This window comes from Lissotriton vulgaris, chromosome 6, assembly GCF_964263255.1.
Source record: "Lissotriton vulgaris chromosome 6, aLisVul1.2, whole genome shotgun sequence".
Lineage (NCBI taxonomy): Eukaryota > Metazoa > Chordata > Amphibia > Caudata > Salamandridae > Lissotriton > Lissotriton vulgaris.
In genome coordinates, this window is record NC_141694.1 from 800,398,952 (window position 1) to 800,471,040 (window position 72,089).

The following is a 72,089-nucleotide window of genomic DNA, read 5'->3' on the forward strand; positions in this document are numbered from 1 at the left end:
GAACAAACTCAAGCCATCCATACACTGGGATCTGAGTGCAGTCGAGTACACACATAGGTCACAATGTATCATCAAATACATATATGGAGCCCTATACTCACCTGTGATGGTTTCTATCTGCTGAGGGGGGTGGGCTTGCCATACTGCTCATACAGACAGTTTTGGAAGAGTTTCATGAATGTGTAGAGGTCATGGGTCATGTGGAGGTGCCCAGGGAGGGAGTACCAGGTCTGTTGGTTGATGTGGGAGAACTATCTTGTACTGTACGCGTACTGTGGATGTGATGAATGGTGCCCAGGGCAAGGTTTGCTGGACGGAGTTGGGGCAATGGGGTGCTGGATGGGAGACGTCCATGTTCCTCTTCGGAGCTGGGGTTGTGGAGTGTCTCCTGAGTGTGGCTGAGGAGTATGAAGGTGATCCTGCTGTTGAGAGTGAGCCCATTGTAGGCATCTCAGGTGGACGGTCATGTGGCTGTGGCAGGGGATGTTGAGGATGAGGTGTGCCGATGCACCCTGGATGTGCACAAGTCCTCCTGGAGTCTGGCTGTTGTTCCTGCATAGAGGGCGTTGCTGTAGTTGAGCCGGCTGGTGTTGTGGACCTGGCTGACTGTCTGTCTTGACTAGGAGTGGATCTATCTGATGAACATTTGCAGCATGCAGAGGGACTTGCAGCATGAGGTAGAGATGGTGTTGAGTTGCATAGTTATTGTGAGCAGGGAGTGTACGATGAGCACCTGCTTGCGTGTGTGGCCAATGTGTGCTTGTGCGCTGCCCAGGCCGCTGTGACACAAGGAGTTGTCCCAGCCGTAAGGGGACATTCCTCAGATGATGAGCTCAGTCTTGTCCAAGTCCAGCCTCATATGGCTGATGTTCATCCATACGTCAATGCACTTCATGCCTTCTTGAAGGTTGAATCTGGGAGTGGCTGGGTCTTTGGTGAGGGTGAGGAGCAGCTGGGTGTCAATGACAGAGTACATGATGATGAGGTTGAGTGGCATTGTGATGTTGGTCATGGAAACAATGTATATTGTCACACTGAGAGATGAGGCCTGGGCCCGATGACTCCAGTGTACTACGTGCCGAAGGAGGAGGCGGACTCCCTGGGCCTTGCTGGTGAGGTACTTGGCGATTTTATCCTGGGCCTTCCTCTAGATCCCAGTGTTGAAGATGTGTGATCTGACAGTGTGGTAGCACATGGTGTAGAATGTCGTTGAGAGGTCGATGGGGTGAGGGTGGTGGTCTCACCTTTGTTGAGCTGGGCCCAAGATGTTGGTGGTGGTGGCAATGAGGGCTGTTGCAGTGGGGTGATTACTGTGGAAGATGGTCTGGGACGGGTTGCATGGAGATGTTTGCTTGGAGTGAGATGGTCAGATGCTCATTGACTGTCTTCTTGATGACATTTGCCGGGTAGGGAAGCAGGGTGATGTTCCAGGAGATCCTGCTGTACTACCGTCCGTCGTCAAAGAAGGGCCTGGGTTCCTGCATGCCGCCAGCTCCCATGGAAAGTGGCATACTCAAAGGAGACATTCATGAGGTGGCCTTCAAGGATGGTGTATGCTGTGATTGAGATGTTGTGTGGGAAGGGCCCGGATGGAGATCCGGAGTGGATGGTGCACATGAGTAGGGTGGTGTCTTTGCTGATGACGGGTAGTCCAGGACCTGAGTGGGGGGTAAGTCCTGTGGATAACAGCGCTGTCTGCCTCTGTGTGGCGACGCTGTCGTGTACGTCCACCAGCTTGCAGTGGTAGTAAGTTGCAACCGATCCCCTTAGCCTTGCAAGGGTGGGATGTGTTTTGGATGGAGAGCTGGGATCAGATAGTTCACTCACAATGCCGATGAGGTCATTCATGTTGTGTGTGTTGCTGCCTAGACCATACCTGAATGTTGTCCCCTTGTCCATGCTGATGATATGGTGATGTCTGTGTGAGGTGGATTTAAGGGCTGAAAGGTAACTGATGGTTGTTTGTCCTACAAGGTTTGCACATGAGTCCGGCTAGACCTGTATGAGTCCAGTAGGGCTGCCTTGTCCCAGGTGGCTTAACTGTTGTTGTGCTTCACATGAAAGTCCGCCAATGTGGCAAGAGTGTTGGATCAGTCGCTGATCCAGTGTGTACGGTTGCAGGGTGTGGCGGTGTTGTTGGTTGGAGTGTCCTGTGTGAGGTTGCCACACAGCTCATCTGTGGTGACTTAGGTCAAGCTTTATTGGTGGATCTGTAGTGGAGTGTGGTGCAATGTGTTGTTTTTTGTACAACTGGATGCAAATATTGATGTACCAATGCAGGATGGTGCTGTGGTTGTCCTCCAGCCAGGAGTTACTGTCTTCCTGACCCATGTAGTCTGTATAGGTGAGGGCCTGCATGCGGTAGGGAGACAAAATATCGAAATTTAAATATCGATATACAATAATATCGATGTTTTAATTTCGATGGTTTAGAATATCGATGTCTAAAATATCGACAGACAGAATATCGTTTTTATGGTATGTATGCTACAAATATCGAAATTTACTAATATCGAAATTATGTTTAGTGCTATGTATTTTATTATGTTGTTTATATGTTGGTTAAATATGTTATTAAATGTATGTTTGAAAATTAGTAATTTAGTTTACATTTTGCGTTTTAGTATCAGAGCGGGTTTTGGGTTTATAGGGGAATAGGGTGGGAAGTAATTTAATAATAATTAATTAATTTATATATTTATTTAAATATTTTTAAATAATAATTATTTGGTAATTGATTATTATTAATTAGTTAATTAAATTAATTAGAGTTAATGTGCTAATATATTTAATTTTTTGTTATTGTTAATTAATAATTAATTGGTAATTAATTAATATTAATTAGTTAATTACATTGATTAGAGTTATTGTGCAAATATATTGAATTTGTTGTTATTGGTAATTAATAAATAATTGGTATTTAATGAATATTAATTAGTTAATTACAATAAATAGAGTTAATGTGCTAATATAAGCAATGTTTTGTTATTTTTAATTAATAATTAATTAGTAATAAAATAATATTAATTATTTAATTAAATTAATTAGAGTTGATGTGCTAAAATATTTAATTTTTGTTATTGTTAATTAATAATTAATTGGTAATTAATAATTATTAAGTGATTAAATGATATGAATTTTTTATGTGTAGTGGGTTGTGTGTTTATAGGGTAATAGGGTGTCATATAATTAAATGTAATTAATTAAAGATATTGTATTTCTTTATTGGTATTTATTGTTAATTAATTGGTAATTAATATGTGTTAATTAGTTCAAATAAAATTACATCAATTTAATAATATTAATTGTTATTAATTGATTAATTGATATTTATTCATTCATTCATTCTAAACTTTATTTCGGTTTGTTTATGAACCATAAAAGTACAACAACAAAAAAAAACACATTTTAAGCAATAAAATAATACACATGTTACATCCCAGTTCATATACATAGTCCACAAGTTTCCATTTGGTGGCAGAGTCCCGTTAAGATATTTAAGACAATAAGTTATATATTAACAGATTAAAAAGTTAAAATACAGTAGAAACCCAAAGTTTTCCTGGGGGAGTTATCTAACAACAAACCGGGAAGCTTTGTTACTTCCGAAACATTCTCCGTCTTGTTAACCACATAGAAAACAGGAACTTAGCAATGGCTGTAACTATTAGTGCATTAGTATCGGATTTTAAAATTCTAAAAAACTCTAGAAAATTCCTAACTCCCAGGTTCACACATAGCTGTGTAATCCATTTCTTTCTACTGTTGCAGTAGGCAGGACAGAACAAGATTACATGCATTAAGGTCTCGTTAGGGTTTTCGCATCCTGGGCAGGGGCGAGCTGGACCCTCTTTCCATTTGTCTGTGTATGAGTGCAGAGGCAGTGTGCCGTATCGAAACTGTAGATACGGCTTCTTTGCTAAAACCGGTTCAATCATATTTAATTCCTTCTCAAAGCTGTAAACGTTCTTAAGATCTAAGAAACTATCGGTGAGACTGGAGGGCCTGGCTGATTGGAGAGCTTCCTGTAGATTATAGTATTTTATGGTCTCAGCCAGGGTTTGTCTCGAGGTAGCTTGGCATGCGACCTCCGGATTGGACCACAGGTTCTCCATGCCAATCCTGGTCGCCTGCCCCCTTATGAATGATAGCCACTGTATCCTGCCTACACCCTGACAGGCCATCACGGTCTTCAGTTCTTCTCTATAGCTCTCAAGCTCCGGGACACTCCACAATCTTCGCCAATAGAGAAGTGGGCGAGAGGCAATTGCTTCTGCAATTGGCCTCAGGTTTAGATCCAGCCTTAGTGGAATTAGCGGTGTGCTTTTTGGTAGAGAAAGCAACTGTCTAATAAAGTTATTCTCAGTAACACCGATCTCAATTGCTGGTCGGTGCCCCCAGAGTTCCGCCCCGTAGAGAGTGGAAGATCTGGCTTGAACTTTATATATTTCTAGCGGTGCACTCACTAGTTTATGCACGCAAGTTTTCTGCACTCTTAAGATTCCCCCCGCGTACTGTGAAAGCCCTAAATTAGCCTTAGACATTTGGGTGTCCCACCCCATTTTGTCGTTCAGCGTCAAACCTAGGTAGACAAAGTTATTTACCCTTTCCAGGGGTCGTCCATCAATTTTCGGGTGAGGGCAATTGATTGTGCTGGCGTTAAACACCATGTACTTTGTTTTATCTATGTTAATCACCAGATTCCTTTTCTTACAGAATTCGGTAAATTGGTCTAACACCCGCTGCATTCCCATTGGTGTTTTTGAAAGCAGCAGGGTGTCGTCCGCAAACATTAGTGCAGGGAATTTACCGCCAGCTAGATTGGGGGCATCAATATTTTTTGCGCTGGTCAAATCATCTATAAGGCCATTTGAAAAGAGGGAAAATAGAGTGGGGGCAAGTACACACCCCTGCCTGACTCCCTTCTCGATTGGGAATGCTCTAGTCAGCTGACCAGATTTACCAAAGCGTACCTTCGCAAAGGTTCCTTCATGGAGTCTTTTAAATTGATGGCACAGGTAAGGAGGAATCCCCATATTAGTTAGTATGCTCCACAGTTGGTTCCTATCCACCATATCAAAGGCGGATTTGAGGTCCACAAACGTTAGGTACAGGCTGCCCCCATCCAGGACCACATGCTTCCAGTAAAGTACCTGGAGCCGTAGTAGTTGGTCAATAGTCGATCTTTTGGCTCTGAACCCTGCTTGCAGGTGGGAGAGAATATTGTTCTCTATAATCCAATCCTGCAGGCGTTGTAAAAGGAGTCTGGCATAGATTTTTTGTGTGACATCAATAAGGCTTATTGGCCTATAATTTGATGGTACCAGCGGAGAGCCCTTTTTATAAACCGGAATGATTTCGGCCCCCAGCCAGGTGCTAGGGAGTTCTTGTCCGTCCAAAATGGCGTTAAATAGGACAGTCAAGTAAGGGACCCATACCTTCAGCTCATCTCTGTAGAGATCACCAGGAATCCTATCCAACCCCGGGGCCTTATTGGGTTTCAGTGCTAGTACCGCTAGTGTCACTTCCGACAAAGTAAATAGAGGAGGGTGCCAGCTTGGATCCAACCTCAGGGGAAAACTTGGTAAGTCAATAGTTAGGGAAGCGGGACTAGAATAAAGATCTCTAAAGTAAGCACACCAAGTTTCCTCAGCGATGTTAGGGTCGATCTTAGACTTGCCCTCTACCTTCCCAGTGTGAACCAGATTCCAAAAGGATCGAGCATCTTTCGCAATTAATGCCTGTTTGACTGCATGCCATCTCTCAGTTTCCGATTCAGATTTTGCATGGAACAGGAGATCCTTATAAGCCTTCCTTGCAGTCATAATGGAAGTCCTACTGCCTGTTTTAAGAGCGGATACTAAAGTAGTTTTCGCCCTCCTACATGACTGGTTATACCAGGGATTAGAGTCCCGTGACTGCCGTTGGCTCTGGTTGGAGGGTTTGTAGAAACTGCCCGCCAAGGCCATCATTAATTCTTTATGAATTTCTAAAACTTTAGCGCCTTCCGCAAAATTTGGGACACTCTTGTACAGTGCTGACAACCGCTCTAGCTGAGGAATTACACTTTTGTACATCAAAGCCAGATTTTCTGGTGAAGTCTTAATAGAGGCCCAGCTGATTCTTTTACCACCCTGTATAATCCTAATATTGCTAGAAACGGTGTCAGCCTCTTGTTTCACCGCCTCAGGATGTGGCAGATCCAGCTCCACCACCAAAGGGTTATGATCACTTTCCGAGCGATCGTGTACATGGAAGTTACAAATCAGTGGCCATAAAGACAAACTAGCCATAAAGTAATTGATTATTGACGAATGGCCCATTCCATTATAAGTACACTTTCCTGGACTATCCCCCGGAAAGCGACCATTACATGCTCTAAGTGAAAATGTATACGTCAAGGATGTGAGCTGCATAACCATAGGTGACCAGGATTTAGTTTGATAGACATTAGGAAATGGAATCTGGCAGGCCTCATCCTCGTCTGATGATATCTGAATAACCCCCCCAAGTGGCTCGTAGTGGCAGTTGAAGTCTCCCCCTATTAACACCTTAGTCTCGCTAGGGAGGCTGTTCAATAAATTAGTTAAGGACTCTAGAGTCTGTGATGTCCCTCCCCCACGAACAGGGCATAAGTAGATATTGATAATTGCCAATTTGGGTGTGTTTGGGCGAGCTAAAAGAATACATAATATGTCGCGGCTATTAGTGTTGATCCTTTTAACCGAGAACCCAAGGTGGACACCCACCCATATGGTCAGGCCACCAGATGGCCTGCCTCTAGCACCCTTTATGGCAAGTTCAGCGTGAGTAACAAACCCCATTCTATGGTGGGTGGTCATAGCCCATGTTTCTTGAAATATACAGATACCATAAGTATCCACAAAATCACACCAATCAGTGCTGTCTAATTTTGTAGTCAAACCCGCCACATTCCATGATAAGGCCGCTAGGTGTCTACTTTGTCGGGTCGGTGGATCAATTGGCTGATTGGATGGTGTAGCAAATTCTACGATTAGGTCACCTGATTCAGGGCTCATCTGTCCCTTCGATGAGTCGTGGCTAGATGTGGGGAGTTTGGCCTCGTGTGATATGGAGGGGGCAATAGTAGATTGGGAGACCAACCTAGTCCCACTCTGAGTGTCCTCCCGGGCTGGCTCCCCTTTACCCACCCTTGAACTAGTTAGAGGAGGAGTGATGGAGGCGGGAAGTCAATCACAGCCATCGAAGAAGGAAAGGACACCATATCTGTTAGAAGTTTCCAGCGGGGTAAAAGGGATCAAATGCTCCATACTCCTGTTCCCATACAAGTGGTCCAACCTCCCTGGAAGCATACTGCGGCCACTAGGAGGAACTATATTCCACCCCAAAGTGTTCCCAGTAGGCAAGGGCCTGAGCGGATGGCCCGTGTGACTGTTATAGGGAGGCATATACGCATTCTTGTTGCGGTGAGGATCGGCTAGCCCTCCGGGGAAAAAAAGGGGAGTCACATGCGATCTTGGATAAAAGTAGGTTAGATCGTGTGGGACTATGGCAGTATTCGAATTCCCCGAGGACCCTGTTAGTATACATCTGACTGCCTCTGGGTCCCTAAAGTTTATTACTGCAATGTCGTCCTTTAGGTTTTTTTCCCTGCTGCCCAACCAAGGGAGGCGCCTGACGTGGACTATCTCCCCATTGATGTAATATGGGAGTGGTCTATTTTGTCCTAGCCAGTGCAGAATCTTGTTTTTTAGCTGGGAATGCCCCTCCCTTTTACCTGCCTCTAGAGTAGGGACTCCTGTGAGTACAACTACGAAAGGTACAGCCTCAGAGGGTAGTTCAACATTGTGACCCTGTGTTTTATCATTAGTGAGCGAGCTCAACCTTCCCCTTCCCAGTTGCTGATTCATGACACTGGGGTTTTCACCACCCTTCTGAGGTTCTCTTGCAGCCTGGGCTATAGATTTTGCCGCTGTTGCCACAGGAGCCTGGGCATGCTGAGATACCGAATTTTTCCGTTGTATATTACTAGGGGGCTTGTTAGCTGTATTATTATCCTTACTGGAGCTCTTGGGAGTACCTACAGCTCTCAGTTTGTTATTACCAGAAGGTTTGTTGGCTCCAATATTGCCATTGTTAGGACCATTAGAGGCAACCAGGGTAGGAACAAGGACAGTTGGAGTCTGAGGTAGAGTTGTCGGCAAAGTGGTGGGCCTTGAGATGGTCGTAGAAGGCCCTGTCCCAACTTTATCAGCAAACAATGCCTCTAGATTACCAAGTCGATGTTCCACCCTCTTTAGAATATCCAATATAGGGAGCATAAAGGACCTAAATAGCTGCTCTGGGGAGTCCCACAGGGTATCAGAGAATGATAAAACTTCTTGACATGGGGGGGGAACTACCCCAGTTTCACTTACTAAATTGGTAGCAGACAATATAGCATTTGTGTCTAGGGTTGGTATTGCTGCTAACACTATATCAGATGGTACAGGGGCCTTAGTTATAGTTGCACCAGTGGTCTTGCTTTTCAGGGATTTGCCGAACTCGGAGTGGCTAAGCTTACCCCTCTGGGGAGCACCCAACCCCCTCCTCCTTTTAGATGGTGGTGGGCCAGGGGCTTTAGTCGTGTGTAACATCTTGCCCGTCCTTTTAGGCAACTCCCTAGCTGGAGCACAAGGCACATTTTCTACATCTAGTCCTGTGCAAGGAGCGCATGAAGACAACACATTAGGTGAAGGGTCGATGGATGCTGTGCCAGGGAACGGTGGAGTGTCTCTGAGGAGTAGGGGAAATGTATCCATGGACAGTGGATCTTCGTTATAAGTATCGATGATAGTATCCGGCAGGGCAGATGTAGGCGCCAAATCAGTCAATGGTCTATTTTTCAGGGATTCAATAGAGCGGCGACGTTCAATCCTACGCTCAGTCAGCAAGTTATCTTTGTCCAGATCCACAGAGGCCCTGTTGAAGTTATTCTCTAATGTTCCTTTACTGCCCCCCACAGTGCTAGGTTTATCACAGTTTGTAGCCATAATATTATGTTCCTACCTTCCACTTGCAATTGAAGGCGTAAAGGGGGTGGCCCGTCCCGTCCTCGGGTGTCCCCGGACGGCCACAGACGGCCCGTCCTTTCCCCCGGCTTCGCTCGGCGTCCCACGAGACGGCCCGGTGACAAAACCTATAGGGGTAGGGCGGCCGGGGGCGGGGCACGCAGGGGGCGCTGACTGGATGCTACTTGGTCACGCAGGGACTCCTGGTAGAGTGAGTCCCTGCAGCGCAACACCCCTGCAGCCTCTCAGCCCTCGGCGGGGATCTTCCCAGGCAGACAGGCACCAATGCTGGATCGTCGCACAGCGCAGCGGCTCCCGCGAAGCGGGAGCGGCAAGGAGTGGAGTTGGCAGAGGAGCCGGCAATGACACCGGCAAAGCAGCAGCAATTTCATCGGGTCCCCGGGAGGTATAGCAGTCACGCAGGAACACAGCTCCAGGGGTCCTTTAACCTAACCTTGTTGCCGGCCGGGGGCGGGGAACGCAGGGGGCGCTGACCGGATGCTACTTGGTCACGCAGGGACTCCTGGTAGAGTGAGTCCCTGCAGCGCAACACCCCTGCTGCCTCTCAGCCCTCGGCGGGGATCTTCCCAGGCAGACAGGCACCAACGCTGGATCGTCGCACAGTGCAGCGGCTCCCGCGAAGCGGGAGCGGCAAGGAGTGGAGTTGTCAGAGGAGCCGGCAATGACACCGGCAAAGCAGCAGCAATTTCAGCGGGTCCCCGGGAGGTATAGCAGTCACCTTACAAAAGGCACAGGGAGATTAAGTGATTTGCCCAGGATCACGTGATATTCAGCCGACACCGAGACTCGAACACTGTTCCCTTTTAGTCAAGCCGGTATATCTGGCCGTAACACCACATCCTGTCCGCAAGGCAGCGAATGCACAAAAAACACACACCATTGATATTTATATTATTTGTGTTTTTTTGTAATTGTACTGTGTTGTGTGTTAAAGGGGGAGTAGTGTGTTAAGTAATTTTTACCCCCATGCTATCCTATGCTTTCCCTACTGTTGCACCCTCTGGAGTGGGAATAGTAATTTTAACCCCTACGCTATCCAACGCTTTACCTACTGTTGCACCCTCTGTAGTGGGAATAGTAATTTAAACCCCTACGCTATCCAACGCTTTTCCTACTGTTGCAATATGTGGAGTAAGTCTATATATTAATTTATATGTAGACTTTTTAATTTATTTTAAATGTATATGTATAACTTATTATTGCTTAAATATGTTTTAATGTTTTTATTTAATATTTCTAAAATTATATGTATTTTTAAATTATTTTTACATTATTATTAATACATTTTAAAAAACAATATTTTTAATTTCGATATTTTTGTACTACGATATTTTTTTTCCGATATTTTTGTACTTACCTTTATAAAGATATAACTCCGATATTTTTGATTTCGATATTTTTGTGTCGATATTTTTGTATGTAGATATTTTGTCTGTCGATATTATGTCAGACATTCCTGCATGCTGATGTAGTCGTCCAATGTCTGAAGAGCAATCAGTAAAGCCGTTTCCCAGCTCTGTGGTCTCAGATTTTTAGAAATTTTCATCAGAAGCCGCTCTGCTCGAATTGCAGATGTGTAAATCCAGTTCCCCTACTGACCCCTTGCCCGCCAAGCTATACTACATCATTGCTAAGAGTCCCAATCACCATTTAAGCGCCATCTGGAACCTCTCACACAAATTAAGCTCTAATCCCGATGTGTGGAAACACGAGTTCCTCCTGCCCATCTTAAAGAAAGCCAACGCAGATCCTGAATCTACTTGCAATCATACACCTAACTCTCTTTTACCAGCTCCGGACAAAATTTACATGACAATTTCCTGGCAGTAACTGATGGCCTTTGTTGAAGATAATAGCCTGCTTCATGACTCTCAATCCAGCTTCCGGATATAGTACGGAGTCGGTCTTCATTTAAATGGCAGAGTCTATACGCTGTGTGGTCGACGGAGGTTCCAAGGCGGTGTTGGTGCTGTTAGACTTGTCTACAGCATTTGACCCCCTTGCCCATCCCATTCTTCAGAAACGCCTTAAGACCATAGGTGTGGGGGGTTCATTGCTGAATTGGATATCGTCCTTACTATCTGACAGCACACAGCAGGTCTGGACCTATCCATTTATCTTCACAGTCAAACCACTGAAGTGGTGCGTGCCGCCAGGCTCTGCTCTGAGCCCTCAGATTTTTAATATTTACTTAACCCCGCTGGCTGCAGTGATTGGCATGTCTGAAGTCAAAATCATATCATATGCTGATGATCTTCAACTTCTATTCACCTTAAATGTTGTGTGTGCCGCTAATTTTGAACCACTATAAAATAGTCTCCATATTATTGCGGCCTGGATGTACCACAATTTGTTAGAACTTAATACAGTTAACACCAAGATCCTAATTTTTAAACCAACCTTCTCCCCTCTCTTCCAATCTGTGGTGGCCAGAGGAACTGGCCATTGCTCCAGCACACAAGGACTTGGTCAGGAATCTGGGAGTTAGATGGGACAATCAGCTAGCCCTTGCCACACAGGTACAAGAGGCGGGTGCCGCTTGTATTGGAAAAATTAAACTCATCAAGAGACGTATTTACTATCTGCACAATGTAACCCGGAAAACGGTAGTTCACACACTGATTACCTCCCATTTACACTGCGCAAAAGGCTCATACGTAGGTCTCACATTAGGCTTGCTCCGTATACTGCAGACGGGCAAAAACGCTGCTGCCTGCCGGGTATGTGGAGTCTCACTTTGACAACATATCTCCCGGTATCTTAGACTTCTCCATTGGCTGCTCATGGCTACACAAATAGAATTCAAGGCGCTTACACTTGCCTTCAGGGCAGGACAAGGCCGTGGTCTGGTCTACCTTAGGAGGAGACTCCGTCCCTATTGTCAATCATGATCTCTACGTTTAAATGACAAGCACTTGCTCATTAGTCCTTGCTTTGCAAAACCTAGATCAGGAGGTAAAACCTTTCAGGTAGGAACCACCCAATGTTGGACTGAGCAACCTCTTCTGCTGCATCGGATTCTGTCTGAATGTGAGTCTCGCAAAGATCTTAAGACCTGGATATTTAGCCTGCTTGATTAGTTGCTCCTACATATGCTGCCTCATTTTTGACAACCCCGTTGGCTTAGATGTGTGCTCAATACATGACTATTATTATAAATGTAGATGTCTTAGCAGATTTGTGGGTGTAGGCCTGGAGATCTGTAGATGATAGTTAGACTGAGGGTGGTCGGGGGTTAGTGTGAAACCTGAAGTGCAGATGTTTGACAATGCTGAGTGTGTCCTTGGTGTTGTATGTGACTCTGAGAGGATACTTCAGAATTAATTGCAATTCATCGTCCTTGATTGTTGGTGTGGTCCCTGTGGGTGATCTGGAATGCTTCTGTGATGGCAATGTTGATGTAGTGTGCTGAGGAGACGTTCAACCAGGTAACTGTAATGAAGGCGATGTGTGGTGCTGTTGTGTTGATGAGGTGACAGAGTCCAATGGCGTGCTGGTGGATCTAGCCGGTGTGCAGTAGAAGGCACATGACCTGGTTGTAGGGGCATGGTCTGTCATGTGTGGCAGCGCATTGTTGGCAGTAGGAGTTGCTCACACAGCCTGCAAAGCTGTAATGGGTGCGCTTAGGGGTTGCCTGACAGTAGGTGGATGATTGTCTGGTCTTCACTGTTTGGAGGGTGGCTGGAACATGAGTCTGTTGTGTTACCTGCGTCATGGAAGGATCAGAGGGTCTTGCACTGTGCACATTGCAGGCGCTGACGGTCCTGCCTTTGGCACGGAGGTGGCGCAACAGTGGCACTGACAAGCTGCTGCCTGCATTAACAATGGGTGGAGGGAGGGAGGAGCATCTGGGAGGCGTGTGTGTTGCAGAATCCGGGCACTCGGTGGTGAGGTTCCCCAGGGGAGGCAGCAGCAGGAATGAGTGAACACATGATGGTGGAAGTGGTGAGACACCATGCAAAAACTAGCACACAAAGACAAGGAGGTTTGAAAGGCACAATGTAACAGGTGTATGGAAAAGAAGGAGTGTCTGGTTACTCATGGGTCACGGAACAAAAATGGAAGAACAATCACCATAAATGAAGGGCACAGGATCAGGCACCAAAGGCAAAGCTGCGCACAGGACACACAGCGTCAGCAGGTGTTGGCTGCCCATTGTGTGTAGCAAGCTGCAACAATACCACACAACCATGTACTTCATGCACAATATGGATCATTAGCTATGATAAACAGCATGCATGTTGCCACAATACACATACTCCCATATGCACAATCTTTGTCAATTATGCCATAGATGACCCATACAAACTGGCAAGAGATCTGCGGTGACAGTAATGATGCACATTGTACTGTGTGGAACACATTTGCTATACAAATGGATAAAGTTTATGTTGAGGCCATGCTGCTTTAGCCAATGTAAATGTCCAGTGCCATTGCTCAGAAGAAAATAACAGTCATGTAAGAAGTTTACCTGTAATGCTGTTGAGACAATGTGCACACGACTGCCTGGGACTGTTGGTTCCTTGAATCCTCATAAAGGTGTGATGATCATAGTGGTCCATCTTCCGATAGCCCCTTGGTCTGAGTATAAATTACTGACTCAAAAGGGTGATCAGGCGAGGGAAGGAAAGGAAGGAAACAGCAGGGAGAGAAATCTGAAACAAAGGTAAACAAGCATAAGCATTCAACACATCTTGCCACTGAATCACAGAATACCTCAGGACCTATACTGTAACCGGTACACCTGTAAAGGAAAACAACAGCCACTGTATCATAGTTGGCATCACAGTAATGAAAATGATACTAGATCTGAGGTTTGAAGATGGATACATAAAAGGTAGCAGAGTTTTGCAGCACAATTGAAGGGTGTATAACGCTCTGCTTGCTGCTTCAATGCAATTAGAGCCATGCAGTAATCAAGGTACAACAGGCACAGCACCCTGGGAATGACAGACACACAAGGGCTCACCATTAAAAATCTTTGCTAAAGACATGGGCAGGTACAAAACACGAACAATGTAGTACACATGTAAATTCAAAGCTAAGTCATTGCGCATTTCTGTGTGGCATGACATCAGCACTTGCGTGACACATCAGAACACACATCAAAGTGACTTTGCATACAGTCAGCTGGACACACACATTGCAGCACATGCCACTCAATGCTACAAGCTTGCACTCTCATTCGCAGTGACTCACCATTATGACAAGAAGTTGCGTATGAGCTGACTCCGGATATCATCCTCCTCCTCCTCACCACTTGCATCGTGACCACACCCTTCATCTTCAACGGGTTGATGTTCCTGCTCCTCAGGATCCAGGATGAGTGCTACTGCCTTCTCAACTGCCATGTTGTGCAGCATGCAGCACACGATGAAGATATTACAGACCTTGGCCGGGGCATATGGGAGGTATCCGCCGGTCTTATCGAGACACCGGAATTGGCTCTTCAGGAGGCCAAACGTCCGCTTAAACACTCGCCTGGTCTGCCCGTGTACATTATTGTACCCCTGATCTGCAGCCGTTCTTGGGTTGCAGAGAGGTGTCATCAGCCATGGCATGTTGGGATATCCCAAGTCACCTGCAAATATACATCATGTAAATAAGTTGTTCATGAGATGCTGACAGAGCAAAAGATACTGAAAAACACAGGACAAACAGAGTTTACCCACCAACAAGACATGCCCGATCGTTGTACAGCTGCAGCATCATTCTTTACACCCTGCTACGCCTCATGATGAATGCATCATGGCACGATCCTGGTAAACATGCACAAGCATGGGAAATCAGCATGTTAGCAAGACACACCACCAGGGCATTTATTGAGTGATAATGTTTCCTGTTGTGGTAAACCTGCTCCTGAGCCTGTGGTGGCACCAAAGCCACAAGTATCCCATCAATGGATCCAATGACATGTGGCATCCCTCCTGGGGGATAGAATTCACCCTTGGCATCTCTCAACTTTTCAGGAGTAGGAAATTTGATGAATTCATCAATGTGCTCCAACATGGCTGCTAACACATCACGCAAGACACGGCTGAACATCGTTTGGGACATTCCACCTACATCAGCTATGGTCAACTGAAATGTACCTCTAGCAAAAAAATGGAGGCCTGCCGTCACTTTCAGCTTGGGGGTCAGCGCAGTAGGATACCTGTGTAGCGGTTGGAGATGGGGTTCCAGCCTGTTCGTCAAGTCCTGAATCAACTGTCGAGTGAATCTGTAATGTCGGATGCAGGCACGTTCCCTCATGGTAGCCAAGTCTGGAAATGGCCTTGGTAGAGGCGGTGCCCTGTCGGACAGATTTGGGAAGAATGGAGAATAATTGTCAGACAACATCAATGGCAAGGTACATAGCACATGCAAAACTGCTACTAGACATCAGGTCACTATGGAGTCTGTTGTGTGCAATACATCCAGGACACATTTGTCAGCTTGCTGGCACTCCTACGAAAACCCATATACACCTGTTGATTGCCTAAAAAAACATGACATGCCCTGAAACAAGCTGCTGGTCTGGTCTGAGTGAACAGCCCAAGATATCACTGGTGTGACACACGTCACCAAACCTGCAGTGGAAGGTTGTCAACCCATCCAGACAGCTGACTGCAAGGCACACACACAGGTCACATGGAATAGCAAATGTACATATCAAACACATTGCGATTAAGGTGTGCATGTGACAACAAAACGACTCAGCCCTTGTCAGGATGAAGACATGTGTGCCTTGGGAAAAATGATGTCTGATACCATCAGAATCAAAAGCTGTGGGAATGCACAGGTGGCATGGTGTGCGTACATGTGAAACCATTCCCCATCTCAACACAGACCCATGTTAGATGCACCAACAGCAGATGCAGTTTATGTTACAAAAACAAAAAGCTCAAGGTTTAACATGACACACACCGGACATAGTCACAAAGGGTTATGCTGATCGTGAAATGTCAAGTGACAAAGTGCCCGGGTCCCTGGCATCATGAGACAGGTGCCCGTAGTGATGACTGTGCCATCCCAGTGTTGATGTGCATGCCACCATCTGCATAATGGTACACATGTGACAAGTGTCAAGGTGATGTGTGCCACATAGTGCCCCATCACACATGACATGTGTCAACAGGTCAGCACACATCAATTGTGCAACAAGATCAGATGCCCTGTGCTATATCACTGCCTGCCACACAGAGGGCCTGCACATGTAAGTATGCAATTAAAAAACTTGATAGACATCCTTGTCTGAACCGTACCCCTACATCCCTGCAATGTGTGCATCTCGTATCACTATTGTAATGGTACCATGCGTGAGCATGTGAAATGCACCGTACCCCAACATTACTTGCGTGTGTGTGCATCGTATCACTATTGTAATCGTGCCATACACGAGCGAACCGTACCCCAACATTACGTGCGTGTGTGCGCATCGTCTCACTATTGTAATCGTGCCATACGCGAGTGAACCATACCCCAGCATTATGTGCTTGTGTGCGCATCGTCTCACTATTGTAATCATGGCATACGCGAGCGCACCGTACCCCAGCATTACGTGCATGTTTGCGCATCGTCTCACTATTGTAATCATGCCATACGTGAGCGAAGCGTACCCCAACTTTACGTGCGCATCGTCTCACTATTGTAATCATGCCATACGCGAGTGAAACGTACCCCAACATTACGTGCTTGTGTGCGCATCGTCTCACTATTGTTATCGTGCCATATGCGAGCGAACCGTACCCCATTACGTGTGTGTGTGCACATCGTCTCACTATTGTAATTGTGCCATATGCGAGCAAAGCGTACACCAACATTACGTGCGTGTGCGCGTATCGTCTTACTATTGTAATTGTGCCATACGCGAGCGAACCGTACCCCAACATTATGTGCGTGTGTGCGCATCGTCTCTTTATTAAAATGGTGCCATACGTGACGTGAAATGCACCGTACACGTTTGTGGATCTCAAATAATACTTAGGGGACACCTAGGGGATGAGTAGCAGGCTCTGAATGCAGCCTGGTTGTCATGAATACTGAGATTTCAGTGTGTGCTACAGGTGTCCTGCAAAAGTCAGTTGGGGAAAAATATACAATGTTGTAAAATGATTGTGGAGTTGAAGCTCAATTTGTAAACCATGCAAATGTGTGTCAGGGCCTTATGTTTAAAGGGATTGGATGAAACGTAGGATGCAAAGTAATCTGGCCTATCACACTGTACTCCTGAGACTGAAAGCCCCTCAGCAGCACTGATTTAAGGCTGCATGTGGCTGTGCGAAAGCACTTACCTGCACAACATTGGAATGGACCACAATGCTGCTGTCTCTGCATTCCCTGGACTTTTATGTTGCGTACTATGGAGAGGGCACCAGCATTCACTGAGGAGGAAAACCAGGCCCTGCTGGGTGCCCTCCTACCACAGTACAGCAAGCTGTATGGGAGACATGGGGAGCAGGTGAGTGCTGACTGCACTAGCTTTGACTGTGCACCTGTTGTGTGAGTGTCACAATAGGCATTGTGTATTGGTGGGACAGGCATGCAATGTGGTTTGGAGTGAGTCCCGGGTGTGTACATTGTGGTGTCTCCCATGCAGAGCATGATGTAGTTCATGTGTGTTCACTCCTCACGTGCATTTTGCTTACTGTGACATTCAATGCATAGTGAATGACACATCCAGCCGTGCCACACCTTGGTGGCTTTATTACCAAATTTACTGAGGTGTAACAATGTTCCCCCCGGAGTGACAGCTGAATGTACTCACAGATGTTTATGACTTGTGGGGACCTGTGGTGATATTGTACAAATGATGTGTTTAACCTCATGGACATTGAAGTGTGTGAATTTTCCTTGTCATCTGGGTGAGTGTGTATGTGATGTGTTGCACCACAGATGCATGGGGTATGCAGGAGCTGTAGCCATCTGATGTGACAAGTAAGCAGTGCTGTGTGCCTGACTTGCAAAGTTAGCACAACACCTGTGACACCTCTTTGTCAAGTGGCACATGTGCAAATTGAGGGTTGTATCCACTGTTGTCAGTGACAGGCGAGTGATCTGTGCCAGGGTGTGTCTGTCTGATCTGCTGAGGGATCTTACCTGGAGTAGGATATGTGACTGCTTGCCACGTGCTGTTCCACACCCTGCAGTTGCATGTGTTGTCCAGTGTGTGCCATGATCAGTGAGTATGTTGCACCCATTACCCCATCTGTTGCCTTTCAATGCCATGTAGTGCATTGGGGTTTGCCCACAGGCCTAATTCATATGGACAATGATGCAAGTCCTGTCAGCATCCTATGCCCTGTTCACATTATCAATGTTGTGCAAGTGTGTGACTCTGGGACATAGAGCAGGTGTAGTGATGTTGTTTCACTTTGTCTTCCTGATAGGTAACTGCCTACGAGAAGGGGGAGATATGGTTGGAGATTGTCAGGGCTGTCAGGTCTGTGGGGGTACATCGCCGGTGGCTGCGCAATATCCAGAAAAGGAGGCAGGATATCCGGTGCTGGATCCAGCTTATCGCCCTGGTCCAGCTGAAGATGGAGCCTCCAAGCCGGCATGGTGGAAGCCGTCGCCTCACCTCCCACATGCTCCGGGTCCTGGCAGTCGTCTTTCCAGACCTCAATAGGCAGTTGCAGGAGAGACAGCAGCAAGGAGGGGGTAGGTACATGGCTGTTTGTTGTGTTGTGTGTCACCTGCTTCTTGATGTGCTCTGAAGCCTGGAAACACTCCCACAGTTGGGGTGCCTGGTCAGACAGGCTATATGTGCAGTGTATTTTCAATTCCACATATTCAGCTGGTGCTCTTTTTCATCTCTTCCCCTCCTTCACATGTGTCCCCTGGTCTGTGTGTATTCACATTTGCACATGTTCATCTAGGATGCAAGATAATTAGAATGCACATTGATTAGCGCATCATGTTGGAGGGTGGTCTGTGACATGTGATGGGACCTTGCCTGTGCCATGACCTGTGCACTGTGTTTGGGCTTCATATTTGTTTGCACTGATAATGAGTCTCAACATAGGAGAGTGAGGTTTTAACTGCACACCCTTGCAGCATGCATGACCCATGTTGTGTTGTCAGATATGATGTACATCAGTTGGGAGATATGCATAGTGCCATGATGGTTAATCATGGAACAGTCAGCTAATTCGAGACCCACGGATCAGTGTGCCCACTACAATCCCCTGAGACACCCTGGCCTCCTAATCACGTGTGTCATCCAACACTGTGCCCATGCTATGTGTGTTCAGCATGGGCCTGTCTCTGTGGCATTGGTCCCTGGCATAGTTTGTATTTATCCTGTGTCTGCTCCATGTGCCCACTGGACATGAATACAAAATTTGGCTTGTGCATACTCACACTGGGCGGTGCCTGTGTGCCTATTCACAACAATCTGTTGTTGGTTGTTTGTGACTAATATGTATTGCCAGCCCCACAAGGTGAGCTTGGGTTACTTGGAATTGTTGCTGCCCAGTTTTTGTTACCCAGATTCTGAGTTCTCACTTCCTGAGCTGTATCAATCACATTGACTGAGGGATGGGGGTGTTGTGCAGGAGAGGTCTAATGGACCTGCCTGATTTGGCCTTGGCAGTTGTGACCTGTGGGTGAGAATTGGCTGGTCGATGTTTCACTATGCACTTCCCCTGTGATGGTGGCCAGTGCTTTCATTTGGGGCTTGACAGCCTATGTCATTTGTTTCCAGACATTATTGTGCCTCATTCATTTTTGCCACATGTATGTAGTTCTGGTGCAACGCTGTTTTGTCTTAGTGTGCACACTACTGTGTGGACATTTTGCCTGGACATAAGGGTATGTCCACAGTGCAGCAAAGATTTTGTTCATCACAATTGAAGGCTCATTAGCTTAAGCATTGTCCTGATTTGGGAAATGTGGGCCACTTCACATGACAGCCAGTAGGTATTATGTGCTAGCAACTGTATGATCAGGGAATGGATACCCCTGTGAGGACTGACATATTTCAAGTTGTCTCACATTGATGATTGTACCTTGGCACTCCCTACACTTGTTAAAAGTTGTTCATGTTTTGAATGTGTTCATATGACGAATTGTCTAAGTAACACTCAAGTGCCTGCATGATAGTTGTCTCACAAGGCAGTGCACACAAAACGACATTTTTTTGAAGTAGCAGGCAGCTTTTGAAGGAGGCCAGTGTTAGTGATTAATGTTGTACTTTGATCTCCATATACATGTCCCCACAGTGGTCTTGAGGTCCTGAAACTCCTTTGTTGTCAATTGTACAAACTATTGTGTGTCAAGCCATCAAGACCACCGTTGGACCATGTATATGGCACATCAGCAACACCATTTGTTTCTAACAGTGTTTCATCTTAAAGGGTGCCAGCTGTTTCAATGAATGTGTAAATGTTTTTTGTGTGCATTTCATTGTGAGACATCTGTCATGCAGGCACATACGTGTTCTCTTCACAAGATGGAGAATTAACACATTCAATACATGTCAAATGTGTGAAGAATTGTGAGTCCCTAGATGCCAACAATTTGTTACATTCTTTTCACCCAAATGTCGTTACAGGACTCTGAGTGTGGTGTCAACTTGGGGAGTGAGGTGGGTTAGTTTACCCTGAGGGGCACCACTACTGTTTATTTCTTTGTGAACTTGAGGTGGCATCACTTCATTGTATAGACCTGCTGTCCTGTAAACAGAAGCTTCTCAGTGTAATTCTCATTCAAGTTGTGGCCTGGTGTGTTCTTTGTATCCTTGTGTCCAAGTAGCATTGTGTCTATACCAACTGGGCAGTACAAGTATCAAATATGTGCACAGCTATCTGGCTGTTACTCATGATGCATGCCATGATTTGCAGTGTGGCCTACTGATTTTGTGCTCATGTGTCAGATTGTACAGGTGACTGATGTATTTTTGTTTTTTCTCCTTGCCCGCAGTATCATCAACAGAGACAGGAGGAGAGATGAGCACAGACCAAGAGGAGGGACCCAGCCGCAGTGCCACCACAGCTGAGGAGTCGGAGGGAGCCAGTGGCACGGAGGGTGAGGGGAGTCAGGCAACGGAACTGTTGGAAGGTGACACTTCCTACCACGCTCACGGATCCGCTTCTGACCTCCAGGAGGAGGGGGAATACGCTGCGACAGCATCCAACATCACTGTGTCTGTCCCCGCCTCCTCCAGACCCATCTCTACCCTCCCAGTTGCTAGGGTCCCTTCTGTCTGTGCAGCCCCCCATGTCTCCTTCGGCCCCGGCACCGCAGCCCCTGCCCCTGTCTCCCCTGCTGCCCTCAGTGCAGAGTCTGTGGACATACTCCGCCAGATTCAGGTTGGTCAGACATCAATGCTGACTGTCCTCCATGGCCAGACTCAAATACTGACCCAGCTGTTGTCATTCATGGAGGGCATGTCAGCTGCGATGTCTGACCAACGTCGAATTCTCCCGTCCAAGGACTCCTCACTGATGGCAGCAGTTTCCTTCCTGCAGCAGTCCGCCCCCCCCCCTACTTTGGACCCATCCACACCCCCCTCTCCCATTCCTGTTCAGAGCCCACACAGAACAACACAATCACACACACCAACGGACATAACCAGCACACCACCACAGAAGTGTAAGCACACATCGCCTGGCACGCAATCTCAGAGGGATGCAGGCACACCCACAGGGACTGGGGTCAGACGGCAGACACGCAGCCAAAGACAAAGTCAGCAAGACTCACAGCCCTCTACCTCCATTCACGTAGTGTCCCGGGGTGCAGGTGGTGGTCTGGCTGAACTGGCAGCAGTGTGCAGCGCTGAGTTTCTTTCCAACGTTGGTGCTGCACAAGCCACTGAGGAGGATTCCTCCCCCCCTGCACCCACAACACCTACCCTTCCCACTACTGTCCCTGCAGTGCCTGGTCCTGACCCAGATGATGCCCCCATGGGTCAACAACCCTTTAGGTCATTCATGTGCAGGCAAGTTTGGGGTCGACGACCTCCCCAACGTCCCCATACGAGACTTTGATGTGGACTGGCCAATGGCCTTGTTTGAGCCGGGACTCATTTTTGCACTTATTTTCATTTGGAGCTGAATAACGCATTTTATTTTTCATTCTACACTATTGCATTTCAGGTACTTGCTTTAGGTGCTGAGGGCCCAGGAGTTGGTGTCATGTAATGTTTTGGGGTTCTGAAAGATGTTTTTTTGTGATGGTAATGAGAGGGACCATGGTATTGATGTGCCATCACTCTCTGCAATGTATCATTGGTTGTGTGTGTTCAGTTTGGCTAAAAACATTGTCCCAAGGAGTGTTCCTTCCTCTGTGACACCTGAGATCGTCACTACAGACAGTTGCACAATTGTTGTGCTGACATGTGCGCACATTTCCTTTTTTGGTAACGGTTCCCTTCAGCAATGGCCATGCCTGCTAACAGGTGTCTACTGCTCATTAGTCTGTGCCATCCATGCTACTCACTGTACTTGTGTTTTGAGTATGTACAAATGCCTTCATGGACACATTCACCCTTTTTCTCACTATGCAGGTGTGTCATCACAGCCTACCCCTATGTTGGAAAATGTTCTGCAGGGTATTAGGGCACATGACTCACAATTTTGTGCATTGTATGTAAGGGGTTTCAACTCTATTCCTTCCATGACAGACTACATCTTGGTGGTCTCACCACCACCTGGACATTCATATCAGCCCAGGGATGTACATGACAGTGTGTGTTCCCTTTCGCTCTCTTTGTTTGGTGGCTTGTTACATCACTATACACTATTGTGTCATAATGGTAGGGTGTGTATGTGGCCAGCAACCTCCATAGGAGGGTATGCATGTGGGATTTGGCATCACACCCACATGTGGTGTGTCACGCAGTGTGTTACAGAAATCCATCCACCGTGGAGTGGGACACTGCTGTAAGTGATGTGTTGCTATGGCACTATCATGAAAGTCACAACTTAGGGATGTGCACATACCCCCATGTAGTTGTGGTATGATGATGATGATGCCCACACCTATATCTGGTCACTGCTGGGAGTCCTGTGCACCCACCCCTCTTATGTCTGGGCACTGCTGGTAGTCATATCCACCCACCCCTCATTTGTCTGGGCACTGCTGGGAGTCCCTTGCACCAACCTCTCTTATGTCTGGGCACTGCTGGGAGTCATATCCACCCACCCCTTTTATGTCTGGGCACTGCTGGGAGTCATATCCACCCACCCCTCTTATGTCTGGGCACTGCTGGTAGTCATATCCACCCACCCCTCATATGTCTGGGCTCTGCTGGGTGTCCTGTGCACCCACCTCTCTTATGTCTGGGCACTGCTGGGAGTCATGTACACCCACCCCTCTTATGTCTGGGCACTGCTGGGAGTCATATCCACCCACCCCTCTTATGTCTGGGCACTGCTGGGAGTCCTGTGCACCCACCACTCTTATGTCTGGGCACTGCTGGGAGTCATCTCCACCCACCACCATACTGTTGGGCACTGCTGGGAGTCCTGTGCACCCACCCCTCTTATGTCTGGGCACTGCTGGGAGTCATGTACACCCACCCCTCTTATGTCTGGTCACTGCTGGGAGTCATATCCACCCACCCCTCTTATGTCTGGGCACTGCTGGGAGTCATATCCACCCACCCCTCTTATGTCTGGGCACTGCTGGGAGTCCTGTGCACCCACCCTTCTTATGTCTGGGCACTGCTGGGAGTCATATCCACCCACCACCATACTGTCTGCCGCTGCTGGGAGTCATATCAACCCATTTCCATACTGTTGGCCACTGCTGGGAGTCATATTCACCCACCCCTCTTATGTCTGTGCTCTGCTGGGAGTCATATCCACCCACCCCTCTTATATCTGGGCCCTGCTGGGAGTCCTGTGCACCCCCCCCTTTATGTCTGGGCACTGATGGTAGTCATATCCACGCATTACCATATTGTTGGGCACGGCTGGGAGTCCTGTGCACCCACCCCTATATGTCTGGTCACTGCTGGGAGTTCTGTTCACCCACCCCTCCTATGTTATGTCTGGGCACTGCTGGTAGTCATATCCACCCAACCCTCATATGTCCGGGCACTACTGGGAATCCTGTGCACTCACCCCTCTTATGTCTGGGCACTGCTTGACTCCTATCCACCCACCCCTCTTATGTCTGGGCACTGCTGGGAGTCATATCCACCCACCCCTCCTATGTCTGGGCACTGCTGGGAGTCCTGTGCACCCACCCATCTTATGTCTGGGCACTGCTGGGAGTCATATCGACTCTCCACCATACTGTTAGGCCCTGCTGGGAGTCCTGTGCACCCACCCCTCTTATGTTTGGGCACTGCTAGGAGTCCTGTGCACCCACCCCTCTTATGTCTGGGCACTGATGGGAGTCCTGTGCACCCACCCCTCTTATGTCTGGGCACTGCTGGGAGTCCCGTGCACCCATCCCTCTTATGTCTGGGCACTGCTGGGATTCATATCCACCCACCCCTCTTATGTCTGGGCACTGCTGGGAGTCATATCCAACCACCCCTCTTATGTCTGGGCACTGCTGGGAGTCATATCCACCCACCCCTCTTATGTCTGGGCACTGCTGGTAGTCATATCCACCCACCCCTCTTATGTCTGGGCACTGCTGGGAGTCCTGTGCACCCACCCATCTTATGTCTGGGCACTGCTGGGAGTCATATCCACCCACCACCATACTGTTAGGCAATGCTGGGAGTCCTGTGCACCCACCCCTCTTATGTCTGGGCACTGCTAGGAGTCCTGTGCACCCACCCCTCTTATGTCTGGGCACTGCTGGGAGTCCTGTGCACCCATCCCTCTTATGTCTGGCACTGCTGGGATTCATATCCACCCACCCCTCTTATGTCTGGGCACTGCTGGGAGTCATATCCAACCACCCCTCTTATGTCTGGGCACTGCTGGGAGTCCTGTGCATCCACCCCTCTTATGTCTGGGCACTGCTGGGAGTCATATCCACCCACCCCTCTTATGTCTGGGCACTGCTGGTAGTCATATCCACCCACCCCTCTTATGTCTGGGCACTGCTGGGAGTCCTGTGCAACCACCCCTCTTATGTCTGGGCACTACTGGGAGTCATATCCACCCATTCCCATACTGTTGGGCACTGCTGGGAGTCTTGTGCACCCACCCCCATACTGTTAGGCACTGCTGGGAGTCATATCCACCCACCCCTCATATGTGAAGCACCATACCCCAACTTTCACGGTGTGTGTACAGCTCGTATCACTATTGCAATGGTGCCATAAGCGAGCACGTGTGATGCACCGTACCCCAACATTCACGGCGTGTGTGCGGGTCGTATCACTATTGCAATGGTGCCATACGTGAGCACGTGTGAAGCACCATACCCAAACATTCATGGCGTGTGTGCGGCTCGTATCACTATTGTAATGGAGGTATACGCGAGCGTGTATGACGCACCGTACATGTACACTTCCGTTGTTGTGGTACGTTGTTCTCACCGTCTGCGCCATCGTCGGTTTCTATGCACCAGGTCGTAGGCAGACTGGGATGACACGGATGATGGGGTTCATGGTGTGTATGTCGCGTACCAGGGTGCGGTTCGAGCCGGACTCTGCTTTTACGGCTGTTTTCGGGTCCCGTAGAAAAGGGGTCGTACGGAGTGTTGCAGAGACGAATCGTAGTTGCTGGGCCAGAAACTGCTACTTGTTTACGTACATACGTAGCGTACTGTGTGAACCGGATACAAATCGTATGTAATTTTGTGTTGTATGGTGTTTGTTACGAATCGTACGTAGATCTGCTTTTGGTTTGGGTTGTACTTGATCGTACGTAAGGGGACGTTGAAGGTGTACGATTCGTACTGGAAATACGCTCCGTACAGCTAATCGGAGCGCATTTTCGTGAATCGGAATCGACCCCTAAGTGTGTAAGATTTTTTAAACACATAAACAGGTGTTCAGTGTAAATATCTTAAATATGAACTTAATAAATGCATGAATTCCATATAACCATATAATAAATATTCTAATAAATTTAGGATAATACTAAAGTAGTTACAGTGTGCATGTCACTGTTGCACACCAGTTACTATTTGAAATAATAATGTTTCTTTGCAGTAATTTAAAACAGAAATTGTTGCTTATGTCACAAATATAATATTTAAATTATTTCTTTAAAAAAAATGTTTTTTAGTACTTATGTCCCTTAGTGTTGTCACGCAAAAAGAAGGTAAAATTATGCTAAAAGTATTTTTGCTCCTCACTGTGTGAAGTAATAATGCCCTCAAAACGTACCTTGTATTTTCCTTCGTAGGGCGAAAGAAAAAAAATTCCTTGAATAACCAAATAAGCCTTTGCGTGGGAAATATTAGATTTAGTCATTGCGATGTAAATTAGATTATTGCAGTCAAAATCACATCTGTTACTGCAAAGAAAGAACACATACAAACTCTCCCGAGGTAAAGAAGTAAATATCGTATTCAAAATGGCTGACACGTCGCCGTCTTGACGTCGAGATGCTTGCCGTTGTGATCGTGATGACGTGTGATGACGCAATGAAGCGCTGCCCAGAATCTCTCTCGCTTCCTTCCTTGCGTCGAACAGAGTCTTAACACGAACGCTCCATTGAAGATGACACCAGAGGAGATGCTGACGTCTTAACTGCAAAGTTCTTAGGCGGATGACAATTAAAGTGAATGCTCAAGCGCGATGATTTTAAAAAATGCTCACACCGCATTTCTCCGATTTTCTTTAAAGAAAGCACTTTGTGTTTCGATCAGCATCAAAATACAATCCCAAATAATACTCCAGGCAAATGTAATCCGCAGAGACGTATCTGAAAGTCGTATCTCCCCTAATGAGGCAATTAATCTCGAACTTCAAAGCCCCATTTTCCGGCGAGATTTAAATACAACACATCCTGGGTACAATTATCCAATTCGAAATACCACTCTTCTTAAGTAGTTATGGTAAAGGTTTTAAGCTTTTCAGGAAAGTAAAATTAAATAATAGTACCTTCCAAATTGAGTCTTCACAGTTCAACAAAAATATAGATTCACTGTTGAGATCCTTCCATCCTTATCCCATCCTCGTCGCCAAGTGTATAGAAGTCCAAGGACAAAATGAAGTAAAATAAGTATTTATTCAGGATTAAGGATCCCATCCACATGAGAGCTGTCATCAGTACAATTCACAAGCTCCAACTGCTCTTACTCTAAACATAACATTCTTAGACCTAGTACAGAGTATTCTAAAGCACCTAGCAACAAACATTAGGATGCCACAAACAGGTCTTACAAAAAGTGGTGAAAGCAAGCTTTACTCATATAACATATGTTGTGAAAGGCTATAGGTTGCAAATCAAAACATCTAAACATGACTGCTTGAAATTAAATATACAGATAACAAATATCTAAAACCATGCTTATGATGGTTATTACTAGAATGCCACAATATAAACCTAAAGTGGATAATAACTTTAAAAACCAATTATCCATGCTAAACCAAAACCAACATCTTACCATACACCTTATACAATGTGGTGGCGGATCTATAAGAAAGTCATCGTTGATAGGGAAAGCTGATGGGCTTACATTTGGGCCCTCAGCTCAGCTAATGATTCAATTTCCCCTTGAAGACTACATGAAGTTGGTATCCATAGTGGTAGCCCTCCTTCTAATGCAGACCTCACCCAACTTAAGCAGATACTGTTAATCTTGACAGCTTCTCCCTGGCACCACAGCTGACATGATGTTCTCGTTGCTTCCAGGTCGCTAAATGGAGCCCTTGGAGGGCTGGAGAACCACATTACAGTACTCACAGTCAATGGAAGATACACCAGTGGAGGGAGGAGTAAGAAAAGTGTGTGTGTGTGTGTGTGTGCGTGCATGCGTGTGTGTGGGTGGGTGTGTGTGCATGTCCTTGAGTGTTTGCATGCTATGAACATGAGTGTTTGAATGTTTTTGAGATGTGTGTTTGTGGCACATGTGGAAATGAATTGTGGGCTCACTCCTGCCTGATGGTGCCCAAATATACTATATCTACCTGAAATTGTGGAAATACTTGATGACATTCTGACAATCCCTGTCATAATCATGGCCCATCAGTGATATATTGTTCTCATTCTTGAAGGTTATTCTTAACTTAACCGCAGCCCATCCATGACATGTTGAAGGTGCCTATGGCAACAATCCTACTTGCTAGCTTCATAATGGTCAATCCATGAAACGCTGTGTGCATTCCAGCATCCTTGTGGGTGTGTCTGGAGAAATAGTTACCCATCCTTTGCATATAGGGGCCCTTCTTGGTGCCATTCTGGCTTTCCTGGCTTAAATCAGCTCCTTACTGCCTTATTGTCGGCACTCTGCAAAATTCAAGTAGTGCCCTATTCTTATAGTGGGCCATCCATGATATACTTTGGCCAATCTTTGCAGTGTTCACGCAATCCTTGCCATAGTAGTGGCTCAGCCTAGACATATTATATCTATATCTACTGTATCAATTTTGACCAACATTTTATCTATCTGTGGCTAAAAGCCCGAAACCGGTCCTACGATGCTTGTTTGCAGTCCAGGGAGGACCTGGCTTGGCAGTTCGGGCTGGACTGTTCCCATGGGGCACAGGGTCAAGACTGATTTGCATATTGCTGGGTTCAAACTGGAATGGCATAGTGAGCAAAAAAACGATGGATTTAGGCCCAGATCTCTGTACTGGGGTGAATGTATGACATTGTTCTGCATTCTGTCCATCACCTGTTGTTTTGACAATAGTAGTTCAACCTTAAAATATTGTTCATGTTCATGTTATAGGTATGGCTATCCATTGGATAATTAGTTGATCACTATTCTGTCTATAATTCCAGTTATCTAGTTGTGTTGAAAATTCCTGTCATATGATAGACAATTCTTGTAGTTGAGGATGTCGATGAAAACTGTGAATGAAAGTCTGAGTCTATCCTTGGGTTACATTAATAAAAATATGAATATGAAAACGTGATCTTTGGGGACCAGGTCTGCAGTAAGCGTGGGCGGAAAATCCGTTCCGCTCGCGGATTTTGCGGATTTTCGGGAAATCCGCAATCCGCGAGATTTGCGGATTTCCCGCAAAATCCGCAAATTCGCACGCAGCGGATTTTTTTGGCGGCGCGCGGCGTTGGTGATACAATTTTTGCGGCGCGCGGCGTTTATCATCGTTTGCCGAGTTGTTTTTTTCGATAGTTTGCGAGTGCTGCGCCATTTTGGATCTTGCTGTGTGATCCCGCGGGAATTGGCGAGCGCGATTACGTCATCGCGGCTTGCCAGCGATAGTTTGTCAACGCGAGTACGGCGAGATCACGTCTCGCGGTACTTCGCAATTTGCGAGATTTGAGATGCGGCGAGCGAAAATATAAATTTGCAATTCTGCACAAGAAATCCACCAGCAAGCAGCATAAACCTTCTAGAAATGATGATTTTTATGTGAATAACTCCTTAGTTTGACATTTGCCTGCACTTTTTTAGCGAGGAGTCCATTTTGGGGAGGGGGCAGGGGGGTGGGAGGAAGGAAGTGCCCCATAGTCTTCAACTTCCTGTTCCTGTTCAGCAGGCTCCTCCCAGTGCTTTGTCCATCTCCTGGTCACTTTTCATTCGGATGTGGACCTGGAAGGATTACCTTTTGTGGATGCTGCTGGATCTTTGGATTTGAGGCCTTTTTGACTTTCTTTGGATCACTGTTGGATTAGAAATTTTACAAGTAAGTTTGTTTGGGGCATTACAGTTGCTGCAACTAAAATTTTGGGATTTTCGATTTTTGGGCTGTTTTGGGGCCTTTTCCCAGGGGTACTCAGTGGTGGGTGGACTGATTCTTTCTGTGGGTTGTCTTGAATTTAAACATCATGGAGGCCATAGATGAATTGGGATTGTGCTGATTTTTCTGTGTTTTTCGATTTTTTTTTTTTGTAAAATTTTGTGTTTTTCGATTTTTGACCTGTTGTTGGGGCCTTGACCAGGGGTAGTGAGTGGTGCATGGGGCCTAGTCTTTCTGTGGGCTGTCTTGAATTTAAACATCATGGATGGAATGGGATTGTGCTGATTTTGCAGTGTTTTTCGATTTTTGGGGGTGTTCATGGGGAGGGACATGCCATGTGGCTGGTGGCCATTTTGAGTGCAGCTACAGGCACTGGCCATGTGCTGGCAGGCAAGTGGCCATTTTGAATGCAGGCTTTGTTGTTAGGCCTCCAACCATTTTGCCTACTTTTCAACCTTTATTTATGCCAGGGGTAGTGAGTCTTGCATGGGCCTAGTATTTCTGTGGGTTGTCTTGAATTTAAACATCATGGAGGCCATGGATGGAATGGGATTGTGCTGATTTTTCTGTGTTTTTCGATTTTTTTTTTTTGTAAAATTTTGTGTTTTTCGATTTTTGACCTGTTGTTGGGGCCTTGACCAGGGGTAGTGAGTGGTGCATGGGGCCTAGTCTTTCTGTGGGCTGTCTTGAATTTAAACATCATGGATGGAATGGGATTGTGCTGATTTTGCAGTGTTTTTCGATTTTTGGGGGTGTTCATGGGGAGGGACATGCCATGTGGCTGGTGGCCATTTTGAGTGCAGCTACAGGCACTTGCCATGTGCTGGCAGGCAAGTGGCCATTTTGAATGCAGGCTTTGTTGTTAGGCCTCCAACCATTTTGCCTACTTTTCAACCTTTATTTATGCCAGGGGTAGTGAGTCTTGCATGGGCCTAGTATTTCTGTGGGTTGTCTTGAATTTAAACATCATGGAGGCCATAGATGAATTGGGATTGTGCTGATTTTTCTGTGTTTTTCGATTTTTTTTTTTTGTAAAATTTTGTGTTTTTCGATTTTTGACCTGTTGTTGGGGACTTGACCAGGGGTAGTGAGTGGTGCATGGGGCCTAGTCTTTCTGTGGGCTGTCTTGAATTTAAACATCATGGATGGAATGGGATTGTGCTGATTTTGCAGTGTTTTTCGATTTTTGGGGGTGTTCATGGGGAGGGACATGCCATGTGGCTGGTGGCCATTTTGAGTGCAGCTACAGGCACTTGCCATGTGCTGGCAGGCAAGTGGCCATTTTGAATGCAGGCTTTGTTGTTAGGCCTCCAACCATTTTGCCTACTTTTCAACCTTTATTTATGCCAGGGGTAGTGAGTCTTGCATGGGCCTAGTATTTCTGTGGGTTGTCTTGAATTTAAACATCATGGAGGCCATAGATGAATTGGGATTGTGCTGATTTTTCTGTGTTTTTCGATTTTTTTTTTTTGTAAAATTTTGTGTTTTTCGATTTTTGACCTGTTGTTGGGGCCTTGACCAGGGGTAGTGAGTGGTGCATGGGGCCTAGTCTTTCTGTGGGCTGTCTTGAATTTAAACATCATGGATGGAATGGGATTGTGCTGATTTTGCAGTGTTTTTCGATTTTTGGGGGTGTTCATGGGGAGGGACATGCCATGTGGCTGGTGGCCATTTTGAGTGCAGCTACAGGCACTGGCCATGTGCTGGCAGGCAAGTGGCCATTTTGAATGCAGGCTTTGTTGTTAGGCCTCCAACCATTTTGCCTACTTTTCAACCTTTATTTATGCCAGGGGTAGTGAGTCTTGCATGGGCCTAGTATTTCTGTGGGTTGTCTTGAATTTAAACATCATGGAGGCCATAGATGAATTGGGATTGTGCTGATTTTTCTGTGTTTTTCGATTTTTTTTTTTTGTAAAATTTTGTGTTTTTCGATTTTTGACCTGTTGTTGGGGCCTTGACCAGGGGTAGTGAGTGGTGCATGGGGCCTAGTCTTTCTGTGGGCTGTCTTGAATTTAAACATCATGGATGGAATGGGATTGTGCTGATTTTGCAGTGTTTTTCGATTTTTGGGGGTGTTCATGGGGAGGGACATGCCATGTGGCTGGTGGCCATTTTGAGTGCAGCTACAGGCACTGGCCATGTGCTTGGCAGGCAAGTGGCCATTTTGAATGCAGGCTTTGTTGTTAGGCCTCCAACCATTTTGCCTACTTTTCAACCTTTATTTATGCCCAGGGGTAGTGAGTCTTGCATGGGCCTAGTCTTTCTGTGGGTTGTCTTGAATTTAAACATTATGGAGGGCATGGATGGATTGGGATTGTGCTGATTTTGCAGTGTTTTTCGATTTTTTTGTGCTCTATAACTGAACTGATGTTCCTCTGTCTTCCATTTTTTTTAGGTGCACAAGACTCAAGAGAACCACCAGTGCCAGGAAGAAGTCCTGCAGCGGTGTGTGTGTGCAGCATAACGTCACGCGACGTCACGTCTGGCCTCAGACAACTCTACAATTCGTGCAACTGCGGCCTGCTGTCTGACCTGCTCTGAAGAAGATGGCCCCAAAGAAAGTTCTCCGTAGCTCCTCTAGCAAGAAAGTTGCTAGTAAGGAGCAGAAGAAGCAAGTTACCAAGGAGGCTGGTGTGCCACCCGCCACTTTTTTTGGGAGCAAAAAAAAAAGTACGCCTGCAGCAGCAGGATCTGCTGGGGACCAACCTGAGAGCAGCACCCCTGCTCCATTGGGTTCAGTGCCTCCACCACCACGCCAACTTAAGTCAAAGCCCTTGAGTGCTTCAGAGGCAGTCAGTGTACTTCTCCAATCACCATCGACCAGTGATGTTGGCTCATCGCAAGAAAGTAGCAGCAATGTCCCTGAATCAACACAGGTTGTTGTAACTCATCTGACAAGTGTTGAACAACCACAGCCGCAACAACAACACCATGTGCAAGTACACGCCCAAGTACATGTGGAAGGAGAGGCAGCAAAAGGAGATGCGCAAGCAAAGGTGCATGGACGTTCACAAGTGCCCACAATAGTTGTTCCTCCCGAAGTAGGGGCACATTTGGAAATCGACAATGAAGCTGAGGTATCATTGGAAGCCACTCCTCCTGATGATCATTCATTGTCTTCCACATCCCTAGCAAGGAAAAGATCAAGGGGGGTGTCTACATCTTCTTCAAGCCCACCTCGTTCTGGTGCAAGTGATCTGTCTTGGGAACCACGACAACTGCGGTCTGACAGTGAGGCAGAGGCACACCATGATCTGCCACCGGTACCTAAGCGTAAAAGGAAGGTCGTCCAAAAACTCAAACCTATGGAGTGTGATGAGGCTCAACAAGAAGTGACAGATACTGCTGGTGATGAAGCCTCTCACGATGACGACGAGGCAGTCATCACAAAGGTCACTGCAGCCCCACCGGGCATGCAGCAAAGAGACATTTTGACCCTATCCCGAGAAGCTGCTGAGCGTGATGATGATGTCGGCGAGGAGGCAATGGAAATGGAATCATTAGATTTGGAGTTAAGTAGTACACCAAAACCTACCGCTTCCATATTTCTTCCTCGCAAGAAGGTACCCACCTCGTCCTCGACCTCAATTCGTGGTGGTGAAAGTGCAAAACGTACTGAAGTTCGGCAATCCACATCCTCCACTTCATCTGTCATTAGCAGCAGGACCACCACCACCAGTATCGCCGCCTCCTCCGGCCCCCGAAGACATTTCAAGTCTCCAGTTTGGGACTTCTTTAGTGTTTGCCCAAAAAAGGAAAACGTAGCCATTTGTAGCCTTTGTAAGCTTCGATTTAGTCGTGGTAAGCTTGGTTCTAACTATGGTACCGGAGGCCAGAGAGGTCATCTTGAGAGAAGGCACCCTGTCGAATGGTTTCCGCACCTAGAGGCGGTCAAGAAAGCCGGAATTGCACGTAATGAAAACGTTGATTTGTCATCTGCTGATGACGAGGAGGTAGAAGACGATTCAAACACTTCACTTACACCCAGTTCCCATGTCAGCAGCACACCCCATGGGAGCCACACTAAGAGTGTGGGAGAGAGTGAGACATCAATGCGGAAAAGTTCATCAGCGAGCGTAACTGGGTCGAAGAGATCATCATCATCCCGTAAATCATTGGTCCAGGGCAACATTAAAAAGATGTTGTTTACAGAAGCGCAATATGAACGCAACCACCCAATGACCCGTCTGTATAACACTAAGCTGGCTAAAATGCTAGCTCTGGACCTTCTCCCTTTTTCTTTTGTAGAAGGGGTTGGTTTTCTAGAATTAGTGACAGTGCTCTGCCCTAAATGGAAGGTTCCTAGCCGGTTCTATTTTGCCCGAGTTGCGGTTCCAGCACTACATGAAGATGTTCTGAAGGTGATTGGGGCAGCTTTGCAGAAGAGTGCTGTTCACACTATACATCTGACAACAGACATGTGGACCAGTGGCGCAGGCGCTGATTACATGTGCATCACTGCACACTGGGTCTCTTTTTCAGGGGCTAAAGCAAAGCTAAACTCAGGTGTTGACACTAACATTGTTTTTAAAGGTGCTCGGAAACATGCAACACTAGCCATGTTTGGTTTGGAGAAACGTCACACAGCAGAAAACATTTTGGATGTCTTTAACACAAAGGTCCTTAACTGTCTGTCCCCACTAAAACGCAAGGTTGGTTATGTTTCCACAGACAATGGCTCCAATATAGTTAAGGCCATGAGGGACGGTTACTATTTCAGAGTGCCGTGTTTGGCGCACTGTATAAACCTGGTTGTCCAAAAATTCTTGGGTAATAAACGCAGTGCAGCGTACAGTGTATTGGAGAACTGCCGAAAAATTTGCAAGCATTTCAGGCATTCTTTTAAGGCCCGCAAGCAGCTGAGGAGCATGCTATATCAAAGTCAAATGCCAGTGAAAGCACTCATCCAGGAGGTGGTAACACGTTGGAACTCAACCTTCTACATGCTTGAGCGTCTGTATGAGCAGTATACGCAACTCGATCAATTTTTCTTGAAAGAGGGTATAGAGGAGCTGAGGATGGGTGGGCCGCAATGGAACATAGTTGAAAGCCTAACACGCATGCTTCGTCCTTTTGAGGTCTTCACACGTGCAGTCAGCAAGGAGGACTCTAATTTGGGAAAAGCTATCCCATTGTTGTACATGCTGGAGGACCAACTGAAGGAGGTGTGTTCTGTGTTTCGAAAAGATGACAAAAAGAAAGACTCTTTGCTTCTGGCTGAGACATTATTAGAGCTCCTACAAGGTGATGAACGTCTTCAAAAGATCCACTCAGAACAGCATTACATTTGTGCTACTATTCTGGATCCACGCTACAAAAAGGCGCTGGCAGGCAGAGCATTCTTTCCTTTTGCTGATGAAGATGTTACAAAGTACAAACGTTGGCTAGCCTTGTCAGCCAAGAAGTTTGAAACAGAACGGCTGGAAATTGAAGGAAATGGCAGTACATCAGCAGGCCATCCCCAGTCAAAACAATCCACTTCTGCACCTGTGGCTGTGGCACAAGTGACCTCTCAGCCGTTAAAGACACCGGCAACCGCATCATCTGCACGAAAGGCAGCAGAAACATTGGAGGCTGAAGAGGATTGGCTAGCTCTGCGTGGGTTTGGTTCTCAAAAGGCCAGAGGCACAGCAAGAGCTACGCAAAGTGGAGGAACCTTGGAGGAGGACCTTGAGTCGATGGTGAAGGACTATCTGAATGACTCCACAGAGGTCTATGTTAATTCTGACCCATTGGCGTATTGGCATGGGAAAAAAGAATTGTGGCCACAGCTCACCAACCTGGCTTTAAACTACTTGTCTTGCCCACTCGCAAGTGTGTCTTCTGAACGGGTTTTCAGTGCGGCTGGTGGGATTGTAACTCCCAAACGGAGCCGCCTCTCGCCCAAAAATGTGGAGAGGTTAACAATGATCAAGATGAATCAGCACCTCATACCACCAGATATAAGAGTACGAGAGAGCGTGCCGGATGAAGAGGAGGTGGCCAGCACCATAGATGAGGGAATTTCTACTCTGTCAGGTGGCACTGACCTCACCCGGGCTGAATTCGCAGAGTATGATGACGAAGCCTTATTCTTATTCCTGGACCGTGATTCCGACTTCGAGCCCTGAAAATGAGACAACGAATCAATAACTTTCTTTTTCATCCTTATTCACTTTTATTCCTGTGTGTCTGTCTTTCTTTGTTGTGCACAGTTAATATAATTCAAACTTTAATCAGATAATCACAAAGACAAGCCCATCAGCAGAACTGTCTTCACTTGTTTGCTAATTTATTTGAAGGTGCCGCAGTCTGCATTCCTCAGGTTCACAAGTTCAGAAGAACATGCTCCTCTATCCTCCTCCTCCAGACTCCTATTTCCATCAAAGCAGAGGGCTGGTTTACGCCCAATGAAGAAAGACTCAGCACTTGTGGGGGTGTTGTTCTACCTCTTTGCAGGTGAGTTGACGGGTCTGGGGCCATTGCTGGGAAGCACTAAAAGTGGTTTGTGCCAAATCCGAGGCGGAAATTTTTTTGTGTTTTTGATGACTTGCTTGCCTTTGAGGTGCTCTTAGGGGGGGTTCCGTCTGTTTGTGGGTGAGTTTCATGGTCTGAGAGCATTGCTGGGACACTCTAATCTTGATTGCATTTGCTTTTCAGGAAATCCGTCGTGCCAACCCCGACTTATGGCCCAGCTACGCAGCGCGTTTGGACCGAAGGCCCAGAAATATTGCAAGTATGAGAGTTTGCTTTTGGCCTGTTTGGGGGTGTTATACTTCTTGGCGGGTGGGTTGCCGGGTCTTGGGGCATTCCTGGGAAGGTCTAATACCGGGTAGAAGTGGTTGGGACTAAATCCAGGCCGATTTTTTTTTGGGCTATTTCTGACATTTTGCTCTATGTAGCGTTTTCGGGGGCCTGTTTGGGGGGCTTCCTGGTGTTTGCGGGTGAGTTTCGTGGTCTGGGAGCACTGCTGGGACACTCTAATCTTGATTGCATTTGCTTTTCAGGAAATCCGTCGTGCCAACCCCGACTTATGGCCCAGCTACGCAGCGCGTTTGGACCGAAGGCCCAGAAATATTGCAAGTATGAGAGTTTGCTTTTGGCCTGTTTGGGGGTGTTATACTTCTTGGCGGGTGGGTTGCCGGGTCTTGGGGCATTCCTGGGAAGGTCTAATACCGGGTAGAAGTGGTTGGGACTAAATCCAGGCCGATTTTTTTTTGGGCTATTTCTGACATTTTGCTCTATGTAGCGTTTTCGGGGGCCTGTTTGGGGGGCTTCCTGGTGTTTGCGGGTGAGTTTCGTGGTCTGGGAGCACTGCTGGGACACTCTAATCTTGATTGCATTTGCTTTTCAGGAAATCCGTCGTGCCAACCCCGACTTATGGCCCAGCTACGCAGCGCGTTTGGACCGAAGGCCCAGAAATATTGCAAGTATGAGAGTTTGCTTTTGGCCTGTTTGGGGGTGTTATACTTCTTGGCGGGTGGGTTGCCGGGTCTTGGGGCATTCCTGGGAAGGTCTAATACCGGGTAGAAGTGGTTGGGACAAAATCCAGGCCGATTTTTTTTTGGGCTATTTCTGACATTTTGCTCTATGTAGCGTTTTCGGGGGCCTGTTTGGGGGGCTTCCTGGTGTTTCTGGGTGAGTTTCGTGGTCTGGGAGCACTGCTGGGACACTCTAATCTTGATTGCATTTGCTTTTCAGGAAATCCGTCGTGCCAACCCCGACTTATGGCCTAGCTACGCAGCGCGTTTGGACCGAAGGCCCAGAAATATTGCAAGTATGAGATTTTGCTTTTGGCCTGTTTGGGGGTGTTATGCTTCTTGGCGGGTGGGTTGCCGGGTCTTGGGGCATTCCTGGGAAGGTCTAATACCGGGTAGAAGTGGTTGGGACTAAATCCAGGCCGATTTTTTTTTGGGCTATTTCTGACATTTTGCTCTATGTAGCGTTTTCGGGGGCCTGTTTGGGGGGCTTCCTGGTGTTTGCGGGTGAGTTTCGTGGTCTGGGAGCACTGCTGGGACACTCTAATCTTGATTGCATTTGCTTTTCAGGAAATCCGTCGTGCCAACCCCGACTTATGGCCTAGCTACGCAGCGCGTTTGGACCGAAGGCCCAGAAATATTGCAAGTATGAGATTTTGCTTTTGGCCTGTTTGGGGGTGTTATGCTTCTTGGCGGGTGGGTTGCCGGGTCTTGGGGCATTCCTGGGAAGGTCTAATACCGGGTAGAAGTGGTTGGGACTAAATCCAGGCCGATTTTTTTTGGGCTATTTCAGACATTTTGCTCTATGTAGCGTTTTCGGGGGCCTGTTTGGGGGGCTTCCTGGTGTTTGCGGGTGAGTTTCGTGGTCTGGGAGCACTGCTGGGACACTCTAATCTTGATTGCATTTGCTTTTCAGGAAATCCGTCGTGCCAACCCCGACTTATGGCCTAGCTACGCAGCGCGTTTGGACCGAAGGCCCAGAAATATTGCAAGTATGAGATTTTGCTTTTGGCCTGTTTGGGGGTGTTATGCTTCTTGGCGGGTGGGTTGCCGGGTCTTGGGGCATTCCTGGGAAGGTCTAATACCGGGTAGAAGTGGTTGGGACTAAATCCAGGCCGATTTTTTTTTGGGCAATTTCTGACATTTTGCTCTATGTAGCGTTTTCGGGGGCCTGTTTGGGGGGCTTCCTGGTGTTTGCGGGTGAGTTTCGTGGTCTGGGAGCACTGCTGGGACACTCTAATCTTGATTGCATTTGCTTTTCAGGAAATCCGTCGTGCCAACCCCGACTTATGGCCTAGCTACGCAGCGCGTTTGGACCGAAGGCCCAGAAATATTGCAAGTATGAGATTTTGCTTTTGGCCTGTTTGGGGGTGTTATGCTTCTTGGCGGGTGGGTTGCCGGGTCTTGGGGCATTCCTGGGAAGGTCTAATACCGGGTAGAAGTGGTTGGGACAAAATCCAGGCCGATTTTTTTTTGGGCTATTTCTGACATTTTGCTCTATGTAGCGTTTTCGGGGGCCTGTTTGGGGGGCTTCCTGGTGTTTGCGGGTGAGTTTCGTGGTGTGGGAGCACTGCTGGCTATATATACTTTACTTTGCAAGAGGTTTGAAGCAAATCCATGGTGGCTGAGGGGACTTAGGGCCTAGCTGCAGAGCGCGCGCGGAGTGATTTGGGAAATTTGTGAAAAAGTGACTAAGTCCCCATTTTTGTACTTTTGCTCTTTGGCTGTTTGGGGGTCTTCTACTCGTTTTCTCCTGGGTTGACGGCTCTGGGGCCATTGCTGGGAAGCTCTAATACCGGATAAAAGTGTTTTGGACCAAATCCCAGGCGGAATTTTTTTTGTGTTTTTGATGACTTGCTTGCCTTTGAGGTGCTCTTAGGGGGGGTTCCGTCTGTTTGCGGGTGAGTTTCGTGGTCTGGGAGCACTGCTGGGACACTCTAATCTTGATTGCATTTGCTTTTCAGGAAATCCGTCGTGCCAACCCCGACTTATGGCCTAGCTACGCAGCGCGTTTGGACCGAAGGCCCAGAAATATTGCAAGTATGAGATTTTGCTTTTGGCCTGTTTGGGGGTGTTACGCTTCTTGGCGGGTGGGTTGCCGGGTCTTGGGGCATTCCTGGGAAGGTCTAATACCGGGTAGAAGTGGTTGGGACAAAATCCGCGCGGAAAAGCCTTTAGTTTTGGCACTTTTTGTAACTTAGGGTTCGTTAGGGTTAGCCCTAGCAGCAGGATTGCATGTGTTTCGGGGTGTTCTAGATTTTTCAAACTGAGTTCTGGGGTCTTAGAGCACTCGTGAGAATGTGTAATTTTGGTTGCAAGTCATTTGAAGAAAATCCATGGTGGGAAAGGGGGGATTTGGCATAGTTAAAGAAAGCCTTTGCCACTATTCTTAACTTAGGGTTCGTTAGGGTTAGCAGTATTTCTATTGCATGTGTTTGAGTGGGGGGGATTTCGAGTCTTGGAGCGATGCTGGCTATGGCTACTTTTGCTTGGTTGCTTGCAAGTGGTTTGAATGCAATCCACGGTGGGTAATGGGTAATTAGGGTACTTCGGCCTACTTTTACTTTCAAAGTAAGTTTTGTCACCAGTTTTCTGCTAGGCCTCGTTTTTTGAGATTTGATTGGGGGTCTTCTACATTTTTGCGACTGGCTTTAGTAAGGGTCTGGGTGGGAGCACTGCTAGGAAGATCTAATTTTGTTCTAAAACACAGTTTACAGTACACCTAGCTTGAGGGGCAAGATCCGATACATTAATTTGCCCATACATCCTTCAAAAGGTGACTCAGAGTACGCACTTTCAAAAACATTGTACTGTCTACTAGGAAAAACAAATTGTGACTTTTTGCACTCCACAGCCTACATGCCTTATATTTATTTATCAGTGGTGTTGTAATATTATATCACTTCCTGTTTTTCGTTGAATAATTACAGGCCGGGTTTCAGTCTCTGCAATGGGGAAAAAAGGATGGAGTCAGGCTTCACAGTAGCGAGCCACAATTCAGCATCAGGCAGGCAGTGGACAGGGTGTCTTCTGGTGACCAACATCGATGGACGAAGCGTCGGCTGCAATGGAGGAGTGCCGCTAATAGGAGGATTTTTTTTCTGCGGGCAACTTACTTACCACTTCCAACAGGACCACTACAACCACATAGATACAGTATCCCTTGCCTTTTTCTCTGACTGTGACTGCATTTCTTGGCTCTCTCTCTGCTTCTACATTGATCCCTTAACACATCACTTAGTCCACTCCACTATCATATCTGCACCACACATAGTCATTTGTAAGTGCTCCTACGTAATTCGCAAGTCGCAGCACGCCCCAGGCCGTAGAGGACTGGGATGGCCCCAATGATGAAGCATGTCACCAAGGGGCAACCCTGGTGAGTGAGGGGACACCTAGAAAAAAAGCAATTTCTCCTTTTCTATCTACTATACCTTCTGTCAGGTTACGCAGCCCCTAAGCGCCTACCGTACTATGAAACTACATTTCCCATGAGTAGGCGGGAGACTTGCAGACTATTTAGTGAGACTATATGAGAGTACCCTTGTATGTTAGGACAGCACTTCACTGATGCCTGTCTTGTCTTCTGTTACAGGTATCCTTTCCCTGCTGACCCTACCTTTACCCATCCCACATTTTTTATTTTAGTTTGTTATTTTTCTCCCCCGCCTAATGCCTCGAACACCCTGTGTTTACACTTCTGGGTGTTGGTGACATTTGGAAGTGGAACCATATTTGCATCGACTGGATCACGGGGAGTAAACCTGACACCTTCCAGACCAACCCCATTGAGTGTTGTTGTGAATGGATTTATAGTGACCAGCAAGGCTCTCAGGTATCTGGCTACAGAGACCTTATGTTGAATATAGTTATCAATATTTCCACCCACGCCCTGTACTGTCGCATTCTTTCTTCCACAGTTGTCGAAAGTACTAATTACTTTTAACTGACATGCATGCAGTTACAGTAGTGTATGCACTTTCAAAGATTGATGGATAGGTTTGTACCCAAAGATTTGTTTATGTTCACAATTGTTCGTCCATGCTGTGCTACTTTTTCTTGTCTCCCAAAACCTTTCCCAAAAACCCCCGTACCCATCCATTTTTCAAACCCTAACCCTCTTCCCCCGGGCTGTGTGGTTTTGATTGATGTGTGACTAAATTACAGCAATAAATCCACACACTTGCTGGGGAGGATAAGGTGATAGCAACAGGCTGGTGAAGAAATCCGATGATATATTCTTACTCTGCTTGACAAAGACCCATGGCTAATGTCAAAGAACTTCAACCGAATTAGTTATACTTTAACATTTGTTAGGCTACAACGTGGCACTGTTCTAGTGTACTTCTGTCACCTGCTATATTCTGTATTGTACCTTTGTATTGCTCAGGAGCACAAACCAGATTTCATTTTCTTTTTTTCATAGGCAAGCAACTGCCACTGTGTCACACCACTAGTACCACCGCTATGAGGAAATTTTATCCGCCCAGGATTGCCAACCTTATTTGCTGTTTCCCGTGGAGCCAGCCCTGGGCCTAGCCCTACTTGCAAACAGAAATTACAGGTAAGATAGGCGTTTGGTTGGAGGTAGTATAATGGAGTATTAGGAGAGACGAGAGATTTGATTGACGGTAGTACTACTAAAGTCCTAGGACTATTCAGGAAAACAAACTTACTGTTATGTTAAACCCCCACCCACCAGACTCAAAAGCAGTAAAAAACAGGTATGGTCAGATAAAGTTTCAAAAAGTATATTTTTATAGCCCTAACAAAAGAATCTCCCGCAAGACCCTCCCTAACCCCAACGATTGTCCTTCAAAAGTCCCCAAAAATCACAACTCCCAATTCCCACCCCCCAAAAGTCTCTAAAAAAGGGGCAAGGGACACTATGGCAGGGTGCTGTTGGAATTAGCAGCCAGGGCATCATGCTCCTTGCGGAGGGTGGCAAGTTCGAAGCGGAGGCCCTCCACCACGTTCTTATAATTATGGACCTCCTGCTCCAGGTAGGACAGTCTGAGGGATAAGCGGCGCCGGTGTGCCTTGCAATTCCTGTGAGGGGCAGCTGCTTTCTTTGCTGCTGGGCGGTGGCGTTTGGCTTTGGTAGCCCGGCTCCGTACCGCTGGAGCACTGCGCTGGCTGGCAGCCCGCACGGAGGAGGAGGCAGCTGTCCCAGTGGACGTTGTTGTTGTTCCAGACTGCGTCTCCTCCTCCTCCAGGGCCACCAGCCGCCGATATTCAGCAACAGTGGCATCCAGCCTCCGTTGCCGGGCCATTCGAGCCTGCTCCTTCCTCCTTGATGGTGTCTTGGATTTGGAAGGAGCAACTACATGAAAAAAGAAAGACATAGTCTGTAACCAATGCTCCTTAAGATTAACACAAAATGATTGAGCAGAAAGTTGTCACAGTACAAGTAGCAAATTGAAAGCACAGTGCATAACTATTGAGGACAGTATCTATGTAACCTCCGACTTCTTCATCCTTGCTCTAACATTAGTGGGAGTTTAAGGAACAAATTCTACGAGCACTATGGACTTCTATTACAGTCGACTATGACAGTACACCACTCTTATTCTTCTTCTTCTCTCTTGTTTAGGACAATTGGTACGTTATCTTATGCAAGCCGGCATAATGCCAGCGCAGTGAACTTGCACCCGAGAAAAACAGACGCACACCATGGTGAGTGAGACAGACTTGCGTTACTGTACCGGTCCAGTACATGCAGGTGGTGAAGCTCTTACTTTTCTATTACGGGTGGCACTGAGAATACTCTGTTAAAAGGGCTACTGCTTAATTAATTTAGCTTTCACCCTACAGTGCAAATGAGTATTAGAAAAGGAAAATGAAGAAGCTAAATTATCTGATTATCTATCACTTCACATGGGATGTATTTGATGACATATGGGATGACTTTAGGTGCTTTGCTTATTATTGAGTGAACAGTGATACCCCCACACATGAATGACGTACTACTACTAAACTAAAGTTATTAAGGGAGGTAGGGAGTGCCCACCGTAATAACTGGATATATGCTGTGCTTGCAGTTGCAATACAAACTACTGCTACTATTCATGGTAGTCTTTGGACAACGTTACAACTTCTTTTCCTTGCCTTTCCTACACTGGAACGGACGTGCGGGTGCGGTGTTACATGCTCTTCAAAGTAACACTTAGTTCATCCAGTGACCGTCTACTCTCTCTAGATTCACATATGCTATCTAAGAGTCAGATAGTACCATGAATGATCCAGGCATCCATCCATTCAAAGTATATTGCACACATACAGTTTCTGTCTCACCCACCCAGGCTGTTCTCCTTCCACCCATCCTTGCTTCATCATTCACCCAGCCATGCACCATACCATTTTCTTACCTTCCCAGCCACCTCGGGGACCAAGCAAACACATATCATTCTTCTTTGCCAGTCATCATTACATTTCTCGTGCTTCCACACTTACTTACACCCTTCTTTCGCTTTTCGTTCATCCCATCCATCAAGTTCACCTCAGATCTGATTGGGATTCTTCTCGCCAAAAACTTCACAGCTAAGTCGAAGTACATTTAGAGGAGGCTACTACCTGCTTTTTTTATAATACACCCGTGCAGAAAGCACACTCTGCAGTCTTCAATCTCAATGACTAAGGAATGTATAGCTTACCTCTGCCCGCCACCACCGTGTGAACCCTCACAGGCATGTCCTTTTCCGGCACTTGCACCGCCTCCTCCCCAGAGTTGTCCTCCTCGTCCAATGCCACCACCTCCGCGCTGGCCCCGTCTCCAGATGTTCCACCTACAAAGTACATTTAATAATGTTAGAATACACCACTCACTACTATATAATATTTGGTCTAGGAGGAAGAAAGAAATGTGAAAAAAAGTGTACAATTTAATAATTTTTGACTGTCTACTCTAGAGTAAAAAGGTCCCTTTTTCCAGGGAAGGCTGTTGTCTTGCTGCACTTTTTGGCACAACTGATGAATGTTTGCTTTTTACTTTTTAACACGCACCACTTTTTCTCCTAACAGACAGAACCTTGACTTCTAAGAACACGAGCAGGATCAAGTTCAAACCAGGTGAGAGCTCGGCTCGACCACAAGAAATGTGTCCAATTAATCGTCAGCACTAAGCACTTTTCCATTTTCAGTTACACGTTCACTTTTATGACAAACTTGAATTTAATAAATGTGTTTACTTTTAATAAAGCTTTTAAACTTAAATAGAGTCTGTGGTTTTTGGTCCTCCAGACTAGAGTGGATGAGCTAAAGGTTTTCGAATTTTTGCAAGCATGAGTCCGTGCCTCTGCCATCGGTGACTTTGGGAGCTAAATGACTCTGCCACACTATCTAGTCAGTAAGGAGATTGGGGCCGGGGTTCAACTACAAAGTCTGTTATCACTGAGGTATGTGGAAAGTCTAACAGTTACAGCACCTATTATAATTGATAAGCTAAGCGATGCATTATTTAGTGTCCATAGTTCTGTTTGTGCAGATTTGTCCCTGCAACAGTAGTAGAATGGATTGTCCTATCCAAACCAAAAGTAAAGTAGTATCTTATTATTTCTTGGTGGTGGTCATTCACCTTTTTATTGTTGGCAATGGTCAAAGCATAAACATTTAGAATACTTGAAAAGACAATATGGACAATCCCAGAGGACTACACTCAGTGCATAGAGCTATTGCTGACTAGAATGGGAGTCCAATGGAAATGCCAAATGTGCAATCTTAGTTAGCTACACAGACAGACTAATAAGAATAATCTAGTAATACCACACGGAGTCATAGGGATAAAAATTTAGATCCTGTCTACAAGAAGATCAAAGACGATTTAGAAAAAATCGAATGAGGAACGCTAGGAAAAAATAAGTACTCTATATTAAAATTAAAACTTACTGGGGCCAGCAAAGGAGCCCTCGACTGCCCGGTCCTGGCCTGCATCGACAACAGCACCCTCCTCCTCCTCCTCCTCCTGTGTCCTCCTCTTGCCCCTGGGGGAAGCTGATGTACAACATGAAAGAAAGAAAAACAGAAAACATGGATGATATTTATTTCTCAACCAAATCAAACATTTAAAAAAGAACTAACAAAGTAACAAAATATTTTTGCGAAATAGCAAATAGGGAACGACTCCACGGGATATATTATTGACCAATCTCATGTGGTCGACTACGTCATTACTTTAGTATTGCTTGATTTGCGGACCGTCGAATTGGAAACTACCCTATGTAACTCACTAAACAAAGTACTAAAAAGGTTTGCCTAGGATTGGCAGGCAGCAGTCCGCAGCACGCAAAGTGACAGCCAAAGTCCATTGTGATTGAAGATCAGCGACAACACTAAAGTTTCCTACTACATTCACCAGTCATTAAAATACTCAAACTATTAATCCACCACCACTATTTCTTCTTATCGCCATGTGTACAAAGGAAGGACTGGACTTGAGTCTGTAGGGGCTGATTTATAAGGCCCTTGCGGCTCTTTTGCTCCATTGTTGCGTGACTTTTGTGACGCAGCGACAGCACATAAGAGGCGCAATGGTGCGGCGTATATTAACAACGTGACGCATCTGGGAGATGCATCACGTTGTAAAGCCCTGCGCCAATAGGGGTGTTCCGGCGCAAGGGAGGGCGTTCCTGCGCAGGAACGCATCCTAAAAGTGGCTGAGGGAAATCTACAAGATTTCAATCAGTCACTTTGAGGACAATGATGCGTGACTCAAACCCTGCGCCTGCTTGAAGCAGACGTACGGCTTGACGCAGCATTGGGGAGATAGGGCACCCCAGAGAATTGATGGAGCTGCACCATCGTTGCGACGCAACTCCAGCAATGCGCCACCTTTACGGCACAGATGCGTAACGCTTTGGTGACGTTTTGGGCCCATGGCGCGCCGCATTGTAATACGGCGCACCATGGGTGATGGTGGCGTGACGCACAATTACTGGCGCATCCCTGCAACTTTGCAGGGATGCGCCGGTAATTAAAAATCTGAACCTTAGTGTGTAGCATTGCGCAGTTCTTTCAACTACACTCATACATAATTTCACAGGCCAATGAAATGAACACAAAATCTAAAACAAATAAGCATAGTAGCAACACTACTGAGAAGGAGAGCAGTGTACCTGAAATGCACAGAAGATTTTGAAATAAAATGTACCTACAATGTAATGAGCAGCATTATTGCTCTTGTAAAAAAAACAAAAATTTGCAATATAATAACACAGCAGGAGAAAACATAGTAGTAAAGACATAGCTACTACTACTCACCAAGCCCGGGGATCTCAAGGCCAAGGAGGTCGAGCAGATCTCGCTCACGGGTCAGGACATCCGTCCAGCGGTGGGTGGCCTGGTTGTAGGTGCGCCAGACCCGAGAGTGGTGGTAAATGGCCTGGCACACCTTCTCCCACCGCTTCCGGCGCTCCCGGGCCCCGTACCCGGCACTGATCTTGCCGCCTCCCATGATGGTCCTGGGGAGGCGGCGCTGAACATAAAAAATGAGCTGGCCCACCTCCTCCGGGGTAAAGATCTCCCGTGGCATCACTAGCTCCCCCCTCAAACGCCCGCACGGGAGCCGGACACGGGGTGCGGGACCCTTCCCCTTCTCGGGATGCTTCCCGGCTCCCTTCACCATGGTCTGGGCGGAAAGGAATAAAGAAAATAGAATAGGGAAGAGAAGAAAAGAAAAGAGTTTACAAAAGTAGTTTAAAATTAACCAAAAGTAGCAGTAAACACAAAAATATAGGGCTAGAAAAATAGAGGGATAGATAATAAGTAAAATAGATAAAAAAAAACTTCAAACAAGCAAAGGATGGCAGAGATTGACAGAGGATACAAAGACCATGCCCAGAACCATAGCAATGAATGAGAAACAAGATGGCCGCGCCCGTTCACGACCGCGCGGGTAAGTTCGCGCGAGATTTTCCTTGCGAACACGCGCGAGACTGTACTGGCAAACCGCGGACTTTGCGAGATTACACTTCGCGCCCGGAAACGGAAATACGTCAGGCAAACAAGATGGCTGCGCCCTTGCACGACCGCGAGGGTAACTTCGCGTCTTGCGCTACGAGCGGCTCGCAAAAACGCACAAAACCTTGCCAACTAACACGCTGCAAAAAAAACAAATTGCATATTCGCACGAATTTGCGGCTTCCGAATCCGATCTTGCGCGTGTTCGCACCCCGCGAACCCCGCGAAATTGCAGAAAAACGAGTTTTTCAAAAGTGAAAGCACTCGGCAGGGGCAAGAGTTCAAACTCATCATTAGTAACAATTCCCGGTAGTGCTTCCTGACTGGGGCCCCTCCAGAATTCAGTTGCTAGTTGCAACAATTGTATGACCCTGCTCTGACCCTCACAGCAGGCTCATACAATAGCTACAAGTAGGCCACAAAGAAGGTCCTGGGGAAAAAAAATGCACTGCAACAGAAAGCAAAATTACAGATAAGGAAGCAGGTGCCAGACTGGAATTTTAAAACAGTGACACATTAATAAACTAACCCCAAATTAATTCATCTGAGTTGAAGCAGGGATGGTGTGCTTGCTTTTCCCCCCCATAATCTACAGTAATGATGAACCAGAGGGTGGCATTGATGTAACAGAGGGTTGCAGTGGTGAAACAGAGGGTGCTGGGAACCTGTGATGATGAACCAGACGTAGAAACAACATAATTCGCGACCGTTGCGCGACGAAATGTAAGTTCGCAATTGCGAACTGGTACGAAACCCTCGCGAACTGGCAGAAATCCTTGCGAACACAAAAAAAAAAAAAAATCCGCAAATTCGCAAGAATTCGCGGATTTTGCGGATTGCGAGTTCAAAAATCCGCAAATTCGCGAACGCGAGATCCGCAAAATTCGCTCATGCTTAGTCTGCAGTGAGTAAAAAATGAAATGCTGGAAATGTGATCAGTAATGCTGTGCTTCATCAAAATGACAACCTTCCGCTTGTGGGAATTGAACTTTCTTATCCGAAACGAAAAAAAAGAATGTTATGGTTAATTGTCTGGAAATTCAGGAAATGCCAAGTTGATGCTTGAGAGAAAACTAATGCTTTTTTGGAAACATGTTTAAAGTGAATATCTGATTGACTTGTTTCCTAATATTTCACAGTGCTTTTCCAATGAAACATTTAAAAAATGATCTTTAGGGACACAGCTTTTTATGATGTTATCACTCTTGATGTCTGAGCAAGTAGGATTCGTGCAACCTGTCTAGAGTTGATTGGTGCGGTACCGTATTATCATTGTGGACATGTGACCCGTCACAAATAATGAGTCCTACAGGCTGTTTATAAAAGTATTGCCATACTGGAGTTAGTGAATGGATAAAAGGTACAACTGAAAGTACAATATTGTGTAAATCATATTGAGGACACAATAGTTATGCCTGACAATATTTTTGGTTGTGGTATTCTGATAACTGTATCAACCTGTAGGATTTTTGGGAGCTCTTTTGTGTTCAGACACTAGGGGCCCATTAGGATGACGGGCGGATTTTGTCCGCCCGCCATCCCATCGTAGAAAGTGACCGCCCGCCATTAGGGCGGGGGTCCCGTGCCTGCAATTAGGATGCGCCCGCCACAGTGGCGGGCGCATCCAGCATTCCTAACATTGTGGCAGGCGGTGCACTCAGCACCGTCCGCCACAATGCCAGGAAGGCATGCTGTGCACTTCCATGCACAACATTGCAGGCACCGCGCAGAGCCTGCCATGTTGTGCATGGAACTGCTGGGATCCACCCCCCACCCCCCGGAGTCCCTGGGGGCTGGCAACAGGCCCCCAAAGCAGACTCTGCATGCCCGCCATGGAAAGGCATTGTAAAATGCCCATTCTAATATGGCTGGTGGTATCTGATAGACACCGCCACCATATAGATCCCTTTTCTGCCCGGTTGACATGTCGACCGGGCGGAAAAGCAGCAACCGGCCTTGCGGGGGCAATCCGCCCACCATCCTAATGGGGCCCTTAGTTTGAGATTTTTATAACATTTGCTGTTTCTGGTGTACATGTAGTCATAAGATACGGCCCGCAGTCTAAATATCGAGTTTCAAATATCGACCTACAGTAATATCGAGTTTTAAATATCGTAGGGACAGAATATCGAATTCAAGAATGTCGACGACCAGAATATCGACCTGAAGGTAAGAAATATCATTTTTGTTAATATCAAAGTTATTAATATCGATAGCAAAAGTAGTGATGTTACTAAAATCGATATTTATATTAGTGTTATGTATTTTATTATGTATTTTATATGTTTGTGTTTATATTTTTTGTTAAGTATTGTACTGGTTTTTTAATATTTGTATAGAATTTTTAGAATTAAGTAATGTTTTTTTAAGTAAATTATGCATTTTAGTACTATTGCAGGTTGTGGGTTCATAGGCGAATAGGGTGGGAAGTAATTTAATTATAGTAAATTAATGAATATTTTTTAGGAATTCATAATTTTTTTTAAGTAAAGTATGCGTTTTAGCTCTGTAGCGGGTTGTGGATTGATAGGGAAATAGGGTGGGAAGTAATTTAATTATAGTAAATTAATTAAAAATGTATAGGAATTAGTAATTATTTTTTAGTAAATTTTGCGTTTTAGTTCTGTAGCGGGTTGTGGGTTTATAGGGGAACAGGGAGGGAAGTTATTTAATTGTAATTAAGTAATCATTTACTTTTATTTATTGGTATTGATAAATAATTTGTTGTTAAATACATATTAATGGGTAATTGATTATTAATAATTGGTCATTAAGTTTTATTAATTGATTAATTGGTAATTATATTAGGTGTATTCATTTATTATTGGAGTGTGCTGTGAGTTTAATGGGGAATACAGTGGGAAGTAATTATATTCTAATATAAGTGATTATAAATTGTATTGTTTGGTATTGATAATTAATTTATAGTTAATAATTGGTAATACAGTTTAATAATTAATATGATGCGGTTTTGAAAATTAATGTATTGTTCATTAATTATTAATTGGTAATTAATTTGTATTAATTATTATTTATTAGTATTTATCAATAATTTATTGTCAATTGGTTACAACGTTTTAATAATTATTGTTTTTTGGTATTGAAAATGAATTTATTGTTAATTAATTTGTATTGGGTAAATAATTTTTAATACTTATTATTTATTGGTATTTATCATTCACCTAATCATCAATTAATTATTATGTGGTATTATTTTTTATTAATTATTTATTGGTATTGATAATTCAGTTATTGTTATTTAATAATTAAATCATTATTTATTTTAAAAAAATATTTTAATTAGTTGTATATTATTTTTACCTCAATGCAATCCAACACTTTCCCTACCGTAGCATTCACTGGAGTGGGAATAGTAATTTCTATTTCTACGCTATCCAACACTTTCCCTACTGTTGCATTCACTGGAGTGGAAATAGTAATGTTTACCCCTACGCTATCCAACATCTTCCCTACTGTCTCACTCATTGGAGTGGGAATAGTAATTTTAACCCCTACACTATCCAACACTTTCCCTACTGTTGCACTCTCTGGAGTGGGAATAGTAATTTTTATCCCTACGCTATCCATCTCCTTCCCTACTGTTGCACTCTCTGGAGTGGGAATTGTAATTTTTACCCCTACGCTATCCAACACTTTCCCTACTTTTGCACTCTCTGGTGTGGGAATTGTAATTCTGAACCCTACGCTATCCAATATTTACTGTTTTAGTTAATGTAGTGTATAATTTATTTTAGAAAACATTTTTTAATTTATTATATATATTTTTTACATTTTTATTTATGTTATTGTTCTATGTGTATGTATATATTTATAATTTATTCAAAATAAATAACAATTTATAAGTTATTACAATAATTATTCATAAATATTATTAAGTAAGTATATATATTATATTTTATATGTATATGTTTAATTTATTTTTAATTTTTATGTATTAGTTATAATTTTAAGGATTTTAAAATATTTTCAACTGTTTCTTTTAATTATATGTATTATTTACTTGATTTTACATTATTTTTTAAACATTAAAATAAAACTATATTTTTAACAACAATATTTTTGACAACAATATTTTTTTTCAATATTTTGTACTTACCATAATGTAGATAGGACTTCGATATTCTTGACATCGATATTTCACCTCTGATATTTTTGACGTTGATAGTTATGTAGTCTATATTCTGTCAGTGATTCATTAGATATAAGTTAAGTGGGGCTTTAAAAGGAAATTGCAGAATTGAAAAAAAGATGTGTTTTATTCATTTTGAAAAAGGCTATGCCACAGGACATTGATAAGCAGATGTTTTATCTGCCTTGAACACGTGTTGCTCTTTAGACAATTCACAGGGAAATTGTCCTTATAATCATCTGTATTGCTGTAATGTTTTCAATCTTTTTCTTGAAATTGGTGAGATTCAACAATCTGGGAGAGTAAGGCTTGCCTGGCACAAACAAAAATATTTGAAATATTTCATTATTGCCCCTTTGGAGGCACTGAATTAGCATCTTTTAGCTTCACCCCTCTTTAAACGCTGTTTGCTATTCAAGAACGAATTGCATGGGCAGTATCTTTACGACTGTGGAGTCTCCAAACTTGTGGCTGATAATCCCTACATAAAAAGATAGGCCTACTACTACTCGTAAAATTAATTTGTGAATACCAAAAAGATGGTAACTTTACACTAATGTATAACTTTACCTTTGTGAATGAGGCTCTGATTTCATGCATAGCCATGAACTAACAATTCTGAACCTAATCCTCTACCAAAATTTAATATTAAACTTAAAGCTATCCTTAGCCAATGTCCTTACCCTACGATTCATCATAATTCTGATCAGGGGTGTAATCAGGCCCTTGCGCACCCTGCAGTGCACGGGGAACACCTTTTTAAAGGCCCCCTAGTCAACCTAAGTCCTATCAATATGTTTGACATCATAAATTCCTGGGGGGGGTGGGAGGGGTCCTATTATAACTGCAGGGGAACCACATCACTTACGTTACACCATTGCTCTGAGCCAGTGACATAAGCAAATTGTTCCTCTTTGTTTACATTTCTAAGTGTCAGGAACTAAAGGCATGCTTTCAACATATAATTTGTTTCCATAGTCTATTTTCTTCATAAGTTTGGTATTTGAAATTAAGGTGTTTTACGATTATTTATTGTTCATGTATAACTGGCAGGTACTGTGTAATATTAGTAGTAACATTTAAATCACGCACCTTAGTTGAGATGTTGAGATATATGGATACATAGTAGATACCTGAAGCTTATTACTCCTAGGCAGTCCAATAGCTGATTGTCACAGTGATCTATAATCTGAGGGGCAAAATTATCATAAGGTTGCGTCGCTTTTATGCCATGCAACGGGGAGCAAAGGTGACGCAACCCTTAAGTGCGATTAATCAAGCCACACAAGTCCACCTTGCATGCCATGAGTGTTTGATAAATCTGGAGTAGCGCAACACAGTGCAAATTAGTACGTTGGTCTGCCGCAGGGAGGCATCCCATAGGTGGGGTATGGGTGTTCCCATGCAACACCTATGGATTTTGGCGCACTCCTAGATTTACCATAAGTAGACCTGGGAATGAGTCAAAACTGCTACGCATCCCTAGGGGAGTTATAGTGAGGAGAAATATGTTTATTTCTCCTCATGTGTTCCTCTTTCTGTATGTGCTGCATTCTGCAGCACACACAGAAAGAGGAAAATGCCTCAGGGGATTGTTTTTGTGCAGTAAGATAGTGCACTCCTGCCCTTTCCCTGTCACACAGCATAGCGCAGCACAGTGACTTGCTGCACTGTGCTGCATGACTTTTTAATAAATACGCCCCTCACCCCCTCATCCCAGTGCTTACACCCCCTCACTCAATGCTGAGCTCACTGATTCATTATTTTTATCTCTCTACAGTATGGTTAGTTTACTTGGCATTTAGAGATCAATATTTAAAGGACTGCCAATAAACTAAGTATAATTAAATGATAGGACAACTGTTAGGAAATGTACTCTAGATAAGAACCAACAGTATTTTCTATTTGGCTGCAACATTTTCATGCCATCCAGCAGGTTTATCCTTTTATTTACTCTTTGTGAAAACAGTCATGTTTATGTGTCATCAGCATCATGTTGTGTTTGGAACTCGTGGGAAAGTGACATTTGGTTTGCATGTGTATACTGGAAATTTAGGTTTTTGTGTCTGTTAAACGTTGCCTCGATCTTTCTACTGGCATAACTATCAAATGTTAAGCCATGTAAACATGTTCATAAGCCAGAAAATCTACGATGGCTCCTAATACGGATAGATAATAGATGCCAGGCGCAGAGAAAAGGCAGGGAGTACTAAAGAAGTGATGAACAAATGAATGAAATAAAAATGGAAAAAAAGAAGAGAAAGAGAAGAATGGAAAAGAAAAGAGGACAAGGTGCAGAAAAGAAAAAAGAGAAGTTTGGATGGCGGTACTAAGGAAAGGCAATGAGACAATGCAGACAACCAGAAAATAGCTGTGAAAGAAAGAAATATTTTGAAACATGAAATGCAGAGTTAACAACACTTTATGCCACTCCACTCTATGAAACTGTAGTCCACTCTTTGCCATTCTTCTTCACAATACTCTACTCCTCTCTATGCCATACCACTCCCTCCACTGTACTCTACCAGACTCCACTCTTTGACACTCCACCGTACAACACTCCATTCCACTCTACTCGTTGGCACTCCCTCAATACCACTCCACTCTATGATACTCCACTCTATGACACTACACTTTATGCCACTCCACTCTATGCCACTCCACTCTACTCCACTCAACACCACTCTACTCTACAACAGTCTACTCCATTCCATGCCACTTTACTCCACTCAACACCACTCTACTCTACAACAGTCTACTCCATTCCATGCCACTTTACTCCACTCTAAGCCACTTCACTCTTCCACACCACTCTACTCTACAACACTCTACTCCACTCTATACCACTCCACTCTATGCCAGTCTATGTCACTCCACCAGCCTCTACACCACACCATGCTGCTCCACTCAAGGCCTGTCCACTCTAATCCGCTTTATGACACTCTATAACACTCTACGACACTCCATGCCACTCTCCAACCCTCTACCCCACTCTATGCCCATCCACTCTACAACACTCTATTCCCTCCATGACACTCTATGCTACTCGATTCTACGACACTCTACTTCACACTATGCAACTCCACTCTATGACAGTCTACCCCACTCTATGCCACAACACTCTACTCCACTCTATGCAACTCCCTCTACACCACTCCATGCCACTTTACTACACTCTCTGCCACTCCACTCTACGATTCTCTATGCCACTGCACTTTAGGATTCTCTGCTTCACTCCATGATACTCTACTTCACTCTACACCACACCACTGTACAACAGCCTACCCCACTCTACGCCCCTTCACTCTACAACCTTCCACTCTACTCTACTCCCTCCATGGCATTCCACAACACTCCTTGACACTCTATGCCACTCTGTGCCACTCCACCCTACACCACTCAATGCCAATCCACAACACTCCACTCTACTCCACTCTATGCCATCCCGCATCTCCATTCTATGACACTCTACTCCACTCCATGTCACAATACTCTACACCACTGTAGGCAACTCCTTCGATGCCACTCAATGGCTCTTTTCTCCACTGTACGCCACTCCACTCTACGAAACTCAAACACACTCTGCTCCTCAACACTCTATGCCACTCTACCCCACTCTTCCACAATCTATGCCACTCCACTATTTGACACTCTATTCCACTCTATACCCCTTCACTCTATGCGCTTCTACTCTATACCACTCTACACTACTCCCTCTACAACACTCCACACCACTCTATGCCACTCAAATCTATGCTGCTCCATGACATTCCAAATCACTCTACGGCACTCCACGACAAGCTATGATACTCCAATCAACACCACTCCACTCTACTCCACTCTACGCCACTCCACTACACTGTAGCACTCCATGGCACTCTATGCCATTCTTCAACACTCCATGACACTCCACTCTACTTCACTCCACTTTACGGTAGTCTACTCCATGCAACTTGCTTCTACATCACTAAATTTTAGACATGCCGAACAGCAGCAAAACTGGTGTACAACATAGCAAACACATATTGTCAAATCAATAGCTCTTGCATAAAAGGGACCTTTCAACTTTGCCAATGCTTGTATTTTTCTGGAATGTGTTCTTGCTGCCATTTTACAGTATGCCTAAAGTCTTATGGAATGCAAGGCTATAGATATTAAAGAATTATGAAACTCGAGCGAGCCCGGTCCCAAGGATCACAGGTTATATTTGTTGTTATTCATGCAGTGGGGGAAATGCTGCACAGAAAATCACATACAAAACATCTTGGGACGGGCACGGTAGTTCTGAGACTCACAAGCACAAGATCCATTTAAGGACATCCTCAATCATCATCCATCATTTCCCATACATCTTACCACACCCTCATCTATCATTACTTATCCGCTATTCTACATTTCTCATCAATTCTTCTTTATCCAGCACTCATCACCCCTCACCCATTATTTCTCATCCTCCACTCCTCCTCTTTCATCCCTTATTCATCAACTGTTTTCCCTTATGCATCAACTCTCATCCTATGTCCCTTAGTAATCACTCCTTGTCTATCATACATCATTCATCATTCTTCATCCATCAAAAACCATCCCTCCTCGTTGTTGTTGAAACCCAATGGAGCCGATGTTAGCAGGTGTGCCCTGAATAAACATGCATACTGTGTGTAATAAAGTGAGATTCACACTGGATTAAGTTCAGTAGGTTATATTTAATCAGCCCCAACCAACAGTCAGCTAACATCTGACAAACATGGAATTACAAGATATGGGAACCTTGGTATCATGTGGTTCCAAACTCTAGGTTCCAACATGGAACCAGAAAACCCAGGATGACAGGTCATCACACTTCTCCCTCTTAAACACTAAACAGGTTTACATGTCCAGCAATGAAGAAGGCAACGGAAAGAAAAGGTAAAGCAAAGAAGAAACTATCTAGACATAATCACGCAAGTGAACAGGTGGCCTACATACTCTCACACTCTTGCGAGAATAATTAGAACGCAGATCAGGAACAGCAACAGCATCATCACATTTCCCCTTTCCACCAAAATGAGAAACACGACTATTGTTCCAGATACGACCATCCTCCGTCTTTACAGCATTTTTGAAAATTTTCACAATGGTTCTAGGAACAGAAAACTTCGACCAGTTTTGACAGCCCACAGGAGCCCTGATTTTTACTACCTCACCCACCTTGAACTTGGAATCCTTAGCAGAATTTCTCCTATCCACATAAATTTTCCTTTTTCTCTGAAGTTCCAATTCCCTTTCTCTCCATGCACCCACCCCATTATTTTTAACACCCTTGTCTGCAGCCATCCAGGCAGGACACAAACAAGTATTTGGTGCTCTACCCTTGAAAAGTTCAAACGGGGTCTTTCCTGTGGTAGAGTGAGGAGAGAATCGATAAGCTGAAATTCTGTTCTGTAACTCTTTTCTCCAGTCCAAATTGTTAACCCTCGCCAACTGAATGCTTTCCTTCAAAGTTTTGTTGAGTCTCTCCAAAGCACCATTTGCTTCTGGGTGATACAAAGAAATCTTCTTGTGAACTATGCCACACTCACTGAGATACTCCTCGACTTTCCCAAAACAAAATTGAGGCCCATTGTCAGAAAGAATTGAGTTCGGAAAACTCTCACGTTTAAAGATAGACTCCAAAAAGGAGATAACAGACTCACTTGTAATCTCCCTTACCAAACTGACCTCAACCCATCTAGAATACAAATCCAATAAAACCAACATAAATGGAGTTTGATGCTCGCCATGTAAGGGCCCCACAATATCAACTGCAACTTCATCCCAGGGGGACCTGGGCAATCTCCTGCAAACCATAGGAGAAGACCTCGTCCTCAAAACTTTATCACTTGCCTGACAAGAAGAGCAATCCCTAACAGCGCGTTCCACCAACAAATCGATACCTGGCCACCAGAAGTCCATACGTATGCGTTCTTTCGTCTTGGAAATACCCAAGTGACCCTCATGAGACATGTCCACCAGAACACTTCTGAGGTTAATAGGAGGAACTAACCTAGTACCTCTCATGAGTAAACCATCTACCACTGCCAACTCATCAGCAATCAAAGACCACGGCTTCTTTAAAGAACAAGACCTACCATCTTCCAACAATTTAATGACCTCCAACAATTCCTCATCCTTACTCAGCTCCTCTCTCCAAGCATCTTCTTTCACCGCCCCCAAGGTAACATCACACACCTTTAATTCAGCCTCAAAATCGTCAGCCAAAACCTCCTCAACATTTTCTACAACATCCACCAACCTAGACAGACAATCTGCCGAGACATTAGTTTTTCCTGGGATATATTCAAACTTGAACATAAACTCCTGCAAAGAAATTACCCATCTCCTTATTCTTCCCGAGATGGAGTCTAATCCCTTCTTTTCAAACACTTCCTTTAGCGGTTTGTGATCAGACCTGACGGTAAAGGAGGAACCCCAAACAAACTTCCTGAACTTATTCACAGCCCAATATATACCAAGCGCCTCTTTCTCTATGACAGAGTAATTCAACTCTGCCCCCTTCAAACATCTCGAAGCACAAGCTATAAGGACCTCCTTGCCTTTCCTCAGCTGTAACAACAAGGCACCCAGACCCTTACTGCTAGCATCTGTTACAATAAACGTTGGATCGCCTGGAACAAACGCCTGCAAATTTGGTGCATTCCTCAGATCCATCTTCACCTGATCAAACTCTCTGCTACACTCCTCAGTCCAATTAAACACAGCATTTTTACACATGATCTTCCTCAGATTAATAGTCTTATCTGCAAAGTTTCTGACAAACTTATTGTAAAATTCTGCCATGCCCAAAAATGAAGAAACCTCTTCTTTTGAACATGGTTCCTTCAATTTCTCAATTGTTTCAACAAGATCCTTTTTTGGACAAATGCCCTTCCTAGAGATATGGTGGCCCAAATAATCTAGTTCATTGACACCAAACTTGCACTTGCTCTGACGCAGAGTCAAACCAACTTCCAACATTTTCTTCAACACCAGGCAAACCCTCTCATCATGTTCCTGTTCGTTCTTACCAGAAATGAGAACATCATCCTGATAACATCTTACCCCCGGTATTCCTTTGAACAGATCTTCCATAATTCTCTGGAATACCGAGGCTGCCGAAACCAGCCCAAAAGGCATTCTTAAGAACTTGAATGCACCCATTGGTGTAATAAAACTAGTAAGCTCTTGACACTCTTCTTTTAGCGGAACTTGGTGATAAGCCGAAGCCATATCTAAGGTGGTGAAATAGCAAGCCCCATCTAACGTAGAAACCAACTCCTCTATGTTTGGCAAAGGGTACTTGTCAACTATTACCTCTTTATTTAAAGCACGAAGGTCAACACACAGCCGAATCTCATTATTAGGCTTCCTCGCGACCACAATTGGTGCGAGCCACTCAGTTGCTTCTACTGGTTGTATAACCCCAGTCGACAACAACTTCTCAATCTCTTTACCCACAGCATCCTTTACACAAATTGGAATGCGTCTTACTTTAGCAGCAATAGGCACCGCACCTAACTTCAGTTTGATGTTGTGATTGTAACCTTTTATACATCCTAGTTTCTCACTGAACAACTCTTTGTAGTTCTTAATGAACTTGTTCTCAACATTGTCTACAGCCTGTACCTGAATAACTGGATGAGCATTTGGATTGAGACTCACACCCAACCTTGCCTGATGAGACCAACTCAACAAGTTGTCACCCCTGTTTACCACATAAACTTTTGCTTCTGTATACCTCCCTTTATATTCAATGCAGTCAAAAAAGTAACCCATTATTTTTATGGGATGTTCTTGATAACCTGTTGGTCTTATATCCGGTTTACACAAAGTTTTTTCCTTCCCAAACACATTTTCAAACACCTCATTTGAAATAAAAGTAACATGTGAGCATGAATCAAATTTCATCAACACACTTGCTTCCCCAATCAACACATAATCAGAAGGATGTTCTACAACATCATCATTAATCTGAAAGCTGACCAACTTAGTCTCAGTCTTCATATCTCTCCCAACTCTTGTTCTACAATTTCTACCAATGTGTCCCTTTCTGCCACACACATTGCAATTGAACCTAAGAGCAGGACACTCTCTCGCATTTGCCATATGCCCATATTTCCCACATCTATAACAGGTTCCTTGAAAAGGAGTTGTGAATTTCTTACTCGACTGTATTTTAGAAATTCCACCATCAACCTCCCCTTTCAGCCTTTCCTCCTCACACACCTCTTTTTTTTCCTTCTCATCCTGTCTCTTCACAGCCTGACACACCACTTCTTGTGTTGAAGAACTACTTGGTTTGTCATCCTTTTTCTCTTTGCTTAGTTCCCCAACGCATTTTAACATATGTTCAACCCTTTTTGCAATACCTACTACTTCTTCAAGTGCAGGCTCATCCTTTAGCCACAACTCTTCCCTTATTTTATCACTCACGCATCTCAAAACGAACTGATCTCTAATGCGTTCTTCCACTAAACCTCCAAACTTGCAACTTGAAGCCAACTTTCTTAGAGCAGTAATGTACTCCTCAACACTCTCTTCCTTACCCTGCTCTCTTAACCCGAAATAGTACCTTTCCATGATTGTACTCACTTTAGGAAGATAATGTAAATCCAACTGCCTAGCACACACCTCATACTCATTCAATCCTCTTTGTTCTGCTTGAGGAATGGCCGGAAGAGTCTCCAAAATCTCTTGGCCTTCTCCGCCCAAACAATGCATCAATAAAGCATGCTTCCTTTCACCACTCAAATTTGCACCACACACCCTTGCGTAATTTTCAAAGATCTTTTTCCATTTTTTCCACCTAATCAGTGGTTCACCCGGTTCCATCAGGAAGAAAGGTGGTGCAGTTACATTCTGCATTTTACAGCACCAATTCCACTCAAAACCCTTACACTTGTACCACTATTAAATCTTTATCAACAAAGTACCACCGCCCTTCCCTCAAAAAGGTGTGCCCATCACCGTCGACAGGCTTCAAGTTCCTCAATGTGGAATCTGTCCGCCAAGCTCCTCCGACTTTTCTCTCCCTCGCGTTTTCACTCGTTTTCCTTACAACGGATCCTTCAGTCCTCCTTCTCCATTGAAGTATATAATCTTTTAATGCCACGCTCCAAACCGCTGCTTCAGTTGTAACAATCCTCTTGAAATGACAGAAAAAACAAAAAAAAATCGAGAAAAAAAAATCCAAGATGGCCACCACTAATCCATCACAAACATTCAGGCTTGTTTCCAAGGTGGATTGGGCTTTCTTTTCTTCTTTTTCAAAACCAAGTCAAAATGGCCGCCACAACATTAAATGTTTCTTTCTTTGGATATTAGAGCTTGTTTTTTTCCTTTTCCCAACCTAAAATGGCCGCTAGGAAACAATCGTATCAGTTTCTATGGGCGATCTCGCTTGTTTCTTTCTTCCATGAAACACGCCCAAACCAAGATGTCCGCCACCTTTTTCTCAAACAAAAGGACTTATTTCTTAGGGAAATCACCCTCGAAAATCGACGTCAGTTACAAACTCCGTTTTTTTTCATTTTCTTCCAAAAAAATAATTGTAACAGACTACCTTTGCTGATTTTCGTCACGTTTTCGATTTCCTCAACGTCCTTCACCGTGTTTCCTTCGCTGGGCCACAGCTGTACCTTGAAGATGTTGGTTGATCTTCCTTCACCGACACAGCTGTCATGTGAGATTTTCACTTAATGTTCAGCTATTCACCTGTTGTTGAGGCTATCCTGCACGAGTGGATCCCATCCAGAAACGTCGCCAGTGTAATAAAGTGAGATTCACACTGGATTAAGTTCAGTAGGTTATATTTAATCAGCCCCAACCAACAGTCAGCTAACATCTGACAAACATGGAATTACAAGATATGGGAACCTTGGTATCATGTGGTTCCAAACTCTAGGTTCCAACATGGAACCAGAAAACCCAGGATGACAGGTCATCACACTATGCTTGCAATGTTTTGCATATGCACTGCAGTGATGATGTTCTGAAATGGATGCTGATTGTTGTTAACCATTATTCCAGGCCTAGCAACTCATAACTGCATGGGGCCGGGCAATGCCGTCTTGACGCATGGGCATGCTGGGCAGTTGTCCGGGGGCCCCACAAGCAAAGGGACCCATGCAGACCAGAATTTAACTCTAATTTTACGTTAAACATTTTTATTCCTGTAAGTGGTTGTGTAGGGAGGGCTCAGTTCACTGCTTTGCCTGGGGGGCCTATAATGCCGTTAAGACGGCACAGGTGCTGGCCGGAATTAATCGCCGTATTGGCAATTTCAGCATCACAAGTCAGGGCCCTATGCACCATGCAACTCATAACCAAGGCCTCGGTGTCTTTAAACACAACTTTCTAAAGATGGGAGGAGGGAGCAAAACCCACATGAGTAATTTTGAGATATGTGAAAGTAGGGAGGAGCAGATTAATTAGGTTTTCATATTTCCCAAACTGCATTAATAATTAGAGCATATACAGGTAAAAAACTGTCGTGACTCTCTATGTTCTACAGTATTTACAGAAATTGGTGGTCTCTACATGCCACCACTATTGTATATAGGCAAACAATTAATGAGTGAGGTGAACAACTCATTCATTTATAGTGGCTCAGATTACGAATGCATACCCTGAAAGCTATACAAACAAAGGTCTGCAAAATATAACTGGCAAACTCTTTTTACCTCTTTTTTCGCCCATAGCCAAATCCACATTTAGTTCGATGAACCTCTACTACCCGTGAGTGAAATGTAAACAAAATCTGAAAAAACATTGGATGAGTTAACATCTTAATTTGCAAAGTTCAGCCAAGTGTCATAACCTCTGCATGTTTAGTTTTGCAGGTGTTTCAACACTGCTATTTCAACCACAAGGGAAAACATGTTGTTGAGACATGTGCAATCGAAAATATTTTGGAATGTATCCATCCATGTCTGAGGCACCCGAATAAAGAATCTATATGAACTTTTCCATTTTGTGAGAAACCACTGCATCCTTCTCACCATATTCAGCAGGTTTGAATTACAAACCAAATCCAGCCCTGGTAAAAATGTTCACTGCAGCACCTCCTGCAGGAGACTGTGACTAGAATATGTCTATAAGAGCAGAGCTGGGTGATAGCAGCCCATCCAACTTTGAACCAGACCAGTAACTTCCAAACCACCAGGAAAATGCCAGTGTAGCAGAATGGCCAGTCCCTTCCTTACATTCAAAGGTATGGGACGCTGTCTTGCTGACGCTTGTACAGCGCACATATTGGCCTGGCCTTACAGCACTGTCAACACCCAGGGATATATGTCATGTTTCGAGGCTTTAATCATTACCTAGTGTCTGAGTAGGCCTGTCATTACATCTCTTGGATATTACCCGCTGATAAGTTCCTAGGTTGAGTGACACTATCTTATTTGATATGCAACGGGTCTATGACATTGTTGCGGCCAGAGGGCTTCATCCATTTCTTGCAAATATCTTAGGCCTGAAACAGTATTTTTTCGCTCTTTTGACAATTTATCATCCATTAATATTATCAGGTTTCATCTAATAAGTATTAGTTTATCTTCTTAATACAGGAATTAACAACTAAAAGGTGACCAGTTAACCTTTGGAAGGACCTGCCACAGTGTGACACCACATGTGCCACATTTTTGTTAGCAAATTTGAAAACATTTGAAACAGTAAGATTTCTTTGTTGAAGTTGTTGTATTATTCCAGTGGCTGTAGATATATTGCATCATTAAACTGTGCTTTGTGCATGTATGGTGTCCAGTGAAATGGTTTCGTGATGCCTGAGGGGCATAGACAACGGAAAGGATAGCCATGGTGTTTATGCACGGGAAGCCTGTCTTTTAGGTTGGGCTACTGTGCATATTTACTTAAAATACTACAAGTTGCAGGGCAGCCCTTCTCAAACGTTAGCTGTTCACTTTTCAGTTGCCGATTACTCTATTTAGGTGTTAAACTGAAACTAATTAGATGGAACTTTTGACCCGCAGTTTTAACATATGTAAGAAAGACAAAATATTTAAGTAACAATTAATACTGTCACAAAAGGTGCTGCATTTTGTGACATTTTATCTATTATATTGCTGCCTAATTTCATCAACCCTGCCGCCCAATTTGGTCCTCCCCAGCCCCATAATTTTAATGGCACTGGTTATGGTGTAACACTAGCTTCAAGGCTCACTCATTACTGGTGAGCTTAGAAGAAGCAAACATGTGCACTGATAGAGAACACTGATATCTCCAGAGGGGAGTCAGCTAGGGCCAGTTCCCCAAGAGGCGCAGAGAAAAACAAACAGGCACTTCACCTTGACACACATTTGTCCAAATAACTTTCACTGCAAAACACTTCAAAGTGGTGTTGTGTGTTTAAAATGTTTAATGCTGACTTTGCTGGTATGTGTGACTATATATTTATCTCCATATATTTGCATGTAACAAAATCGATAGATACACACGCAAAGTCCGATATACATATTTTAAGCAAACATTTGTTTGTACATATGTAGATGTAAAACAACCTCCATGTGCCCACACTCAAAACAGGACTGGCACTCACTAAAAGCCAACTAGTAACAACGAGAGAGAAAGGGAGAAAAAGAGGCCGCTCCTATTCCCCTCGGCTTAGGATACAAAATAACAACGTAGGAGCGTCACTACTGAGAAATGACTACGAAATGAAGCAAACAAGTAGCCTGGCATATAGACTTAATTGCTTGCGAAAAAAACATCAATAGGCTTGTTTGAAAGCCCTCACTCACCGACCTAGTCGGGGACATGCTTTATCATCGGGCCCCACTGGGAGCGGCCGAGTGCCACCCTGGTGTGCTGCAACGCCAGATTACTGCGGAGCTGGTTTTTGTGATTGTGAAGTGAAAGATAAAATGGCCAATCGAGTCAATAAAAGGGATTTTATTAGTTTCGCCAATCGGTCAGGGATAAATAATAATTATGTAGGTTAACGGACCAAATTACAAGTCCATTGTTATCACAGCGTGAGGTCGGTCAACATGTTTCTGCCTATGTGAAATGTTATATCAGGTATTCATCATGACCAGTGAATTTAAAATGAGGATATTGGACAAGCTAAAATCCCAACCCTGAAGAATTCCATATGGGACGATACGCGTTGGCTGGGCTGATGCATGTATTCTTGCACCTGACTGTGAAAATAAAAGAAAAAACTGAATACAAGAACTTTCAAATTCACTTCTTCATATTTTTCTGGAACCATATGAATTGAAAGATTTTGGTTTGTACTTAACAATTGAATTATAGAGATGTTATGCTCCTTGATATTATTGTTTACAAAAACAATCATGCCTGTAACGTAGGCACCCTTGTAATATGAAGCAAGGGTGCCTGCGCTGATGCATGGCAGCCAATTGTGCACCAGTGCAGTGGAAAGCACACAGATGCATAATATTTTGGTTAATACAACACATCCCTGTGCTTAAAATAACGCAGCTCAGCGCAGCAAAATGGCTTGCAGCACCGTCCTGCATCATTTTTTTGTAAATGAGGCCCTAGGTGTTTTCCTTTTGGAGTTTTTCAGGGCTAGCTGGGATGTTGTTTTCTTGACAGACATGACAGTGGGGCCTGTGAGCATCCATTACAGTGTCAGGTCTTGATTGAGTGTCAATGCTTGCATGACAGGCCTGTTGAGTTTACATATAACCAGGGCTCTGGAATTGTGCACCAGGGGAGCTCCAAATTATGTTGCAGGATTGACTAAACAAAAGAAAAGGCAAATTATGTGGCATAATGCGCTACTTTTTTGATAGTATTTCTTTATTATGTTGTCATTTTTCACACATAGTAATACTGTCTGGGAAAAGATTTCACCCCATTAGTGCCAGTTCAAAGCCAAATGCAGAAAGAAGCAACTGAAATATGATCAGTTAACCTTTGCGAAGGGCATTCTACTGTGCTCAAACAAGTTGCCACATTTTAGTAACTTTTGATCTGTATGAGCAACAACATTTTTTTATTAAGTCTGATGACTATGCAGCAGATGATAGATGATCTGGAAAATGTGGCAAATCCATAGTTTTACGAAAAAAATCAGCGGATGCAGAAACACTGAATTCCAGTGGGCCTGCATATAACACTTTGCACTTGGAAGGAAGTGAACCAGGATGCCAAAATAATTCTAGTATATTCACTGTCTGGTTGCTGGAAAGCCCCACTCTTTTCTACCAGACTTCTATCCTACGTAATTGTTGCTTGCATTCTTTGAAAGTTACAGTTTAGAAAATGGAAAAGGCTGTTGATTCAACAGATGTATGAGTGCTAGCGGGCGACATTTGTGTTTGTGGTTTATCATCAAGATCGTGGCTTATCATCATGATCGGCTAATTGTCGCATAGGCATCATTCCAAATGTTCTGTTTTTCTATTTATTCTCTGAAAAAAACTATCTTTCGTTATATTGGTAAAAGTAGGAAAAAGTTTAAATAGTGGGTAGAATTTTTTGCTCAGAATGTCCAGGATGTTAAAAAATTCAGTAGAATATATTTATCAACGAGAACCTAACCTTTTCTATATTAAAAAGAGCGGATTAATTGTTTTTTTTGTTCTTTTTATTTCAGTAAATTTTTATTGAAAATTCACAGTCTAGGATAATGTGTTGGTGTGGGGCTTCCTTGGCTGCAAATACAAGTATCCCAGTAGAATGACGTATTGGAGTTTCAGCAGTGGTTACTTTTTAGTAACAATGCATTCTTCACTTCAATCTTCTTTCCATTTTGAATTCCACAAACCATTAGCATGCACTTCACCCAAAAGTATTACAAAGCATAACAATTCTCATCTCCTCAGAAACTTGCATATCAGAGGGACTTGATGATTGTTTACAATTGAGGGTGGTGTTTGAATTATGATTTGAAGTGAAGAAAATCGACCAAGTAGTATCAGATGTGGTGGGAGTGTAGTGCAAAATGCCAGGAGTTTAGACTGACAAGGCAGATTCTTCTGACTGGTTATTCTATTGCAAAGAAATCCTTTATTTAAACAAATACTGCACACGAGAGGAGTATCCCTCCTTAATAATACTAACTACTACTAAATGCTGCCTGCTACAAAGTCTTATAGGAAAGCATATGATTCATAAATATTGTAATGCTGGAAATGCTGAGAATATATCTTGATTTATTTAGAGTATGGTTCAAAACCAACGGATTAAGCTACAGCAACATGCTTAATAAAACACCTTTAGATTCTGTCGAATAAATATATGAATATATCTGCATTCCTGCTCAGTTTGGCTTGCATTAGGCATTTAAAACACATGGGCCGTGGCTCCAATCGTCCCACACACAACAGAACCATCCATTCAAACAATACTATAATTCAGAATTATAAACCTATTCACCTTATTGAGCAGTCTCATCCACTACAACGACAACTGGAATCCATTTTTTCTGTGACATACCCACCTATCAGTAACAATAGAACATTTCTTGTTTTACAAAAGTCCCCTTAACCCCTTCGATGCTTATGACAGAACGGTTCCGTCATCAGCGTCGGTTGGGCTGTGCTGATGACGGAACCGTTCCGTCATGACCACACCCGTTTTTCGAATCTTCCGCACAGCTCGAAAATTCGCGCCGCGCTGAAGAGGTTAAAGTCTTTGGGGCTCATTTGTGTGAAAAGTGATGCAGTGCAGCAGAGCAAGTCACCTTGCTGCGCCGCGTGACAGGGAAAGGGCAGGAAAGCGCTGCATTTAAGGCAACACAGCGCATTCCTGTCCTCTCCCATGAGCTGGCACCCTTTTTGGCACTTTCCTGGACAAAAACAGTCCTGGGAGGCATATTTCTCCTTCTCTCTGTGCTGCTGAATGCCGCACACATAGAAAGAGAAAGAAACAAGAAGAAATCAAGATATTTCTCCTTGTTACGCCTCCCCTGGGAAGTTGTAACTTTTTGGTGCATTTCCAGGTTTACCAGAACTGGTAAATCTGGGAATGTGTCAAAAACAGTGAAGTAACAATAGCCACCTCATCCCCCATGGTGAAGGGGAGCCCCAACCTCCAGGGCACCCCCCTTCTGCACTGTGCAGAGATGGTGGGCCTCTGGCCTGAGAGCGCCTGACTGGATCTGGGCGTGGGGGGCCTCCTCAAGTTTTGTTATGCCACTGGTTAAAAACCATGAGAGTTGTGTGGAAAAACCCACACAACACTCATGGAACACCTTCCGAGGGCAGAGTAACGCTGCACAGAGATTTGCAATGCATTGCATTGAGTTACTCAAGATTTTTTATGCCATTCAGAGCCATGTAAAGTGGCTTTGCGTTGCTTCAGAAATCTGACTTAGAGGTCTACGTCACGCATGTATCATGTTGGTTGGTGCAAACGCGACACAAGCCTCTCAGATATATGTCACTTTGATGCTCATAGTGCACATACATCCTTGGAGAAATTATACAATATACACAGATTTGCATTTACCATAGTTTCTTCAGCTGATAGGCATGTAAGTGACTTCTATTGGTCTCAAGTGTGGTATTTAATTTGTGCTGGTGGATGCCAGTGGGATCCCCATGCACTTATCTTTGCCCACTGGGACTCTTCAGCTGTCCCACGGGCAGCATCTCCAGCGGGTAAAAGTTTGAAGTCCTTGCATGTCCTGCCACTTTCGGCCCCATCCAGATCCAAGCATGGAAATTGTACCCCTGGAAAATGGTTGGGATTCAATATGACGCCATCACATCCCCCACATTCCACAATTAGTGCTTCAAAAGATCTAAAACACATTTTACAGGGGGGAGGGGGTCAATGTGAAGTTCACTGTAAATTTGTAGTGATGGGCTCAGTATTGGTATGTAAAGTATTGTGCCTCTTGCTGATAAATGCCTGTTATGCTGTTCTGCCTGTGTCCTACCAGAGTAAGTTAGAATAAGCCTACCCGTCTCTTCTGCCTAGTTGTGGGGCGCCTCTGCTTCAACTGACTGTCTGGAGGTACTGTGAGCGGAAGCAGCCTGACACCAAAAGCAGTACACAGACTCAGGCGGCCTAGTGATGGATGACTCCGAGAAGATGGATAGCAACTGCCTGTCATCAGCTTTGCGGTGAGCCTGCCAGCACTGAGCATTTGCCCTCTCCACTCTGACCCTGTGATCAACACTACCTGGGTAGAATTCCATTGTTACCAATACCAAATGTTTGGGCGCCAGCACTTATTTTTTCACAAATTAAGCACTGCTCACATGCTTCTCAAATATGCATTATGATGCGAGTCATCCATGTCCATGGCTCCATGTACTAGCAGGAGGCACAAACACTTTTTAACATTTTTTATAACAGCGTTTTTATTAGAAGGTATCAGCATAATACATCGCAGGGTATATTTAGCCAGTACATCCGCAGTATAAATATACATATTACATAACAAGCAATATTATCCACAATTCAGTGAACCATATCTTACACCATGTTCCATCCATTGGCATGTTTAGAATCCATAAACACCCATCAGTAATCCACATTCTATTTTTATTTTTAGATCGCCTTGGGTCTTGCCCCCTTCAGATACAATGCTTTAAGGATATACCACAGGCTAAGGAGCCATACCCGGATAATATTGCGTCAGTAGTCTACATAGCATGAAACTTCAAGGTAAACTAAAACTCACCTACTTACCCTCCTATCTCCCTCCCCCATAGACTCAGCAAACAAGGAAATCTTCAGACATACAATCAGTTCAGTCATGTAATCAATTCAGTTCAGCATATCAATGTAATACTACACAAATTTCAATATTTTTGGGCCCTCAGCAGTAAGTCACTGTACCCTACAATACTCTATTACAGCCAAATGTCCATATTTCCCATACTCCATTTAAGCGCACCCTATAGGCAATATTCAAGTATGTCCACAGTTCCAAGCTCCTCCATTAACATGTTCCATTATAAGGATATAGGAATCTTGCGCAAACCGCGTTGTTCCTCCCTATTTAATTCTGCACCCTCCGCCCTGCCCCACCGCACTAGCTCTCCATACCAGCCCCTCAGTGACGGTGATCTAGCAGTTTTCCACTTCATGGTAACATTACATTTGGCCAGTATGAGTGCCAGGTTGTTGAATTTTATAATTGGGCTACCTTTCTTCCCTTTAGGGCCCAGTCCCAGCAAGCAGTATTCCGGCCTGTCGTTATTCCTCACTGGAGCTATATCTGTTAAGATCGTGCAGTCTGCTGCTGATGATTGGAATCGCATGCACACATCTGCCGCATCCTGAAACATAACACTTAGTTTACACGGCGTCAGGTAGGCTCGGTGCAGAATCATAAGTTGTATGAATTTAAATTTCGGGTTCCTCAACAACTTTCTAGGGTATTCTAACATTTTACCCTATTCCTTGTCACTTAGCGCTCGGCCTATATCTAAATCCAATTTGGCACGAAGGGGCTGAAGTGACACCGCCGCCACTGTACGTATGCCCCTGTAGAGCCACCTCGTTAAGTGTTGACCAGTGCCCATTAAATGCTGCATCGAGACTAGCGTGTGCGTGGCTGGTCCCACCCTCCTTTGGGCCCATGTAGTGCGTATGTAGTGAGAAATACTTGCGTGTAGAATAAACAGTGTGTCAGACGCTCCGTGTTCGTTAATGAACACATCGTGAGGCATCAGGGTACCCTCTTTGAAGAAATCACCCACTGTGGTCACTCCTACATCGTCCCATGCTCTCATTCTACTTTTTGTAACCCTGCCTAATTGTGTGGGGATCCCCAATAGAGGTATAGTTGGGGCGTACGGAGTCACCGCCTTGGTGTACCTTAGGGAACTTCTCCAGCACAACAACGCAATTTTCAGTAGATGTGGTTCCGTTGGTGGAATCTTGCTATTGGGCAACAGTAGTGTATGCAGTACCTTTCTCTGCCAGTCCAGCTGTGACATGTTTATCTCCAGCAAATTCCGCCGACAGCCAGTACGCCAGCCACTGTAGCTGACTCCCGTAACAGTAGGCTTTCAGGTCAGGAACCCCTAGACCACCTTGTTTAGTATCTAATTGCAGCTTTGCAATCCCTATACACCTTCTTCCCCGCCCCATATCAACACAATCAGTAGAGAAGATAGCAATGTAAATATCTTGGTCGGTATTATAATGGGTAAATTGGTGAAAAAGTACAATAATCTAGGGAGCACCACCATTTTGGCAATTGCCACCTTGCCCGCCACTGATATAGGTAGGGAAGTCCAGAACTTTATTTGGGACCTAAGCGAAGTGATGGAACGGTTTAGATTTCCCTCTAGTAGATCGGTTGTATCTCTATATATATGTATCCCTAAATATTTGAAAGTGCTGGGTGCTATCTGGAAAGACCAGTTCCCAAAGTCCAGCAATCCAGTGCGTGACGGATCTGCAAAAAAAAATAAACATAGGACTTGTTCTCATTAATTGACAGTCCGGACAGTGCTTGAAACGTTGCGAATGTAAAAGGTACAGGTTCGTAGTCACCATCCAAATTCCTAAAATATAATATTAAGTCATCCGCATATGCAGAAACAATGTGAGTGAGGGGACCCAACACTATCCCTCTATGACCCGCAGTAGAGCGCAGTTTTTGTAAGAGGGGTTCCAAAGCTAGGATAAACAGCAGGGGCGACAGTGGGCAGCCTTGTCTGGTTCCCCGTGTAACTTTATATTGTTGTGAAATATGCCTCCCTGTCCGTGCCCATGCCGTGGGCTTTGTATACAACAGCTTCACCCACTTTACATATTCCTCCGGTATGCCAAATTTGGACAGGGCATAGAACATATACTCCCAGTGGAGAGAATCAAAAGCCTGGCGTAGGTCTAGTGAAATACATCCCACCGTATCCGCTCGGTGAAGCGTGTGGGACATTATTTGATGTAGCCTCCTAATATTAAGAGCTGTGTTCCGCCTGGAACAAACCCGCACTGGTCACTGTGTATCAAATGTGGTATGTATTGACAGAGCCTAGCAGCCAGCACCTTACTCAGTATCTTATAATCTACGTTTAATAATGAGAGGGGCCTATACCCTGTCATGTCAGTGCTATCTCACCCTGGTTTCAGCAATGAGATCACAGTCGCCTGAAGTGTTGTGTGGGGAAGGGTGCCAGTTTCTAGGGCTGACTGATATAATCGCTGCAAATGGGAAACCAACAAGTCAGCAAACGTTGCATAAAATTTGATAGGTAACCCGTCTCCACCAGGTGATTTATTATGGGGCAAACTATGAATTGCTCTTTTGATTTCCATAGTAGTCACTGGGTGTCCCATCTCCTCTTTGTGTGCTTGCAGCAGCTGTGGAAGCTGCAGATCATCAAAAAAGGTATTGAGGTCCGCGTCCTCAGCAGCATCCGGCTGTGCATATAAGTTCTCATAATACTCCCTAAAGGCCTCATTGATACCCAGCTGTGTATTGACCTTACCACCCGTTATAGTCTCAATTTCTAAAATGGGAGTGACCGGCAGGACATCTTTGATAATTCTAGCCAGTAGCGGGCCCGCCCTATCCGCCACAGCATGTTGCTTCTGTGCATAAAGCCTGTAATCCAATATCCTTAGATCTTCCAATAGTTCTTCGTGTTTAATGTCAGCTTCCTGCAGTTGCACCTGGTGCACCTCGTCCAATGTAGCCAATCGTTCTAGTCTCCCTAAGGTATTTTCTATGTCAGTAATCTATACAACAATGTTATGACTCGCCCCTACCCTTGTACTGATGGCCACTCCTCTTAGCACAGTCCCACTCTATTTGTCTAGAGGAAGCTGTATTCGCATTTTCTGTG